The 72089-nt window shown below is 37.5% G+C and overlaps 3 protein-coding genes across 3 annotated transcripts in view; all 3 read right to left on the bottom strand.

Moving 5' to 3' along the window:
* onecut2 (one cut homeobox 2) overlaps positions 1-5683 on the bottom strand; it is a 23851-nt gene extending 18168 nt beyond the window's left edge. The window contains exon 1 of the mRNA XM_067376849.1: positions 4405-5683. Within this exon, the coding sequence (XP_067232950.1) occupies positions 4405-5524 (1120 nt within the window). The 5' untranslated portion in view covers positions 5525-5683. The remainder of the gene's footprint in view (positions 1-4404) is intronic.
* A 14805-nt stretch (positions 5684-20488) lies between these two features.
* Positions 20489-30514, bottom strand: st8sia3 (ST8 alpha-N-acetyl-neuraminide alpha-2,8-sialyltransferase 3). The gene is made up of 4 exons (XM_067376392.1): positions 30189-30514; positions 26444-26563; positions 25411-25968; positions 20489-20870 (listed from the first exon to the last, which is right to left on the bottom strand). Exons 1-4 carry the CDS (start codon positions 30350-30352, stop codon positions 20588-20590), a joined length of 1125 nt encoding a protein of 374 aa, XP_067232493.1. The 5' UTR covers positions 30353-30514; the 3' UTR covers positions 20489-20587.
* A 12338-nt stretch (positions 30515-42852) lies between these two features.
* On the bottom strand, positions 42853-47082 carry LOC137012326 (uncharacterized). Its single transcript, XM_067375447.1, has 3 exons — positions 46985-47082; positions 42901-44097; positions 42853-42859 (listed from the first exon to the last, which is right to left on the bottom strand). The coding sequence occupies exons 1-3, from the start codon at positions 47080-47082 to the stop codon at positions 42853-42855; spliced, it is 1302 nt and encodes a 433-aa protein (XP_067231548.1).
* Positions 47083-72089: the final 25007 nt, after the last annotated feature.

The raw sequence follows: 72089 nt of genomic DNA, 5'->3' as shown, positions 1-72089 counted from the left end.
ATCGCTGGGTTAAAACAACCCAATCACTCGGTTAAAACAACCCAATCGCTGGGTTAAAACATCCCAATCGCTGGGTTAAAACAACCCAATCACTCGGTCAAAACAACTAAATCACTGGAATAAAACAAGTCAATCACTGTGTTAAAACAACCCAATCGCTGGGTTAAAACAACCCAATCACTAGGTTAAAACAACCCAATCGCTGGGTTAAAACATCCCAATCGCTGGGTTAAAACAACCCAATCACTCGGTCAAAACAACTAAATCACTGGAATAAAACAAGTCAATCACTGTTTTAAAACAACCCAATCGCTGGGTTAAAACATCCCAATTGCTGGGTTAAAACAACCCAATCACTCGGTCAAAACAACTAAATCACTGGAATAAAACAAGTCAATCACTGTGTTAAAACAATCCAATCGCTGGGTTAAAACAACCCAATCACTCGGTTAAAACAACCCAATCGCTGGGTTAAAACATCCCAATCGCTGGGTTAAAACATCCCAATCGCTGGGTTAAAACAACCCAATCACTCGGTCAAAACAACTAAATCACTGGAATAAAACAAGTCAATCACTGTGTTAAAACAATCCAATCGCTGGGTTAAAACAGCCAATTCGCTGGGTTTGTCCAACCCAACTTGGGTTATTTTTAACCCAGCATTTCTTAGAGTACATAATGCACCATTTTAAGATAATTTTATAGAGCATGCTGTGCAATAAACATGTTTAACTTCACAGTTTTGTGATTTAAATGATTAAATCACTATTTATCATACACATGCGTTCTATTAATTGTCGGCCACCCTGTGCTCTCAACCACTTATTCTACCAATATGTCTGAGAGTACACTGAAAATCTGGGACTTTTTTCATGCAAACCTTGAAAATAAAAGTGAAAAGGAGTTGTTGCAATATTTCTGGGTCAAATGTCAGTAAAAGATCATGAGCTCTTTCATGATGAGATCATGATCATCAGGTTTTGCTTTTGCGAGGCATGTGCCAAATACTGAGACCTTTACAAATTCAACTTTTGACTCAAATTGTGATGCACCCAGACTTTCAGATCCCAATGTATATCTAAAGATATTTATATTTGATATCATCTCTATCTTGCAGTCTTCATCTGATCGTAGAAGCCCAAATCAAGAGAGACGTCTCTCAGAATCCAGCCTGGCAGAGGTTGCAGGTATATTTATCCATCTCCAGCGCTCTTATTTACGGGCCGGGACCCCGTGTTTCTCCAGCACCAGGCTCTTTTTCAATCTTCTCCGTCCTGACTCGTATAACAGCGCTTGTCCCCTTTGATCATTTAGTTAATAAAGTTGTTTGTCGGCAGCGGAAGGCACAGGCCGAGGTTTGTCTCGCTGGCTGATTGCTTGTGCGGTGTGACTGGAATGAGGTCCAGTCAGACGTCACGTTTGATTTGACTAAATTAATAGTGCAAAGATAGGCTCGTTTCACTGGGGACATCATGCATCTGCAACACTCTTGGAAGAAAAGATTCTATTTAGAACCTTAAAGTGTTCCGTCAGGCGCTTCATACAGAATATAGAACCTATCAGCGGTTCCCATCGTTTTATGGGTTTAGTTTTCATTTTTAATTTCTTTTTTAATTGTAATTACATTCCATGAATTTCACTCTAAAAACTGCTGGGTTAAAAACAACCCAAGTTGGGTTCAAAATGGACAGCGATTGGATTGTTTTAACCCAGAAGTTGGGTTAAATGTTTGACCAACATGCTGGGCAGTTTTATTTACCCCAAAATATTGTTTAAAAATGACTATATATTTGGCTTAAAATGAACCCAAAATAGGTTGAAAATTAAAAATCAGACACATAATTACTAGAGGCAACAATAATAATCAAAAGGTGAACATTCATTAATAAATGTTCATTTCCAACCTATTGTGGGTTCATTTTAAGCAAGCAATACATTCATTTTTAAACAAAAGTTGAGTTAAATAAAACTACCTAGCAGGTTGGGTCAAACATTTAACCCAACCACTGGGTCAGAACAACCCAATCGCTGGGTTTGACCATTTTCAACCCAACTTGGTTTGTTTTAACCCAGCATTTTTTTACGGTGTAAACAGCTTGAAAACATATTTTATCATTTGAAATAACCTGTTAAACATGAAAATATTATGCAATCATTCAAGACATTTCTCCTTTTATACACTCTAAAAAATGCTGGGTTAAAAACAACCCAAGCTGGGTTAAAAATGTACAAACCCACCGAATGGGTTAAATGTATTCCCAACCTGCTGGGTAGTTTTATTTAACCCAACTCTTGTTTAAAATTGACTGTATTGCTTGCTTAAAATGAACCCAAAATAAGTTTGAAATGAACATTTATTAATCATTTTAATGAATAATAATTAAACAATAAACATTTATTAAATTGCTTATTAATAAATGTTCTTATTTTTATTATTATTGTTTCCTCTAGTAATTATGTGTCTTAATTTTGGGTTCATTTTAAGTCAGACATATAGTCGTTTTTAAACATTATTTTGGGTAAAATCAAACTGCCCAGCACGTTGGGCAAACATTTAACCCAACCACTGGGTTAAAACAACATTTTCAACCCAACTTGGGTTATTTTTTAGTGTAGCATCTTTTCGGCATAAAATGTTCTTTAAAATCGAGTCAAAAACCCTAAGGCTTCATATAGAAAACCAATGAATGTATGCTTAAGAATCAGTCTAATAATTTTCATGATATGTAGATTCAAATATGAATATCTATTTCATTTTTATGTAAATAACATAATCAGCATAACAATTTGAGTGAAAATAGTAAATTGGCTTTAATAACAGCAGCACTCGATGTCTCCAAAAGTCGTGTAAATACCTGAAGATCATGATTTAAGAATGAATCTTGAAAATATGACCATCTGATGATCACATGACCTTTGATTAGTCAACTACAAATCAGAAATATGTTCCACAAAACTTATCTCCGGATTTAAATATTGTGGAATATTTTAATATGAATTGTTATCTTCTGTGATTTGGGACCCAACTATAGGTCTATATGAAGATAATAATTTCACGATGTTCACCTGAAGTAAATTATAGTCCGTTCAGCATTATATAACAGCTTTCTGCTGAATTATTTGCATGAATTTACAGCGAGTTTGTTGTGCTTGCATTTCCATGCTCGTAAAGCTTTAATTCAAACATGGTGAGCAATCCTCTCTGTGTCAGACATTTATGATGTCATTTATGATGTCACGACGTGCAACTCCTCATTGTTTGTTTCACATTCTTTCCCAAACGCTCCAAAACGCTGAACAAAAGGCAGGTGCCGGGCCGCACATCTCTGCCTGTTTAACCCAAGACAAGGTGACGTTTTGTGCGTTGAGCCGAGGGTCACGCAGAGATTTCTATCAATAATTCATCGAGCCGCTGCAGCCTCTGTTCTTCTTTTCAATTCCCCTGCAGATCACATAATACCTTCCCCCCAACCCAAAGCCATCTGTGAGACCAGAGTCCTGCAGGGAAACAGCATTAAAGCACCTACCAATGAAGCCCTACACGCTTCTGTTTCAATCAGACTCTTGGTGAAAGAAAGATGCATGTGTTTGTTTACGAAACAATGACCTTAATCTGGATGTTCATATAGAGAATCTCATGAATGCATGAGCATATTCAGATGGAGTGTTTTGATAAAGACGCCAGTGATTTATCAGCTTCCTCACTATTGCTCTTTCTCCAAACCCTTTTGTTGACAACTGGAATAGTTGCACACATTTTTTAACAGAATGCACAGGCACAATGCATGAGGCATCAGAGCTGTCCATTATTTCAGTGAATAATTGTGCATCACCCTACAAATTAAAAATCAATACGCACCAAGCTTTTATTTTAATGCACTGATAGGATGCTCTTCAACAGCACGACACCGTCTCTGACACCTACAACACACATCCGAACTACACTGAAGAGGAAAATTCAGCTCTTGCTTTTTCTTCAGCCGAACAAAGGAAAAGGGGGTCTGCACCGCCCATCGCTAGAGGGGGCAACAAGCCTGATGTAGCGGGGCAGGAGGGGAATAACAGTTCAGTAATTACCAGCAACACATCCCTATTCAGAAAGCTTTTCTTTAACACACACACACACACACACACACACAGTGACTAAAGCGCCTCTTCTCTTCTGTTGTGTTTACGGAATTGTGCGCGTGTTTTTGTGCAGATCAAACTAAAACATCAGATATGTCAACAATATCTATTTTTAAGTACTCTGGAAACAAAACGCATGAAATAAACAATGCACATTAAATGTCACGAGTAAATAAATTTGGCGCAAATGTCCCTTTTTAAACTAAAAATCCACATGCACTGTGCAGATCCTCCTCTATAATGAAAGATTGTTAAAAAGCAGATACCTTGTCTTACCTGCAAGCCGAAGGGCCGACATCCTCTGAAACTCGGGCTCCTGTAACCACTTCCACATGCGGCGGAACGTCTCGCGGCCGGACTTGAGTTTACTCCAGGGTTTGGGGTTCCGCAGCAGGTCGGACAGGGTGCCCTGCGAGCGGCACAGCACCCGCTGCGCGAAGATGGCTTGCGGGATGCTGTAGCGCTTGAGCTCGGCCGTGATTCGCTGCGCCACTTCCTTCGTGTTGATCTCTTCCAGCTGACCCGAGCCCGAGCCCGGCGCTCCGGAGGAGGAGGAGGAGGAGAGCGGTCTGTCCCGGTTGGAAGCCAACACGGGCCCGTGGGATTGAGGGTGGCACCCGTGCATCCCGTTGAGATGCGGCATCATCCCCGCCGCGGGGCCACCGAGGCCTCTGGAGAGGTGCTGGTCCCCTCTGGCCAGCATGGCAGTGTGCGCGTCAAAGTTGGAGCTCAGCATCTTGTCGTGGCCGTGCGCGCCGTAGTTGTGGAGCGCGGGCTGCGCGTTGTGGATGGAGCCCAGGCCGTTGCCCAGAGGGGACAAACTCTGCCCCATCCCGCTCATGTCTTTGTGGTAGGGGCTGTAGAGGTTGTTCATGGCTGGTAGAGTCCTCTCGTCCCGCATGAGAGTGAAGCTGCCGCTCACGTTCCCAGAGAGACGCTGGTGGTGGTGGTGATGGTGGTGGTGGTGCGGATGGTGGAATTTGTCGGACACGGTGGAGATGGGCGGCAGGGGCTGCAGCGGGGTGAGCGTGGTGTAGGTGCCGCTCATCCCGGGCGGGGAGGTGTCGCACGGCATGCTCATGGCGTGATGGAGCGGCAGAGACAGCTCCGGACGGTACTCTCCTCCCGCGCCGCCGCCGCCGCCACCGCCGCCGTCCAGAATCGATGCCATACTGGACACCATCGCGGAGCGCGACGGCGCCACGCTCAGATCCTGGTGTATCCGTAACGAAGCCCCCGGGTTGCGGTTGTGATGGGGGCTGTGGCTGCTCATCAAGTCCTGCTCATGGCTTAGTCCAGCGTGTAGGTTGCCAATGTCCATTGTCATCTCTGGGTTCATGGCGTACGCATCCAAATCCTTGGCCAGGCATCGATAGGCGGTATAGGCAGTCTTCATTCAGTCCATTGATTTATGTCCAGCTTTGTGCCAGGGATGGGTTTTCTCTCCTTTTTATTTTTATTTTTTTTTCTAAGGCCTCTCGGTTTTTTGTTTTTTTTTCTCCCCTTAATAAATAAAAAACACCGATCTCTATCAGACGGGCCAGTGCTGATTTCTCCCCATGTCCGAGCCCTCTACTCCTCCTGCGTCTTCTGTTTGGGCAGCTGGAGGTGTTCGGGGTGGGCTTGCTCCGCGCGCACCCGACCCTGCTGAAAGGGGAGGAGACTTCGCCTTGATTGACGCGCCAGTGGTCCAATCGCGTTCCTCGTGAGCGCAGCTCATTAGCGTTCTGGCCAATCGCTGCACGTTCCACGAGGCTGTTCGGAGCGGCTGTCTTTGCATCTGGAATCAAGCGTCAGACGGTCGCTTCACTGTCATTCCAAACGGATCATTTACTCACTTCGCAAAAATATAATCGCGTATCAACACAATTTAATTGTAAAATAGAAAGTGCAAAACACACTTCTAATGTAGCCTATTTATTTTATAGGCTATCTTTGTTCATTTTGTGCATCAGTGTGTACTTTGCGCATTGGGAAAAAAACATGTTTTTTTCCTTCGACGGATCTATCTATCTATCTATCTATCTATCTATCTATCTATCTATCTATCTATCTATCTATCTATCTATCTATCTATCTATCTATCTATCTATCTATCTATCTATCTATCTATCTATCTATCTATCTATCTATCTAATCAGATTTCAATCAAGTTGCACAAATGCTTAAATGTCAAGTAACATTTTTTTGTGTTTTCTGTGTTTAACACTGGCTCATTACATGCTTTACATTAACATTTAAAAGATTAATTATGCATATTAATTTCATAGTACACAACGGGCATGTAAATATACTAGCAAACAGTGTAAAATTGTAGTAAATTGTTTTAAGGCTTTAATTCGTTTTGAAACACACTTTTAAATTTAGGCGTCTAAAAAAAAGAAACAAAACTTATAGAAGTAACTCTCTAATTTTAAGTTCTACACATCTCAAAGTGCCCCAGATCTCCTCCTTTTTCACGTTAGAGTGAGTCTAAATCGATCAATCCAACTTGTTCTCCGCGCATTCTGCTCTGATCCGGCTTGAAGTGATTCAGAAGTAACAGATTTCTCGAATGCCGGTTGCTATTTTGTTTGGAGGATGCGCAGATGTTGCTTTTGTTTAAAGCGACTGTAATTAAGGATGAGCGACAGAAGTCTGAAAAGCGTGACCTATTTTTCTTTTGATCAGCTGTCAGAGGAGGAGCAGGAGGTGCAGGGGGCCCAGTGTCCTCCACGAGGCTTTTCAGCTGCCACAAATTGGAGGAAAAGTGGCTGTACCTGCCGCGCGACTGGAGCGAATTCAGTGCCGGACACAGAAGAGTTTGATTCCTGCTCTGATGTTCTCCGAGAGCTTTTGTGCTGCTCTGCTTTGGCACACTCCAACATAATGCGAAGAATCACTGACTGAAAAAGGCCCTTATTCATGTCAAAGAAAATCGATATCTGAAAGAAAGAGAGAGAGAGAGAGAGAGAGAGAGAGAGAGAAACACACACACACACACACACACACACACACACACACACACACACACACACACACACACACACACACACACACACACACACACACACACACACACACACACACACACACAGATTCAACGTGGACGTTGTTTTCTTTCTAAATGCATATAAACCTCTAAACTCACTTTATGCAGCTTTAAATGAGAACAAAATAACAATCGTCTAAAGTAGCACTTTTAATGATACTATCAGGAAGTTCGAGTTCCATTTAGAATCTTTTTAAATTTTACAACGTTCTTTATTCCCTTTAGGCTCCTGCTTTTTTAGAACCTAAAAAGAATTGTTGGTTTAACTTTAAAAAAGGTAAGTTACCTGGTTGCCTTAAAATGCTGAGTTCATTGAAATTAAAATTTTGAGTTCATACAAATGAAGGTGATTGATTTAATCAACAGAAACTCAAAATATCATGTTATCTGAACCACATTAATTAAGTTGATTAAGAAAAACTGTTGTGATAAATCATGCACTTGTTTTCACTAAATTTACACAAGATTTAACTTTAAACATAAAAACAGAAAATAATATGCATTGACAAAGTTAAGTTATCTGTTAAAATACTTTACAAATTATAAAAAGGTATTTTGAGGCACTTTGAGTTTGATTAATGATGAAGGAAATGGAGTAAAAGTATTATAATAAACACATTTTGAGTTCTGTTAACTGGCCTATTTAAATTGTTTATCAACATAAAACAGGTAAAAGCCCAAAATTAAAACAAGAAATCAATAAAGATATGCTGGTGCTATTTAAACCCATTTAAAATGCAAAGCGATTTTTGGTTTCTCTGAGATCCGATATGCATCTGATTGCATTTTTTTATTTATAAAGCACATTTCATACACAAAGTGCTTTACATAAAAAGGAAACAAATACATAAGAATAAAAATGGAATGCATAAGAAATAAAAGCAGAGAATGCCCCTATCAGCTGATCTGATCAATCACACACACAATAAAACTGTGATTTTGTGATGTTGATCAGTGATGAGATGAACTCATCTGAATGGATTAGTGTGTAAATGAAGCACACTTGAGTATGTGATCATCCTGCAGAAGCTGTAGAGGCCCGAGGAACTCTTCGATTGGGCTTTTTTCGCCCGTCTTTCCTCATGTCTGTCTCTCTCCGGCCATCTGCTGTGTCAGTGCAGCACTATTGATCAGAATCAATGCGCCTCGGACCCCATGATGCCGGTGATGTGCCGTTAGTGGCCGTCAGTTCGCGCCCTGCGCTGCATCTGCTCGAGTGACCCGGCGGGCTCTGGGAGTGGACAGTGTCCGGCAGCTCTCGGTAAGTCTCGGACTTTCCTCTGGCACGTTAAACGCGCTCGTGCAGTCATACGCGGACGCTTTTATCCAAACCCGCGCTTCGCTTTACAGGAGGGGCGATAAACATCCGTGCGCGTGCTGGAGATCCGTCTGAATTAGTGTCGAGATGAACATTTCAAGCAGTGTTTAATATTTTTATTGCGATTTACACTCTTTAATAAATGCTGTTCAGTGATTCTTTGGGTTTTGCGAGCATAAAATGTCTGTTGTGATTCTCGGTGATTTCTGCATATTTAAAACAGCATTTACTTGAATGCACACGTTACAGAAACACTTCTTGATTGATAAATGAGATTGTTTGAGGCATGCTGATGTCATTATGATGGCTGAAAACATCATCTCTGTCGCTCTGTGAATTTTGTGTCATAAAATATTAATTTGTTATCATTAATAATAATAACAACTGTGCATTTTTGTCATGCAAAATAAAATTATATATAAAAAAAATTATTATGACATTATTTGAGTATTATTTAGCCTTTTACTTGAAATGCAGCATCTCAGGAGATCTGTCTGAACAAAAAACACTTTTTATATTGAAAGTCCAGTGGTGGTTTACACGTCACGAGACTTTCAGAAAACATGAAGCATGTTCACACACACATGCGCGCGCGCGCGGCTTCAATCGATGCATGCTTCTTTATTATTCATATTTCATATGCGTGTAAATCTGAATCAAATCTAACATGAGAATAATGTGCATATATGATGAGAGATTGGTGTTCAGAATACGGCCTTATTTCAATGTTCACTGTTGTTTTTAACAGCAGGAATCAGACTGAATTAAACCCTCTTTTATCATAGACATAATGATTTATTCCTGATTTTTACGACTTCAAAATATGTATCGGATTGGAGGTTTGAGCATTTTTTTCTGTTGTGAATGTGACTGAAACTTGCATTATTTTAAAGACTTAATTCTGAGCTTATAGAAAAAAAAGGTTTAAAGCTCAACACGAGGTTAATATCTGATTCTGACCTAATATTATTGCTTCCTTAAAGAATATGATGTTCACACGACATGAGAATTTTTCGCAACGTGATTAAATAATGTCTAATATTCTGTTATACGCCTTTTACATGTGATTTTTTGTCGGATTTTTTATTTATATATGAGTGAAAGGTCATTTCTATATATATATATATATATTTTAATATAGAGAGTTTTAATATATACATATATATATAGTTAGTATATAGTTGTTTTAATATATATATATCTGGTGTGTGTGTGTGATGGTGCAGAGAGGGTTTGTGTCTCTCTGATGATCATATTGATTGTTTTGTGTGTTCAGGGTTAATTAATAACTGCTCTTGGTTTGCATGTTTGAGCAGTTTAACATGGAAGTGTTTTAATGATCGTTCTTCCTCTAGAAAAATACCTCCACATTTCTGAGATAACGTCTGTGTTGCATTATTCCACATGATATCTTCATCGTGTCTAAGTCTCTATTGCTGAAAGGTTGTATTTTGCTTGCTGTGTTTCAGGCTCTGTGACCTTTAACCCTCGACACTTTCACCTCATGACAGAGAGCAGCAAACACACACGGACAACAGCACTGATTCCTCTAGAAGAGTTAATAAAGAGAATAGGATAGGGATATGTGTGTAACGTACTAATACACTAATGAATGCAAAAAATGATAATCTGAGCTTTTGATGTTTTCTATGATTTCAGAATAACATTTACTTAAAAAAGAGAAAATTTACAGCTATTATACAGCATTTTTAAAATCTTGCTGTAATTAATATGACATGAAAAATGAGGTTTCATTAGTTAACAATACTTCTGAATCTTTTATTATTATTGATGTTAATTTCAACATTTAGTTGCATCTGTACATATTAATGGAGCTGATCTAACATGAACAAACAATGAGCAGTTGTGTTTTTATTAACTAATAAAGATGAATAAATACTGTAACAAATGTATTGCTTATTTATATATTACTTAATGCTTTAACGGATCCTTATTGTAAAGTATTACTGAAAAAATACATATTTGACAAACAACAACAACAACAACAACAAAAAACTATGCATTCAAATTTTAAATTGTATCTAATGGTAACATCTAAATGAACTGGTTAAAATGCATGCATACATAAATATATTTATGCCAACAAAACTAATTTTTATGGGTTAAATCGGGTAGAAATGGCTTTATACGCTCACAATTACAGGTTATCTCTTCTTAAAATGTTTAATAATTTAAGATGCTTAAAATGCTGAAAAAATTTGAAATAAAGTCACTGTTTTACTGAAATTAATTGTCCTCGTATAACTGTCATTATACACATTTGTGTCCTCGAAAAACACACACACACACACACACACACACACACACACACACACACACACACACACACACACACACACACACACACACACACACACACACACACACACACACACACACACACACACACCTGTCTGTCCTATTCTTATGCTTTTTTGACACTGCAGGAATACAGAGCACTTTTCCCTGATCTCTCAGCTGTGTGTGTGTGTGTGTGTGTGTGTGTGTGTGTGTGTGTGTGTGTGTAAGAGAGTGTGTATTGATTATCTGAAGCTGGTTTGCATTTCTGTCTTTTGCTCAGAACCACAGAAACTCTTCTGTACAGTCATATTCATGTCATCAGATAATGTGAGGAGACAAACTCAATCATATTCATTCACTAACTCATCTCAGAGCATAAATAAAATTATTTCTAATGAACAAAAAACTTTTAACTGTTCATTACATCCAGAAGATTGTTGTTATTCAGGTTTCTTCACTTTAAGAACAGATAAATGCAAAATTATTTCCATTGCTTATATCTTACAGTATATTTTTAAAACAATTATTATTATTATCATCAAAAACAATATTATAGGGTAACATATTACAATAAGGTCTCATTTATTGGCATTAATGTATTAATTAATTATAGATAGATATTTAGTGTTTATTGTTTGTTCATGTTAGTTCACAGTGCATTAACTATAATGTTAACAACTTTTTATTTTAATAATGTAGTAAATGTTGAAATTAGCATTAACTAAGACTAATAAATGCTGTATAGTTTATTGTTAGTTCATGTTAAATAATGTGAACAAATAAAGTGTTATCAGTATTATGGAGAAACATCATTAATCACAGAAGAAGAAAATGAGCCAAAATCTTCAAGAACAGAGAAAGGAAAGGGTTCGGTTTGCTGCTTTTCCCTTTTTTCGCCCCAAATTGATTTTCTATGAATCGAGAAGCACAAAAAAGCTGAAATGTGCAAATGAAATAATACTAAACACACCCTCGACTTTAACACTGTGAAGAAAAAAGACTGTGTGCTGCTCAATATATAGATTAATAACTCTAAAATTATTTCTATACAACTTTAAAATGACTTAGATATCCAAGTGAATTCAGTCATATTAAACCATATTTTTATTTTTAAAAAAATGACGAATTTTGATAATTCACCACAGTAAATTTTAAGCCATCTATAGCTAGAACTACAATTCTATTTTTTTTAATCAAAATTAGAAATATCTTTCAAAAACGTCAATAAGTTGTACATGGAAATGAAAGATATTTCTCTGCTTCTGCAAACAGCAAGCGAATGATCTAAAGAGACAAAGCCGAGGGGCTGTTACATCATTCTGTTTAAACTTTGACCCCTCTTTTTAGGCTCAAAGGTCAAAGGTCAAAGAAGACACGAGAGCCGAACGCGGTCAGCGGCCTGAACACACTCCACGTCTATTTATTTCACATAAAATAAACTAGATTTAACACAAACAATATATGCTGTATGTTGCTGTATTTTAACGGCAAAGCAATTTCACGCATGCATTACGAACATCAGAGTATAAAGAAGAAGGTGATCAATGTTTTCTCTTCCTCTGCACATGGATTATCAATAACATTTCACTTGTGCTGTTGTTTTTGATTGACGTTTTGTGTTTTAAATCATGTTCAGAAGGACCTTTAAAGGAATTTTCCTCTTAAACATGATCTTTAATGGTGAAGTATTGAACCGTCGTCAGAGATCTCACTGTATAACCCTGATTTATGACAACTGTAAACAAAACACAGCCAAAAATGATTGCTTGAGGAATATTTCTGATGGCCATTAGACTGTCAATCGAAGCGTCCACAGATAAATCTATTTTACATGCTGGACACTGTACAACAGAATATTGGTTGTGATTTTTTAAAAATTAGTCATAATAACGTGTGACACAACTTTGATTGCTGAAACTGAAGTTTATTCTCTGAAACAATCATCATCATCGTCATCATGAAAACATCGACAGGAGCTTAGTTCTGCGTTTACAATCGATTCCACATTTAAAAGAATAAGAAAATAACACTTCACACACACTCACTATTTGCTTCTCTACCATGAATTTGTTTCGCTTAAAGCTTAAAGTGTCCCTGTTATGCTTTTTCAAAATTAAGGTCTGCATATGATATATAAATACTGTCTCCTAAAAGAAAGAATCAATTCTGAACGTCGTCAGTAATTCAGTCTCTCTTCCTGCTGATCATATGCAGATTTGTAACTAATTTGCATAATTCCAGCCTATGGTTTTCATTGGCTGAACAGCATCTCTTTGCCCCGCCCTCAATCACTGTAGTTGTATCTGAGACTGGAAGAGTTTGGTTGGTGTTGTTCATGTCGAGAAGACGCTGTTTTCCACTTCGATGAGAAAACTGTAACTGTTCGTATCACTGTGAATCAAGAGCTGAGATTCAGATATGATAATGAGCGTTTCATTTCTGACCAATCAAAACAGACTGGGCCGTCTGACCAATCAGAGCAGAGCTGGCTCTCGGAGAGGCGGGGCTTAGAGAATTTCAGACACTGTGAGAAAAGAGCTGATGCTGCAGTGGATATTATGAGAAATTAAAGTGTTTTTAACATGTGAACCTTTAAAAATTCTTTAAAATAGCATAATAGGAGCACTTTAAATTTTCTGAAAGTCAAGATCTGGTGCCAGAAACACACCAGAAACTCAGTGGAGCATCTTACAATCGAAACACATTCAGAACATGGAAACAAAGACAGGTACAATCAAAAGAAGTCGGTATTATCAAAATAACAAACTGCATTTAACATTCAAAAGGAGTCCAGAATGATTCTCTGGCAGTCTCGGGTTCGTCTGAAAAGAGGAATGATATACAGCCGCACAACAGATAACGTCTGTGAAGGAAAGGGCGATGAAAAGATTCCCAGCGAAGTTTAAGTGTCTAAAACTGACTTTCTAAAACTATACATCAACATCAAATCATCAATGAAGAAATAAACATGGCAGCAGGTTGTTTTTCTGATATTGTTATTCTCTCTTTCGCACATAGGCTGGATTTATTTGAACATAAATACAGTAAAACAATAACATTTTTACAAAAATAACTGTATTCTGTTTGAATATATTTTAAAATGCAATTTATTCCTGAATTAGAAGTCTCTTCTGTTCACAATTCTGCATTTATTTGATCAAAAATACAGTAAAAATAGTGAAATATTATTAAAATGTAAAATATCTGTTTTCTATGTGAATATATAGTAAAGTGTAATTTATTCCTGTGATCAAAGCTGAATTTTCAGCATCATTCCTCCAGTCTTCAGTGTCACATGATCCTTCAGAAATCATTCTAATATGATGATTTGATGCTCAAGAAACATTTATGATTATTATCAATGTTTAAAACAGTCATATTTTTGTGGGAACTGTCATGCATTTTATTTTTCAGGATTCTTTGATGAAGAGAAAGTTCGGCATTTAAATGTCTTTACTGTCACTTTTGATCAAATTTAATGCGTCCTTGATAAATAAAAGTATTATTTTTAATAATATTTTTTAAATCTTACTTACCCCAAACCTTTGAATAGTATAGTGTACAGTAAACAACAGCAGGTTCTCACCTTTTAGATTCTGGATCAGAAAAACAACCCAAGATATCAAAACATTGTAATATTCGTGTAAACAGTAGCCTAACGTCACAATAAGGTTGGATATGAACACTTTTGCATTATGGAAGCGGCAAATGTTTTGCTTTTGCATGTTTTTAAAATAAATTTCACAAACAAAGCTAAAACTTACATTGGAAAAACGTTCTCGAGACTTTCAGATGTCAGCTGACAGACTTTTGCGTGGAAAGTTCTTTGGTCAATGTTGATTTGACACTTCTCTATGTTTATGCATACATGAAAAAGAAATGACTCAAGAACATTTCTGTCAGTGTTAAACAGACACATAAGCAAGACAGATTAATCAAACTGACAACCGGGTCCGGTTTTTAGACGCTCAGCGTTTTGCAAATGGATCTTCAGTAATATGATCAGGGATTGGAACGTATCCACTGTCTCAGCCAATCACGTCGCCTGTTAATCATCACAGCCAATCAATTTGTTTGTTAATCCGCTTGGTCATGCAAAAACAAATTTGCATGTCTTGGTTGATGGACCGATCACCGTCAGACTAAATAACCAACATATTCAGCCAATATAGAGTAGAATTTATGCTGGATGACTGCAATACAACAAAACACCATTAAATGAATCATACAAATAATGATTATAAACTGATGGAAGCTTCATTGTTGGCAAATCAATGAAGTTTCATATGAAAACAGAAGATGGTTTTGTTCAGGTTACAATCTGTGTCTCTGCTTTCGCTTCAGCTTTATGACGTCTTACAGAAACTGTAGCATAATCTGTAGTGTTTATATATTATCATCTATATAATGACTGTATTTAAAAAAAGGAATAAATGTTAAAGGATTAGTTCACTTTCAAATTAAATTTCCTGATAATTTACTCACCCCCATGTCATCCAAGATGTTCATGTCTTTCTTTCTTCAGTTGAAAATAAATTAAGGTTTTTGATGAAAACATTCCAGGATTTTTCTCCTTATAATGGACTTCAATGGGCACCAAACAGTTGAAGGTCAAAATTACAGTTTCAGTGCAGCTTCAGAGAGCTTTAAATGATACCAAACGAGGAATAAGGGTCTTATCTAAAGAAACCATCGCTCATTTTCTAAAAAAATTTAAATTATATACATTTTAACCATAAATGCTCATCTTGAACTAGCTCTCTTCTTCTCCTCTATTAGAATTCCAGCAGTGTAGACACTGTTAAGTGTATTACTGCCCTCCACAGGACTAAATTGTCATATACAATATGCTAGTGCAAGTATATAACAATTAATTCAAACTTTGACCTGTGAAGGGCAGTAATACACTTAACAGTGTCTACACTGCTGGAATTCTAATAGAGGAGAAGAAGAGAGCTAGTTCAAGATGAGCATTTATGGTTAAAATGTATATAATTTTTATTTTTTTTAGATAATGAGCGATGGTTTCTTTAGATAAGACCCTTATTCCTCGTCTGGTATCATTTAAAGCTCTTTGAAGCTGCACTGAAACTGTAATTTTGACCTTCAACCGTTTGGAGTCCATTGAAGCCTACTATATGGAGAAAAATCCTGGAAAGCTTTTATCAAAAACGACTGAAGAAAGAACGACATGAACATCTTGGATGACATGGGGGTGAGTAAATTATCAGGAAAATTTATTTGAAAGTGAACTAATCCTTTAAAGACACGACACATCAAACTGACCTGGGTTTCCACATGCACATTATGACTTCAACACACACACACACACATACACACACACAGTAATAATAAGTGTGTTAATAACACATACACATTCATAAACACAGAATCAATCACAAATAAAATGACATGATTCATAACCTCTATATTTCTGAATTATATGCAAAGTAAACATTGATATTTCTGCAGAACTCTGACAGCTCACGAGCCAATCAGAGCCTCTCGCAGAATGGGAATGCCCCACCCACTGGAGCAATCTGATTGATTGACACAGGTCGTGTCCAATTAAAATACTTCGGTTAGACTTTACTGTGTCTATATAATAATTCAGAAACATAACCTAGTAGACCAGCCTTAACCTGGCATGCAGAAAATACGCATAGTGTTTTGATTTTATGGAAGCTTGTTTCTACGACGGAATAAAAAAATATATATATCTCACAATTCTGACTTTTATTTTATTCCATTGTAGAAATCAGCTTCCACACTTTTGTTCTCTGTGACTATATACAAAACTAGATTCCTCTGAAGAAAATCTGAGTGGTGTTTGCCCCTGCAAAAGTCGCCGTTGTGGGTCGTTGCCAGGGTGTTACTAAGCGGTTGCTAGGGTGTTGTTGTTGGTTGCTAGGTGGTGACGTACTTGAGTTCGGCTCATCTTCTGCTTTGTAGATATATATACTCAAAGAAAACCTTTGTAGGGATATTAAACGAAAGGAAAGCATTTCTTTGATGTGCATTATATTTAGTAATATTTGCATTATAGTGTGGTTATATTGTAACATGATGCTTTTTGATAAATTTAATTAATAAAAGCTTTGAGCAGAGAGAACTTTCCGGTAACACTTTACAATAATGTTCCACTGGTTAACATTAGTTAATATGAACTAACTATGAACAATACTTCTGCTGCATTTATTATTAATCTTAGTTAATGTTACTTTCAAAATTTACCAATACATTATTGAAATCAAAAGTTGTAAAATTAATTAATGCACCGTGGACTAACAAAAAATATGATAATTTTTATTAACTAACATTGATGGTTAATTAGATGACTAAAGTTTGATGACAAACTTTGATTTTGGCTTGAGAAAGCCAGGTCTGAAAGTTTAAAATAACTTTTACTTGATTTAACACATTGCTAGCATGTTGTTAACATGATTAGCATGTTGCTAACATGTTTCTAGCATGATTTGCATGTTGCTATTATATTGCTACCACATTGCTAACGTGGTTCTAGCATGATTAGCAAGTTGTTAGCATTATTAGCGTGTTTTGCTATCATGTTGCTCTCTTGATTTAACATGAGGTTAGCATGTTTTGCTAACATGATTCGGAGTGTTTGCTGACATGATTTAACATGTTGTTAGAATGATTTAACACTCTGCAAGCATGTTTTAACATGCTGTTAACATGATTAACATGTTTCTAATATGAATAGCATGTTGCTATTATATTGCTAACATGATTTAACACACTGTTACCATGTTGCTAGCATGATTAGCATGTTGTTAACATGATTAACATGTTTCTAACATCAATAGCATGTTGCTATCATATTTTGTTAACTCGATTTAACACACTGTTACCATGTTGCTAGCATGATTAGCATGTTGTTAACATGATGAGCATGTTTCTAGCATGATTTAACCTGAGGTTAGTATGTTGCTAAAATGATTTAAAATGTTTGCTGACACGATTTAACATGTTTGCTAACATCATTAAATACATTGCTAACTTTAATTGGAAAATTGCTAGCATGAATTAGCACATTTCTAGCATGTTTCTAGCACAATTAAGCATGTTTGCTAGCTTAATTTTACACATTTTCAGCATGAATTAACACATTTTGCTAGCATGATTAGCATGTTAATAACATGTTTTAATATATCTATAAATTAATGTTTGTTAAAATTAAAGCTGCAGTCCGCGATTTTTCCTCTTTTTCGCCATCTCTTGTTTGAAACCTGCAATTGCAGTCATATGCGGAACAGTTCTCTGTACGTGCGTTGTGCGTCAGCACAGCTTGTCAGTGCGGAATCACAGATTCTACGACTTGAAAGTATGACCAATATAAGAATTTTCACTGGAAAATATCATCTGAACAAGTAAGTAACATGTTTGCCACTTTTGTTCTGACCAACTGAGGAAAAAAGCATTAGGCCTACGATAAATCACGCTGCCAATGATGATTAAATCTAACGATCGCATAGCCTGGATCACGCCAAACTGTGCAAATTATTATTACTGTTATACTTTGCTCTCTAAAAATTGTTAATGTTAATCAGCACTCTGTGACTGTGTATTTAGTGTATATTAGCATTACCTGTAGATTTCAATTTCTGTATCCACTCCACAGTCCGAAGTATTTTGCTTTTTGACTACGGGTGAATCTCCAGTTGTCACTGATGATTGTCAATTGGACCTTTCTGGATTACAATCCGCCATCAAAATGATAAATTTAATTATTTCAGCTGCTGTGAGAAAAGGCTATAAATGATCCGCTACCAGCAGCATTCTCACGTGATAAAAACCGATTTGCCTAGACTGACTCCTTCCTTTCTGTTTATGGATGTGACGTAATGACACACAGACGAACTGCTGCATGCTCAAATTCGAATCCACCATGTCGCTCTTATTATAAAACATTATTACAAGCTTACAGTTGTGAATCAAGCTAAGATGATGAGATAGTTTTGAACACTGGCTGGTTATGTACTTGCTCAAAATCATTTTTAACCAAAAAAAAGTTACGGACTGCAGCTTTAATTAATGTACTGTGGACTAACATAAATATGATCATTTTTATTAACTAAGATTAATGGTTAACTAAATGAGTAAAGTTTTATGACAAACTGTGATGTTGGCTTGAGAAAGCCAGGTCTGAACGTTTAAAATAACTGTGAATAGCATGTTTTAAATGATTAGCATGTTGCTATCTTAGTACTAGCATGATTTAACATACTGCTAGCATGTTGTTAGCATGATTAGCATGTTACTAGTATGTTGCTAACATGATTTAAAATGAGGTTAGCATGTTACTAGCATAATTTAGAATGTTTGCTGACATGATTTAAATTGTTTGACAAAACAATTTAATACATTGCTAACTTGAATTGGCACATTGCTAGCATGTTTATAGCATTCTTTAGCACGTGAATTAACACATTGTTAACATGTTACTAGCATGATTTAGAATGTTTACTGACAATGTTTAATAAAACAATACATTGCTAACTTGAATTGGCACATTGCTAGCATGTTACTAGCATGATTTAGAATGTTTGCTGACATGATTAAACATGTTTAACAAAACAATTAAATACACTGCTAACTTGAATTGGCACATTCCTAGCATATTTCTAGCATGATTTAGCATGTTGCTAGCCTATTGCTAACATGATTAACACATTGCTAACGTGATTAGCATGTTACTTGCATGTTTTAAAATTTTGTCCTAGGATAGTCCTTAAGCTTTTCTAGCGATAGCTTAAATACTCTTTAAGTATTTTGGTGCGTTCACACCAGACGTAAATGAAGCGTTACACGCGAGTGATTTACATGTTAAGTCAATGTAAAGACGCAATAGACATCCTACGGCGCGAATGACACGGCGCGAATTGAGCATTTCGGGCATTTGACGCACGTAACGTTGAAAAATCTGAACTTTGGCGAATATTCGTGCCGCATTAACCAATCAGGAGCTTGCTCTGAAAGTGACGTGATTACGACGTAGCGAGCGGAGGCAGAAATCTGAAACAACAATGGCGAACAAAATCATCGTCGCTGCATGTGGATACCTGGAGCTGTACGATACATCTTCATACTTTTATAGAAACTGGAATAAAAAACGATCTTTCTTGAAAGAAAGTGAGTGAGGAGGTCGGACAATCTGGGAAGTTGTAAAAAACGCTCTTTACTCAATTTGAGCTACTATATACATATTGAGACTACAAGCTAGCTAAAGTTGGCAAATTGAGCTTATTCGCCGTATTTTACAACTACTTCCCCGCTGACGAGTTGATGTGTTTATTCAGAGGAAGTGTCTGAGGGACAGAAGCCCCTCCCATGACACAAATTCGCGTCTGTTGTGAAGTAAATTTCACGTGCGAATGAAACTCAAAATGTTCAATAGTCCCACTAAGCGCAAATAGCGCGATTCATTCGCGCAAGTCGCGTCTGGTGCGAACGCCCCATTATATCTCAAAAGTCTTGTCTTCATACTCAATGGAAGTCTGTGGGACTTTTCGTAGTTTTGATCACCCGTTTAATGAACTTCGTAAGTCGGATTAGAAAAGTGTCAAGCAAACATAATAAATGCTGTAAAATATATTGCTCATTGTTAGCTAACGGATGTTAACAAGTATTGTAAAGTGTACCAACTTTCCTCATCATTACTAACACTGATCATTAGTGACTGAGCTTGATGTCGATAGTTGCCACCCCGAATCACCACAAATGTCCATTAGCCAAACCAAACGACCCTGAGTCCTGACCGCTGACCCTTTGACCCTGACCTCTGCCCTCTAGGCGCAGTGGGAGAGGCTGAGTTTCAGGACGCCGTCTGCGTGCATCTTGAAGAGCAGTTTGAACTCGGTGGGCAGCTGGTGCGACTCCTGCCACTTGGTGGTAAACTTGGTGCCCTTCTTGTCGTAGTAGTGGTACGGCAGCTCCTTCCCCGTGTTGGGATCCCAGCCGAAGGGCCAGAATCCGTACAGGTGGATCTGATCACACAGGGACGAGGCCAGCGTGAACATGAGGATCCCCGTGCTCAGACGCTTCGGAGACAGCTGCTTCGTTTTCCAGTACCTGCAGACAAACAACAGGACATCACTTGAAATGTGATTTTGTAAAATATATCGATTTTTTTTTGCATTGTTTTTTACATCCAATTGTGATTTAAACAAACTATCTTTGGATATTTTGCAATGTCACAAAGAGCATTTGGCTGAATCTCACAAAACCTGTGATTTTTTAGGTCAACAATTAGGTCAAATCAATTCTAAAGCCCTTTACAAATTATATTATTAAAATTATTAATAATAATTATGGCATGAAAATTTAGAATTTTAATTTTTTTTTTAAATTTATTTAAACAAACTATCTTATGGAAATAGGATTAACTAAATCAACAAGTGTGTATTAGCTGACATAAAGCCCTTTAAAAAATGATATTACTATATTTTTAAAATTAAATTCTTCATGCATTCATTGAATACAAAACATCTTTATGTATTTATTTGTTCATAGACAAAACCTGTGATTATCTCTTTATTAGCATAAAATGAAAACATTTCACTCCAAAATAATATTTTCAAAATTACATTTATGATATTGTAATTATGAAAATAGTATGTTACACTGCTCCGAACATATGTCAGGTAATATATATATATATATATATATATATATATATATATATATATATATATATATATATATATATATATATATATATATTCAATTAAGTTTTAAAAATGTATATATATATAGCTTTATTTATTCATAATTACTGTGATTTTTTTGGCATTATGGTCAGCTATAATGTGAAAATCAATTATAAAGTCTCTTATAAAATTACATTATTATATTATCACAATTATATTCATCAACCAATGAATTACATTTTTTTAACTAATTAATTAATTAATTAATTCGTTTTTCAAATTGTAAACCAGAATAAAAATCAAAATGCACTTCATTATACACTACCGTTCAAAGGTTTGGGGTAAGTAAGATTTTCTTTTTAAAAGAAATGAATACTTTTATTCATCAAGGATGCATTAAAATGATCAAAAGTGACAGTAAAGACTTTCTATTCATAAAATATGAAAATATGAACTGTTTCAACATTGATAATAATCAGAAATGTTTCTTGAGCATCAAATCATCATATTAGAATGATTTCTGAAGGATCATGTGACACTGAAGACTGGAGTAATGATGCTGAAAATTCAGCTTTGGAATAAATTACATAATTAATTTAGACCCATGTTTTTGTGATATTTAGGTAACTTAGATAAAGCCATCGACAGTCATCAACAATGTTTTCCACACCAAAGTCTTTCCATAAGCGCTGATCTCAGTACGTTCTGCTGCTCTGAACACTTCAACACCACAAATCCTCTGTAATCTCACCTGCAAAACCTTCCAACACAGAACTTCAGCTTTAAATGAATTGTGAATAAAGAGAAATATTGCCATACACAGTTAATGGCAGTAAACCACTGCATGCACACTGAACAGCATTTACCATGAACCCCCGGGTAAGAAAGCTAATGTGTTTCACCCAAAGTGGCACATGTGTCTGCAGGAAAATGGTGACAACACATCCATGAAGGTCAGCTGCTCCTGTGTGTGTGTGTGTGTGTTCAGAGGTTCATTCGCTCAGAGCAAGGTTAGTTCAACCACCATCTCTAATAGAGTCACAGCGCTGGTGAACCACAGAGAAACAGTGAACAGCACTGGACTACAGGCTGACGTCTGTGTGTGTGTGAATCATTTTTTATTATTTATTTACTTATTTTTAAAGATTTTTAAAGTCTAGTTTTAAAATGATTATTAATATTGATTTTAATATTATTCACTTAATATTAATACTATTCATACAGTTTATTAATATTAATAAAATTTCTCTTTCAAATCTAATGTCAAAATGTTGTGAAAATACATATTTTTTAAATTACAATACTCTCACAGAGATCCTTATTCGTAGCTGACTGTTAAACCAAATTTCTATTAATCTTCTTGTGGAGCTTTTGAGCATCTTACAGGGGTTAAATGTGTCCAATTGGACACAGCGACTCGCTTTAATGGGATAGCAGAAGATTACAGGACAATAGCTCAGTTCTGTGAATGATGGGTTAAATCGAGTTACTCTCACTCGCTCTCTCTCTTTATGTTTACTTAGAGCGAGTGTGATAATTCTGACTTTCTTCTCGCAATTCTGACTTTCTTCCTCAGAATTCTGAGTTTACATCTTGCAATTCTGAATTTTTTCTCTGTATTTTAAATACACATATCGCAATACTGACCTTCTTCCTCAGAAATCTGATATTAAATCTCACAATTCTGACTTTCTTGGAATTCTGAGTTTACATCTCACAACTCTGACTTTCTTCTATGAATTCTCAGATTAAATCTCGCAATTCTGACTTTCTTCTCTGAATTCTGAGTTTACATCTTGCAATTCTGACATTCTTTCTCAGAATCCTGAGTTTACATCTCGGAATTCTGACTTTCTTCTTGGAATTCTGAGTTTACATCTCGCAATTCTGACTTTCTTCTCTGAATTCTGAGTTTACATCTTGGAATTCTGACTTTCTTCTTGGAATTCTGAGTTTACATCTCGCAATTCTGACTTTCTTCTCGAAATTCTGAGTTTACATCTTGGAATTCTGACTTTCTTCTTGGAATTCTGAGTTTACATCTCGCAATTCTGACTTTCTTCTCGAAATTCTGAGTTTACATCTTGGAATTCTGACTTTCTTCTTGGAATTCTGAGTTTACATCTCGCAATTCTGACTTTCTTCTCGAAATTCTGAGTTTACATCTTGGAATTCTGACTTTCTTCTCGAAATTCTGAGTTTACATCTCGCAATTCTGACATTCTTTCTCAGAATCCTGAGTTTACATCTCGGAATTCTGACTTTCTTCTTGGAATTCTGAGTTTACATCTCGCAATTCTGACTTTCTTCTCTGAATTCTGAGTTTACATCTTGGAATTCTGACTTTCTTCTTGGAATTCTGAGTTTACATCTCGCAATTCTGACTTTCTTCTCGAAATTCTGAGTTTACATCTTGGAATTCTGACTTTCTTCTTGGAATTCTGAGTTTACATCTCGCAATTCTGACTTTCTTCTCGAAATTCTGAGTTTACATCTTGGAATTCTGACTTTCTTCTTGGAATTCTGAGTTTACATCTCGCAATTCTGACTTTCTTCTCGAAATTCTGAGTTTACATCTTGGAATTCTGACTTTCTTCTTGGAATTCTGAGTTTACATCTCGCAATTCTGACTTTCTTCTCGAAATTCTGAGTTTACATCTTGGAATTCTGACTTTCTTCGTGGAATTCTGAGTTTACATCTTGGAATTCTGACTTTCTTCTCAAAATTCTGAGTTTACATCTCGCAATTCTGACTTTGTTCCTCAGAATTCTGAGTTAAAATCTCGCAATCCTGACTTCTCAGAATCGTATGTTTACATTTCGCAATTCTGACTTCTTGGAATCCTGAGTTTACATCTCGGTATTCTGACTTCTCTGAATTCAGAGTTTACATCTCGCAATTCTGACTTTCTTCTCAGAATTCTGAGTAACTTCTTGGAATTCTGAGTTTACATATTTTGCAATTCTGACTTTCTCGGAATTCTAAATTTATATCTCACAATTCTGACTTCGCAGAATCCCGAATTTACATTTTGCAATTCTGACTTCTCGGAATTCTGAGATTACATCTCGGAATTCGGACTTCTCGGAATTCTGGGTTTAGATCTCGCAACTCTGACTTTCTTTCTCAGAATCCTGAGTTTACATCTCGGAATTCGGACTACTCGGAATTCTGGGTTTACATCTCGCAATTCTGACTTTCTTCTCAGAATTCTGAGTAACTTCTTGGAATTTTGAGCTTACATATTTTGCAATTCTGACTTTCTTCCTCAGAATTCTGAGTTAAAATCTCGCAATCCTGACTTCTCAGAATTGTATGTTTACATTTCGCAATTCTGACTTCTTGGAATCCTGAGTTTACATCTCGGAATTCTGACTACTCGGAATTCTGGGTTTACATCTCGCAATTCTGACTTTCTTCTCAGAATTCTGAGTAACTTCTTGGAATTTTGAGTTTACATATTTTGCAATTCTGACTTTCTTCCTCAGAATTCTGAGTTAAAATCTCGCAATCCTGACTTCTCAGAATTGTATGTTTACATTTCGCAATTTTGACTTCTTGGAATCCTGAGTTTACATCTCGGTATTCTGACTTCTCTGAATTCAGAGTTTACATCTCGCAATTCTGACTTTCTTCTCAGAATTCTGAGTAACTTCTTGGAATTTTGAGTTTACATATTTTGCAATTCTGACTTTCTTCCTCAGAATTCTTTGCTTAAATCTCACAATTCTGACATTCTCAGAATTCTAAATTTACATCTCACAATTCTGACTTCTTGGGATTCTGAGTTTACATCTCGCAATTCTGAGAAATAAACTCGCAATTGTGAGGAAAAAAGATGTTATGAGATAAACAACAACAAGCTTCCATACAAAACCCAAAATGATACCATGGTATTTTTAGTAGTGTGGTTCTCAAATGAGGCCTAAACAGGTTCAGAGAGACGTGCAAAAGCTCTTACCTGTTCACATACTGCATAATGTTTCCTGGCCAGGCTAGCTGTACTTTCAGCTGACCCTTGTGCTCTACGAAGAAATCTACGAGTGTGCGTGTGACAGTGGCGGATGTGTGGAAGAAAAAGGCGGGGATCCACAGGATCGCGCCGTCCAGCTTCTTCAGACTCAAGAAGAAATTGTTTCTGTCCTGGATGGTCAGCAGGTTGTTGTAGTATTTCTCCAGAATACTGGGATTGAAGGTGGTGAGGTTGGTCCGGCGGCCCACGTCTCTACGGAAGACCTCAGTGGGCGCGAAGTTGCAGCGGAAGACAAAGTCATACTTGTCGATTTCAGGGCCGCAGCGGCTGCCGGTCAGGATCCCGCTGTTGCCCACTACGGCGCAGGTGTTGTAGCGCTTGTTGAGGACGGGAGAAGAGTCCGGCAGCAAAGACCTGAGGTTCTCACCAATGGAGAAGACGTATTTGTGACTGGAGTAGTCGTAGTGCATTAACTGACCCACGCGAACGCTGCTCTTGGTCAGGGTGAAGTTGTGCGGGACGTCGATGTACTGGGCGATCTCTTTACTGGAAAACACATGCAACAACATCAGAATAAAGTGGACAGAATCAGAAACGCAATGCAAGTAAAAGAATCAGCAGCTGACAGGAATGTTTTAAGAGAGAGATCTTAAACAAGAATATACATAACCATAAATTTTATATAAGATAACTACTTAAGAATATTCATATTTATTAATATTTAATATTACATATGTGAGAGTTGATGTTTTATAAACAGTTTTAAAAAATACTGATTTCAAAAAATTTGACATTTGTATTAAAGAAATAAAATAATTAAGAATGTTTACATCTCGCAATTCTGACTTTCTTCTCATAATCGTGAGTTTAAATCTCGCAATTCTGACTTCCCGTAATTCTGAGTTTACATCTTGTTGTAATTGTTTGTATTTGCATTGAAATAAAATATGGCATCTACCTTGATTATTCATAAACTATTCAGATACTCTCATCTTCTGCTCTGTGTGTGTGTGACGTTCACCTTTGCTCTAAATAAGCGCTCTTGTTAAACCTCCAGTTGCTGGACTCCTGTATGTTCTCGTTGAGGGCATTATTCAGGGACGTGAACGCAGGATCCAGAAACTTCATTGCCAGTTGGGACCTGACGAGAAGATGGACAGACAGAGGAAATGAAAACACTGTTTCTGTTCCACTTCACAGGAAGGCCCGATCCCGATGTCCCGCTGATGGCAGCTGCTGAAAGTGGTTCCAATCAATCGGACCCATCCAGACTCCTGTCAGTCACCTCCTGCCCGGGGCAGTCGATGCCCGCTCTAATTAAGCAGCCTCTTTTAGACTCCACGCCTGCTCGTTTTCTCACTCTCATTTGTTAAAGCTTGTTCCGTTTCATTACCGGAGTTATTTGAGTCTGGGTTACGGCCTCAGAGGTCAGAGAGCTGTGTTGGTTTACAGGCCGACTCAAGTAACTCCCAATATAACAGTGAACAGGAACTCAATCATTTCATACACTCTTTTTCACAGTGATGCATGCCATAGAAGAACCAATTCTGGTTCCTCAAAGAACCTTTCAGTGACCTTTTTTGTGTGAAGTATGTTTTAATATTCTATAGAACCTTTTAACACTATAAAGAACCTTTTGTGGAATGGAAAGATTCCATGGATGTTAAAGGATCTTCATGGAACCTTTATTTTTAAGGGTGAACAATGAACTAGATAGTAACATTTGACAAACTTTGATGTTGGTTTGAGAAAGCCTGGCCAGAAAGTTTAAAGTAGTTTGAACAGCTTTAAGTTTGAAGGTTTTAATTTTGAATAGGTTTTAAGTTTTACTGTAGTATCTTTAAAGGCTAGACTTTTGGATAGATGCATGATTTAGCATGCTGTTAGCATGATTCTAGCATGATTTGTCACATTTGCGAGCATGATTTAACATTGTTAACATGTTTAGCATGTTGCTAGCATTATTCAGTGCAGTGTCAACATGATTTAACATTTTGCAAGCATGATTTTAGCATGATTTAACATTATTAACATGTTTTAGCATGCTGTTTGCATATTTTATATTACTAGCATGCATTAACATTTGCTAGTATGATTTAGCATGTTGCTAGCATTATTTAGTGCAATGTTAACATGTTTCAACATGATTTAGCATGAAACATTCTAGCATGATTTAACACATTGTTTGTTTGCTAACATGTTTCTAGCATTATTTAACATTTGCTAGCATTATTTAACATTTTGCTAGCATGATATAACTGTTTAAACATGCTAGCAATATTTTGTGCAGTGTTAACATGCTTTAACACAATTGATCATGTTGCTAGCATGATTATAACATGATTTAACATTGCTAGCATGATTTAGCATGTTTGCTAACATGTTACTAACATGATTTAACATTGCTAGCATGAATTACCTTGCTGTTAGCATTATTTAATGCATTGCTAGCATGCTTGTAACATGATTTAGTATATCACTGGCATGATTTAACACATTGATAATGTTTTAATATTTTGTTATCATTGACATGTTATTGCATGTGTCTAGCATGAATTAGCACATTGCTAGCATGTTTTTAGCATTAGTTAGCAAGCATGTGTTAACATGTTTTAGCACATTGCTAGCATGTTGCTTTTGTTTTTCATGTTAATTTTAGTTTAATTTATGGTCATTTTGTTATGTGCTTTTATCAGTTTATGATGTATTGTTTTTGTATTTTGCTACTTAGATTTAATTAAGTCCCTCCAGTAGGACTTCTTCTCTATATCAGTGTCAGTGTGTCAGTCTGAACTCCCTGAAACGCCTCCATCTTGAGTTTTTTTCACAATATTCCTTATTTAAATCATTCATACGCATATTAAAGGGGCAGGGCCTGAGTGAGTAATTTAGTAGTGTGTTGAAACTGGTGGTTATGGACATTTCCTAAACACCAATCACAACACACTGCTCCAGCCGACCAATCAGAGCACACTGTGCTTTTCAGAAGGAGGGGCTTCATAGAGACAGGAACTAAAAAGAGCGTTACTGACAGACTGGGAAGAGAGGAGCTGCAACAATGGAGAATATGAGGAAAATAATCAACATTCAATAATGAAAACCTGTTCTAGTAGAGCCCAAAAACAACAATGTGGCCTCTTTAAGGCATGTGTAGTTACTATTACTGGTAAGTAATTCAAATTAAGCCCTGGTACACTATTAACTGATTTGAACTTTACTTAAAACGCATTTGTAGGCAGTTCTGCTTGTTTTGGCATTTTCTCTATTCCCTGGTGGAAGTTCAAATGACAAACCAGCAAAGATGAATAACATATGGTCACATAAGAGTGCCATATCAAAATGACTCCTGCTATGTAACCTTGACTGTACCAAAAGAGTCTGATTACTGACTGGAAATGAACCTGCCAGAGGAGTAAATCAGGACCAAGGACAGCGTTCAGGGCCTCAGACGAGCTGCACCATCCTTCAGTTTCAATCAACCACAACATTAACACTGGACTTTGGTTGCACTTTACAGTGTTATGTACTACATATGTGTTTACATAACGCTGAATAACACTGATCAAAAAACATGCACTTGTGTGCACATGTATGCTTATTCAAATGTCATCATTAAACATTACTCTAAAAACTTTTTTCTTAATGCAAAGAACATTTTAATATTCTAAAGAACCTTTTTTAACTATAAAGAACCTTTTATGCATTTGAAAGGTTCCATGGATCTTAAAGGTGCCCTAGAACGCTTTTTCACAAGATGAAATATAAGTCTAAGGTGTCCCCTGCATGTGTCTGTGAAGTTTTAGCTCAAAATACCCCAAAGATTTTTTATTATTCATTTTTTGAACTGCCTATTTTGGGGCATAATTAAATATACGCCGATTCAGAGTGCTTCCCCTTTAAATGCTCGCGCTCCCCGCCCCCCGAGCTCGCGACTCTATAATACAGTGCATAAACAAAGTTCACCCTCAAAATGGATCTTTACAAAGTGTTTGTCATGCAGCATATCAGATCATGTAAGTATAGTATTTGTTTGGATGTGTACATTTGATTCTGAATGAGTTTGATAGTATGCTGTGGCTAAAGCTAACACTGTTGGAGAGATTTATAAAGAATTAAGTTGTGTTTATGAATTATACAGACTTCACTCTTACACTTTTAATCATCACTCTTAAAAAAATAAAGGCTCCAAATGGAATCCTAAAGGGTTCTGTAAGATGCTCCATTTAGCAGTTCCCATCATGGGATCATTTTATGGATTTGTTTTAAATTAATTGATACATTTTGTTTTAATTCAATTTTATGAATTCAACAGTTCATAAACAAATAATAACCAATTAAACATGAAAGTATTATGCAATACCTTATATTGAACCTTTGTAGCATAAATGGATTTTTAAAATTGAGTCAAGAACCCTAGAGTTCTATATAGAACCTTTTATATGTGTAGATGTTCTTTATGATGCCAGTAAAGAATATTTGTTAAAATAGAACGCATGACGTATATAGAACCTGAATGCAGTCAGCTGACTGTTCAGAAATCATTACTCTGCGAAATATGAGAATGTAGGTTAGTCCATCTTCATGATCCAGGACTGAACTGCGCATGCGCTCTGAGCATCATGACAGAAGGACAAGAGGCCTTTCCAAAAAAATGTGATTAAAGCACATGCGCATTAGAAACGTTGCCCTTTACAGAAATAAACAACCCCGTTATGACATTTGTAAAATAATAATAATAATAATAAAAAATGTGTGTGATAACTCACCGAAACCCCGCGTGAAACATGTACATCCGCGGACCGCCGGCGTTGGCGTATTTCGGGGAGGTGAAGATGAAGTCTTTCTTGATGGACACGTAACTGATCAATGACAAAATGAGCAAAGCGACGCTGAACATCACCAGACCCAGAACACTGACGACCCGAACCATCTCAGCGATTCACACACGCAGAACGAACATGATGAATGTGAGCTGCATCGCTTCAGATGCTACAACCGCCGGAGATGATGATGGTGATGATGAAGATCCGGGATCCGCGGCGTGTCTCATCAGCACCGGCCGCTGCCATGCCGGATCTCTGTCTTAACTGTAAACATCCCCGCTCACATCCCGTCTCATGCGTTCAACAGCAGGCGATATTTAAAGGAGACTCGATCCTATTCAGAGAAATCCAAGAAATAAACAAGTCACTGCAGCAGACTGAGGCGATGGACGCTCCGCGGGCACTAAAGGGTTACACGGATTATCCTGATCACACACACACACACACACACATGTTTGTTTTTGTGAAATGTGGGGACATTCCATAGACATAATGGTTTTTATACTGTACAAACCGTATTTACTATCCCCCTACACTACCCCTAACCCTAAACCTAACCCTCACAGGAAACTGTGCACACTTTTACTTTCTCACAAAAACTCATTCTGTGTGATTTATAAGCCTTTTGAAAAGTGGGGACATGCTGAATGTCCTCATATTTCACCTTTTTTTGTAATACCCATGTCATACCCATGTCATTATACACATTTATGTCCTGATATTTCACAAAAACAAGTACACACACACACACACACACACACACACACACACACACACACACACACACACACACACACACACACACACACACACACACACACATAATAATCTGTTATATCCTCATAACAAAACACATTCTGCCTTTTATTTTAGACCTTTGCACTTCAGTGTACTGCATAAGTGCACAATATTTTTATTACATGAAATCATACACAGTAGTGGCCAAAAGTGATGTCAAGCCTTTGAAAATTAACATTTTCTTTATTCAAATATTTAGATTTTGTAAGCATATTGTGCTTGAAGTCCATTGTTTTATGTGATAATAATGCAATGAAACAGGAAAAATTGTGTGACAATCATACAAAGAAATTATGAACACGTGCATTTTCTTTGCACGTTTCTTTGCATTTTTTTCTTTGCATAGTTAAATAAAACTGTAGCTGTAGTTTGCCTAGTAATTTTGTCGGTAAATGCTTTAACCAAGTTTCGAGTAAATCATAATATTTATGTTGTCATATAATGATTTCTACACCAACACTGCAAAAATGCCTTTCTTATTTAGTATTTTTGTCTTGTTTCCAATCTAAATATCTAAAAATACTAAAATCCAAATGCTTTTACTAGATAAGTAACATGACATAAGATATTTTTTATTTTCTGGGAATCAAAATGACGTGAGTTTTTGCTTTAAACAAGCTAAATTATCTGCCAATGGTTTAAGAAAAATAATCTAAACAGAAACAAAATTATTTTTCTTACCCCACTGGCAGATCATTTTTCTTGAAAACAAGACAAAATATCTTATGTCATGTTACTTATCTATTCAAAGCATCTGGATTTAAGAATTTTTTAATATTTAGACTGGAAACAAGACAAAAATATTAAGAAAAGCATTTTGCAGTGAATACATTATTAACAATAACAACAAAACCCCCACAATGTCTGCGCAGTAATGTTTAATGTTAATATGTGCAGAGATTACTGTAATCCCAACACTCACTCAGACTAATGGATAGTTTGGGACTGTGTATAATCTCATATAATTTCATTTCAATACAGGTTGTAAGTAACTTGGAATTTGGTTCTCATTATTTGGCTCAGTAGCAGCACATACAGGTTGAACAAAAGCGGTACTAGAATTGAGCCTTGAGGCACTCCGCATGTCACAGATGTCCACCAGGACTTATGGTCGCATAAACTTACATAATAACTTCTCCCTTCTAGTATGACAATTGAACCATGACCTGAGTCATAAAAATACAGTGACATTTGTGATTACTGGAGATATTTATGGAAATTACTAGAAATCTAAACATCAAAATCTCCTGCAATAGTTTTCTCTCAAAGCATCCGGACACAACCAGCAGCTGCTAACAGGGACTTAAACCAAGCACCGTAACAGCATTTCTATCTCTCTTGCTTTCTCAATACTTTAAATAATGCATGCATTGAAACCTTTTTGTTAACTTTTGTTGCTAAAGAAACAGAGACTAAAATCTGTAAAGTTTAACTACACAAAGCTATTAGTGAACACGGGTGATGAATCAGGCCTTTTGTAAGCACGCTGAATGTCTAATGCACTTTTATATCAAACATTCGAGGCAGCGCAGGACATAAACCACGCAAATATCAATATCTTATATCTCACTTCTCTACAGAACACAATAAAAGCTGCGAAATTGCTCCTTCTCTCATGAAAAGTTAAAAAGCTGCAAAGGGAATAATTATGAAAAACTCATCAATTGCAGTAGCTGGAGGGAGAATTAAAGATCAGTTTTAGTGGAGCACAAAATGAAATGGATTGCAGTCGAGTTTAAACTAAACGACTTTCTGGAGCAGAAAGAGAGAGTTATTATCCAGAAAGAGCAAAACACAGCCACAAAATCAAATATCATACATAAAGAACATTTGCAAAAACAAACATAAGTCAGATAACTGCGTGATAACCGTATCTTACCACACGGTACAAACGTCTTCTGTTGAGAACGACTTCATGTGAAATCTGATATATGGCAGACAAAACATGCAAAACACATGATTCATATTTTTTTAAATCCCTCACATAACAATAATAAATCATATATAAGTCACATATTTGCGCCATATATTGTAAAATATTGCACAGTGGTCATTTTAATGGTCATCAAGAACAGGTTAAATTGACATCACAACATTAACACTAGACCACCAACATTTACATTATTATTTTATATTAAATATGTCTATATAGTTTTTATTGTTTTATTTCAGTTTTAGTTATTTTAGTACATCAAGTTAAACTAAATGAAAATGAGTAATGCATTGGCAACTAACTGAAATAAAATAAGTTTAATGCGTTTTTTATGGTATTAGTTTTAGTTAACCTTGTTCTATAGAAGCTTGTTTCTGGCACTAAGGTCATTGTGACTTTTTTTCACAATTCTGACATTTCTTCTCGCAATTTCGAGATATAAACTCGCAATTTTTTCTTCTTTTCTCAGATTTGTGAGATATAAAGATCCAGCGTTAGCGTCAGTTCTGGCAGGTCATGTCAGTCAAGCTCACATCAGCTGACTCCCAGGTGACTTACATCAACCTATAGGAATACGACGCCTATCACAGCATCCATATATAAGCTCCTCAGTATTATCAGCAGCATTTCTCAGGAGCTAATTACCCTCCTCCATCCATGTATCATGAATAAGTCATGATGTCACGAAATACAGTAACCCCTTCAGCCGTGACTTATTCATGATACAGCACTAGCCTCGAGTACCTTATTGCTTTTATAAAACGGTTGCCACACAATACAAATATGAAAGCCCAAAATAAATATCATGCAACTTTCATGAAGTAAACTAAAGCTTTCCTTCCGCCTGAAAAAATAGTCCCTGACCGTGAACAGCAACAGAAATGACATTATTACGCCATTAGATGGCGGCAAAGAGTGTCTTTATGAGTGTGTCAGTCAGTAGCGAAGACTTTTATATTGAAAAGACTGAATTGTTGTGAACACGGAACAGGACGCAACTGTCAAATGCTTTGACTAGTGCTGTCAGTCACGGGAAAACCCCTTAACTGTTAAAAGGACAAGATAAAACATCGGAAAACAGATGTTTTATTATGAACATAGGACTGACCTGAAGGAAAATGCTAAATCTGAATGCAGGTAATAAACTCACTCACTCGATCTCTTTCTCACAATACTCTTCGACATATACAGTTGCTATGTTGCATGGTGATACACAGAACTGTTGGGTGAAGCGGTCATAGACAATCATATTGACCAATCAGAACCAAGGACAGGAACTATCCGTTTAATATAATATAATATAATATAATATAATATAATATAATATAATATAATATAATATAATATAATATAATATAATATAATATAATGCTTGAATCTGATTGGTTGACCAACTTTCTAAGGTGTGCAATTATTTTCAGGGAAACGCACGGCTAAAGTAGTTCTAGCAGGTCTTGATCACTTCACCAAATGATTTCAGTTATTTCAAAGGTCCTTACAGCTGAAAACAGCAAAAGAACCAAAACCCACAACGACACTGACCAAGCAAATAAATATAGTAAACAATATGATAAAAACGACAAATTATTTTCTTGTTTTTTGCCATAAAATTACGTTTTATTATGTACAGACAGCATATACTCTCTCCCGCTCAAACACACACACATCCAGTATGGACACACACTCGCACAGAAGCATGTTGTCAGTGCAACTTAAAAGCTACATGACATTTTTCACCAGCAAGGAAATATCGGTGCTGTTCTTGAAGCAGATAAACTTACAGTTTCACAATTAATAGAGATGCTGCTGCCGAACACTGTTGAGAGCCGCACAGACTCAAGGTAATTCACACGCTTAGGGATAGTTCACCCAAAAATGAAAATTTGAGGTTTATCTGCTTACCCCCAGTGCATCCAAGATGTAGAGGACTTTTTTTCTTCAGTCGAATGCAAATTATGATTTTTAACTGCAACCGCTGCCATCTGTCAGTCAAATAATAGCAGTGATTGGGAACTTGAACAATAAGAGTCGAAAAAACTTCCACAGACAAATCCAAATGAAACCCTGCGGCTCGTGACGACACATTAATGTCCTAAGACACGAAACGATCGGTTTGTGCGAGAAACCGAACAGTATTTATATAATTTTTTACCTCTAATACACCACTATGTCCAACCGCGTTCAGCTTCCGGCTAGTGAGGTCTGATCGCGCTCTGACAACGGAAGTGATGTCTCGCGCTCATTGAAGTATATGGGCGAGACATCACTTCCGTCATCACAACGCGTTTTTTGACCTCACTAACAGGAAGCTGAACGGAGTTGGACATAGTGGTGTATTAGAGGTAAAAATTATATAAATAATGTTCGGTTTCTCGCACAAACCGATCGTTTCGTGTCTTAGGACATTAATGTGTCGTCACGAGCCACAGGGTTTAATTTTGATTTGTCTAAGCAAGTTTTATTTACTGTTATAGATGAAGTTCCCATCTACTGCTATTATTTGACTTACAGACAGCAGCGGTTGCAGTTAAAAATCATAATTTGTGTTCGACTGAAGAAAAAAAGTCACCTACATCTTGGATGCACTGGGGGTAAGCAGATAAACATCAAATTTTCATTTTTGGGTGAACTATCCCTTTAATATCTCTCTCTCTCTAATAACTGCATAAATAACTGCATTAGTCTGTTATCAAGTCTCAAGCCTCCATTAACTAGTTCTAAAAAGACATGTGTGGAATGAGATGCATAAAAAATTTGAGTGTTTTAAGGACAAAAAAACTGACTTGAAATACAACATCGGAACAGTTTCTTGAGGTGTGTTAACCACAGTATAAGCGGTATAAGGTGGTGTAACGTCCACTCCACTTCGCGACTGCATTACCACCTTAGGTGTGCATTATTTTCTAATAATTCAATGGCCCGTCGTTGATTATTCCTTTAATAATATAATATAATATAATAAGTCACCACAACTGTTTATTGTCAGTAAAGAATGAGGAAAGTGTGTGTATTTGATGGTTTATGTGGTCAGTGTAGGAAAGAGAAAAGAGCGAGGAAGTTCACGAGTCTGCAGGCGAGATGTTGAGGTGGAAATGAGCAGAACTATACGGCTAAAGCGTGGATCAGATGAATGGGGACATTATATGAGGAGACTGCCTCTGTGTTTTTGATGTATGGCTCAGAGGTCAGTGGGTGTGAGACCTGTGTGTGTGTGTGATGGCCAGGCCAGTGAAGGATACGGTTGCTAAGCAACAGACTGACCAGAGAGACTCATCTGATTGGAGTTTCATGGAATTAATTTCCACGTGCAGAAGATGACCAGCGTCAATCACAGCAGCGCTCATTCATCACAGGACAGAAACAGTGTGTGTGAGAGAGTTTACAGTGGCTAAACACTCACTAAAGACTCATCCATCTCAGCTCAGCTTTGTGCTGCTGTCAGAGGAAGAGAAATGACAGTGTGGACGGAGCGAGGGATAATGGCTCCGTGATGGACTTCAGTTGAACAGTTTGACAATCTGGAGTAAAAGTACAGTATTACTTGCTCATATGATCAGATTTTTAAGGTCTTGTCCAGTTTAACCTGGTGTGTGTGTATAAACATGGTTGTGGTTGAAAATATTTTTTAATGTTTGAGTCTCTTCTGTTCACAAGGCTGCATTTATTTGATCAAAAATGCAGTACAAATAGTGAAATATTATTACAATGTAAATGTGAATATATAGTAAAGTGTAATTTATATCCTGTGATCAAAGCTGAATTTTCAGCATCATTACTCCAGTCTTCAGTGTCACATGATCCTTCAGAAATCATTCTGATATGATGATTTGATGCTCAAGAAACATTTATGATTATTATCAGTGTTGAAAACAGTTGTGCTGCTTCATACATTTGTGGAAACTGTCATACTGTTTTCAGGATTCTTTGATGAATATAAAGTTTTGACTGGTATTATAACAAATAATAATATACTTAATATTAATATAACTGAACACACACACACACACACACACACACACATATATATATATATATATATATATACACACACACACACACACACACACACATATATATATATATATATATACACACACACACACACACACACACACACACACACACACACACACACACACACACATATATATATATATACTTTTTTTTAATAAAGTTATGTAGAAGATTAGTATGTTTTAATGGAATGTTGTAACAGATGTTGATCTACCGGTAGTTTTCTGTAGCTGAGATTTAAGGTTTGACATTCATGATCCACACAGAACGACCATCGAGTGTGAGACGATCTCTGTCTCTCTCCAGTGTAAAAGCTCATCTAACCTGCTGGCCATGAACTCATGCATCACACTGACATGTGACACACACACACACACACACACACACACGCACTCACACACACACACACGCACACACACACACGCACTCACACACACACATTACTGTCAATTTTCTCAGATAAAAAAAAAAAAAAAAAAAAGATGCACAGACCGGATTTTGACAGTGGATCTTTTTACCCATAAACCCCTTCAACAGTGAACAAAGATTTACAATGGCCGATAATGAAACTTTTATCGGCAGATACCGATTATCGGCCGATATATTATGACTTTTATGTCAATTTCATCCTTTTATGGCATAATTAAGACTTTATCTCAATTTTGACTATACAGTAATTTTTTTATGTCAATTTCGACTTTTTATTTCATAATTATGACTTTTTATGCCATACCTAGACTTAAGCCATAACTTCACCATTTTGTCATAATTTTTATCAACTTTTTGTCACAAATGTTTTTTGTCAATTTTGACTTGTTACATAATTGAATTTTTGTCATTATTATTGCTTTTTTATCTAAATTTTGACTTTTTTGTCAATTTTGACTTATTTCATAATTTTTCTTTTAATGTCATACTTGACTTGTCATCATTTAATCTTTTGGCCATAATACTTTTTATCTCAATGTTTAATTTTTATGACAATTGCATTTTGTCAATTTTGACTTATTTCATAATTATTACTTTTTATGTTGTACTTCACTTGTCAATTTCATCTTTTGGTCATAATTAATACTTTTTATCTCAATTTTGAGATTATGACATTTGATGTCATAAATATAATTTATGGTGAATAAATTAGGGCTTCATTGCTGCCATAAGAGAAACATCTCATCAAAATCCAAAGGATAGTATTCTAAAGCAAATGTAAAAACAAAAAAAAAAAAAATCCAAAATGAGGGAAATTACTAAAGTAACCACATGAGTTTATGACATGGAGCACATGAGTGCAGTGTGAAAGTAGCTCACAACTCTCTAAAATTAACTTTAAATGTTCCTGGACAAATATTAGTTTTGTTAAAACTGATGTGCTGATGATCTTTTATAACCTCTGATGACACAGACACATCCAGCCGGACAAAGACTGTTATTATCTGTGTGTGTGTGTGTGTGTACAGTCACTAATAGATGATTCATTCAGCTGCTCTGTGTGTTTTATGTCTTATCACATTCTTGTGTTGCTTCTGTGTATCTGTGTGTGTAAGAGTCTCCAGACCGATAAGATCTGCTGCTGTCCTCATTTTAAGGACTTCACTGATAACATTAAAACACGCTCTGAAACAATGGCAGCAAAAAATGACACCACATTCAGACCTTTGACAAACACACAGAGAGACACGCCAACAGAAGAAAATATGAAGGCAAATGATCAACCCTTCCACACATAAATCAGCTCGGGACAAATGATCTACTTCTCATGACAATCACAAATACTTCTTTATAAGAAAATGCCTGTAGGAAAGACAAATCACAATGCATTAGACTTTTACAGAATTCTCTGGCTTCTCTCACTTGTGTCTTCTCTAGAGTTTCAGAAGAGATTTCAGTAATCTCAAATGTCAAACATTTAACATCTGATGATCTGAGTTTTTTCTGTTCTCTGTGTAGTTTCATTCATCAAGCACAAGAAGCAAATCAGTTTAATGATGCAACATGCACTTACACGATTAGCCCACAGATAAACAGTGGGCAACATTAAGATAACGTTAAGATAACACTGAGATAATGTGAGAATAATGATGGTCTGTAGCAGCATTCTGCCACTGTAGAAACATTCAACACTCTAACAAATGATGAATTTAAGATCCTGATCGCTTCATACGGTTTATGGTGATGTAATTAATATCCAGGAATGCCATATACTGTAAATGACTGTAAACGCAAAGGAAACAACATCAAGCTCTTTTGAAAGGAATAATTCACCCAAAAATGAAAACTGTCTGACTTTCTTTCTTTCTTTCTTCTGCTAAACACAAAAGAAGCTTTTTATCAAGGTGAACCATTTCTGTAACGCTTTTGACCTGTCACCGAGTAATATGGAGAAATGATAAAATATTGATTTGTTCCTGACTAATATTTGACAGGTAGACAGTAGATGTCAGAGGCAGCAATTGCAATCTTCTGCGTAGCAATTAGCAGCTGAAATATAAATTAAACAACACGGTCTGAGCAGAGAAACATGATTAACAGGTCAAGACCTCATTCAGAGACGATCTCCACCCATAAAACACTGATCTCTCTTAATATGTGTTGCTAAATGCATTTGAAACAAATTATATTTTTAATGCAGGAAGTGTCACAGTTGGTGACTGTAAAGAAGCACACAATGAAGGAGATACTCTAGATAATCTAATATTAAACACAACAAACAGGAAAAATCACAACCACGTTACCCATAGACATTAACAATATACTGTAGGACCAGGAACAAACTGAAACTGGGGGCTTTAATACATGAGGGCAAACAAAGGAGCTGATGAGTTAATAAATGAGGGACAGGTGAATTAGTTGAAGCAATGAAACACTTCAATCAGAACGATCAGTCAGAAAATGAACACAACTGAAACAAAAACAGAACATAACCCTGATGTCACTCCCCCTTCCCGGAAGACTCAACCTTGCGCCAAAAAAGTCAAACTGGGGAGGGAGGGGGCGTGTCCTGGAGGTGTGGCAGGTGATAGGCAGGTGACCAGGGTGATGAGGGCAGGCTAGGTAGCCTCCAGAACAGTACCGACTGTATAAGGGACCAGGGGGGTGCCTGTAGTTCACAGAGCCAGGGAGGATCGGCCTCCGTGGCCTTGACTCGGGAACTTGTCCCAGCCACTATGGCCGGAGACATACAGCCCCCTATGCGTTGTGAACCTGACCGGACTCTGGAGAGGGCTCATGAGCTGGAGTGGACTCATGGGCTGGATTGGACGCTGGAGCAGACACTGGAGTGGGCACATGGGCTGGAGAGTCCTCTGGAGTGGGTTCAGGAGCCGGAGCAGACTCTGGAGCGGGCTCATGGGCTGGAGTGGACTCTGGAACGGACTCTAGAGTGGGCTTATGGGCTGGAGAGTCTTCTGGAGTGGGCTCAGGAGCTGGAGCAGATTCATGGGCTGGAGCAGACTCTGGAACGGACTCTGGAGTGGGCTCATGGGCTGGAGCAGACTCTGGAACGGACTCTGGAGTGGGCTCATGGGCTGAAGTGGACTCTGGAGCGGGCTCATGGGCTGGAGCAGACTCTGGAACGGATTCTGGAGTGGGCTCATGGGCTGGAGTTTACTCTGGAGCGGGCTCAAGGGCTGGAGCAGACTCTGGAACGGACCCTGGAGCGGGCTCATGGGCTGGAGCAGACTCTGGAACAGACTCTGAAGTGGGCTCATGGGCTAGAGTTGACTCTGGAGCAGACTCTGAAGCGGACTCCTGGGCTGGAGCGGATTCTGGAGTGGACTCTGGAGTGGGCTCATGGGCTGGAGAGTCCTCTGGAGTGGGCTTAGGAGCTGGAGCAAACTCATGGGCTGGAGCAGACCCTGGAACAGACTCTGGAGTGGGCTCATGGGCTGGAGCAGACTCTGGAGCAGGCTCATGGACTAAATCGGACTCTAGAGCGGGCTCATGAGCTGAAGCGGACTCATGGGCTGGTGCAGACTCTGGAGCGGGCTCATGGGCTGAAGAGGACTCTGGAGTGGGCTTAGGAGCTGGAGCAAACTCATGGGCTGGAGCAGACCCTGGAACAGACTCTGGAGTGGGCTCATGGGCTGGAGAGTCCTCTGGAGTGGGCTTAGGAGCTGGAGCAAACTCATGGGCTGGAGCAGACCCTGGAACAGGCTCTGGAGTGGGCTCATGGGCTGGAGCAGACTCTGGAAAAGACTCTGGAGCAGGCTCATGGACTAAATCGGACTCTAGAGCGGGCTCATGAGCTGAAGCGGACTCATGGGCTGGTGCAGACTCTGGAGCGGGCTCATGGGCTGAAGAGGACTCTGGAGTGGACTCTGGCATGCGCTCAGGGGCTGGAGCAGATGCTGAAGTGGGCACATGGGCAGAAGCAGACTCTGGAGCGGACTCTGGAATGTGCTCATGGGATGGAGCAGACTCTGAAGAGGACTCATGGGCTGGAGCAGACTCTGGAACGGACTCTGGAGAGGGCTCATGGGCTAGAGCAGACTCTGGAACGGACTCTGGAGTGGGCTCATGGGCTAGAGCGGACTCTGGAGCAGACTCTGAAGCGGACTCATGGGATGGAGCAGACTCTGGAACGGACTATGGAGCAGACTCATGGGCTGGAGCCGAGGTGTGTGTGGCCCAGACACACAACGCAACAGCCGTGATGGACAGTGCAGTGCTCTCTGGGCTGAGCTCTGGGGCTGAAGCGGACACTGGAAAGCATTCTGGAGCGGACTCTTGGCTGTTATCTGGAGTGAGTTCTAGAGTGAATTCTCTGAATGGAAGGGACTGAAGAGCAGGCACCTGGACTTGAGCGCAAACTCATAAAAGGACTCTGTAACTTCTTGGAGGAATTTTGAGACAGTTCGTACGGCTAATTTGTACAAATTCATATGACCTCACTCAGCTGTTTCATATCTATACATGACAACGGCTCTCTTTGGATCAGAACGCAGATCTAAATGTTCGCTTTGATCATAATTGTCAAAGATTTATTAGTGCACTCAACTGTCGCAGCTTTAATTTTCTAGCAGAGGGGCAGGGGTGATCAGACTGATGTCACTCCCCCTTCCCGGAAGACTCAACCTTGCGCCAAAAAAGTCAAACTGGGGAGGGAGGGGGCGTGTCCTGGAGGTGTGGCAGGTGATAGGCAGGTGACCAGGGTGATGAGGGCAGGCTAGGTAGCCTCCAGAACAGTACCGACTGTATAAGGGACCAGGGGGGTGCCTGTAGTTCACAGAGCCAGGGAGGATCGGCCTCCGTGGCCTTGACTCGGGAACTTGTCCCAGCCACTATGGCCGGAGACATACAGCCCCCTATGCGTTGTGAACCTGACCGGACTCTGGAGAGGGCTCATGAGCTGGAGTGGACTCATGGGCTGGATTGGACGCTGGAGCGGACACTGGAGTGGGCACATGGGCTGGAGAGTCCTCTGGAGTGGGTTCAGGAGCCGGAGCAGACTCTGGAGCGGGCTCATGGGCTGGAGTGGACTCTGGAACGGACTCTAGAGTGGGCTTATGGGCTGGAGAGTCTTCTGGAGTGGGCTCAGGAGCTGGAGCAGATTCATGGGCTGGAGCAGACTCTGGAACGGACTCTGGAGTGGGCTCATGGGCTGGAGCAGACTCTGGAACGGACTCTGGAGTGGGCTCATGGGCTGGAGTTTACTCTGGAGCGGGCTCAAGGGCTGGAGCAGACTCTGGAACGGACCCTGGAGCGGGCTCATGGGCTGGAGCAGACTCTGGAACAGACTCTGAAGTGGGCTCATGGGCTAGAGTTGACTCTGGAGCAGACTCTGAAGCGGACTCCTGGGCTGGAGCGGATTCTGGAGTGGACTCTGGAGTGGGCTCATGGGCTGGAGAGTCCTCTGGAGTGGGCTTAGGAGCTGGAGCAAACTCATGGGCTGGAGCAGACCCTGGAACAGACTCTGGAGTGGGCTCATGGGCTGGAGCAGACTCTGGAGCAGGCTCATGGACTAAATCGGACTCTAGAGCGGGCTCATGAGCTGAAGCGGACTCATGGGCTGGTGCAGACTCTGGAGCGGGCTCATGGGCTGAAGAGGACTCTGGAGTGGGCTTAGGAGCTGGAGCAAACTCATGGGCTGGAGCAGACCCTGGAACAGACTCTGGAGTGGGCTCATGGGCTGGAGAGTCCTCTGGAGTGGGCTTAGGAGCTGGAGCAAACTCATGGGCTGGAGCAGACCCTGGAACAGACTCTGGAGTGGGCTCATGGGCTGGAGCAGACTCTGGAAAAGACTCTGGAGCAGGCTCATGGACTAAATCGGACTCTAGAGCGGGCTCATGAGCTGAAGCGGACTCATGGGCTGGTGCAGACTCTGGAGCGGGCTCATGGGCTGAAGAGGACTCTGGAGTGGGCTTAGGAGCTGGAGCAAACTCATGGGCTGGAGCAGACCCTGGAACAGACTCTGGAGTGGGCTCATGGGCTGGAGAGTCCTCTGGAGTGGGCTTAGGAGCTGGAGCAAACTCATGGGCTGGAGCAGACCCTGGAACAGACTCTGGAGTGGGCTCATGGGCTGGAGCAGACTCTGGAAAAGACTCTGGAGCAGGCTCATGGACTAAATCGGACTCTAGAGCGGGCTCATGAGCTGAAGCGGACTCATGGGCTGGTGCAGACTCTGGAGCGGGCTCATGGGCTGAAGAGGACTCTGGAGCGGACTCTGGCATGCGCTCAGGGGCTGGAGCAGATGCTGAAGTGGGCACATGGGCAGAAGCAGACTCTGGAGCGGACTCTGGAATGTGCTCATGGGATGGAGCAGACTCTGAAGAGGACTCATGGGCTGGAGCAGACTCTGGAACGGACTCTGGAGAGGGCTCATGGGCTAGAGCAGACTCTGGAACGGACTCTGGAGTGGGCTCATGGGCTAGAGCGGACTCTGGAGCAGACTCTGAAGCGGACTCATGGGATGGAGCAGACTCTGGAACGGACTCTGGAGCAGACTCATGGGCTGGAGCCGAGGTGTGTGTGGCCCAGACACACAACGCAACAGCCGTGATGGACAGTGCAGTGCTCTCTGGGCTGAGCTCTGGGGCTGAAGCGGACACTGGAAAGCATTCTGGAGCGGACTCTTGGCTGTTATCTGGAGTGAGTTCTAGAGTGAATTCTCTGAATGGAAGGGACTGAAGAGCAGGCACCTGGACTTGAGCGCAAACTCATAAAAGGACTCTGTAACTTCTTGGAGAATTTTGAGACAGTTCGTACGGCTAATTTGTACAAATTCATATGACCTCACTCAGCTGTTTCATATCTATACATGACAACGGCTCTCTTTGGATCAGAACGCAGATCTAAATGTTCGCTTTGATCATAATTGTCAAAGATTTATTAGTGCACTCAACTGTCGCAGCTTTAATTTTCTAGCAGAGGGGCAGGGGTGATCAGACTCCACTGCTGAATGACAAAATAACCTTATAAAATTCATACACTACATGGCTGATAGGGTATAGTGAATCATTTGGGACAGAACTTATTCCTCACAGAGTGATTAATCCTTAAACATTCTCCTTCCTCTCTATCCTTGGCACTTAACCTGTGTATCAGCATCAGACAGACACCGAGACTCTACAGATAATAACTCAAGTTATGTTTGTTAAGAAGCGAGACGTGTGTCAGTGACGCTGATAAACCTGCGTTTAAGGGAGTGTCTTTCCTGATTCTGTAATCTAATTCTCTGGTTTCTTATTAACTATCCTGGTTAACATGAGCTCCTCTCCGGCATGACAGAGCAAATGCACCTAACTGTCATATATTTATCGTGGTGAGGATTGGTAGCATACTAGTTACTATAGGGTGCAAAATAAGAGGTTGCAGGATCAAATCCAAGTTGCAATGACACAAGAGCAGATTTTCTGAGGTCAAAAGATCCACTCTCAACACAATCTCATGGCAATTCATAACCGTTTTGGTGGATCATTTGTACAAATTCCTACAACTAAAATTTGTAAAAAAAAAAAAAAAAAAAAAGTTCTAAAAAAAGTGATTTTAATGATATCTGTCCTCTGTGTCGTTATTGGTATAGTTATGATTAGGGATGTACCGATACCGATAGTGGTATAATATGATTTATATTCTTTTGATTTCCCTATCCAATATTTTTTAATTACAAATGCAATGAAGATACTAGTATTGGTAATCAGTATCCGTAAGTACCAAAAATGAAAGTATCGTATCGTACATGTTAATGGCAATTCATAACCGTTTTGGTGTCTAATTCGTATGAATTCATACAATTTCAATTTGTAAAAAAAAAAAAAAAAAGTGATTTCAATGATATGTGTCGTTATCCGTATAGTTATGATTAGCAATGTACCGATACTGATACTGGAATAACTAATATGATTTATATTCTTTTGATTTCCCTATCCAATATTTTTTTTTAACTACAAATGCAATGAAAATGCAAGTATCGGTAAGCAGTATCGGTAAGTACCAAAAATGAAAGTATCGGTATCGTACTTGTTCATGGCAATTCATAACCATTTTGGTGGCTAATTTGTATTTCAATTGGTAAAAAAAGCTCTAAAAAAGTGATTTCGGTCCTCTGAGTCTTTATCTGTATAGTTATTATTAGGGATGTACCAATACCGGAATAACTAATATGATTCATATTCTTTTGATTTCCTGAAAAAAATAAATAAATAAATGTAATGAAAATATAAGTATCAGTAATCAGTATCAGCAAGTACCAAAAATTAAAGTATCGGTATCGTAATTTTTCTAGAAAAAGTGGTGCATCCTACACTGATAAAAATGATTCTGTGGTAAAATACTACAGAAATACAAATGTAATTTCTGTGTACTCAACTTTTCTGATACTGGTGTTCCCATCATGCACTGGGGCATGAATAATTAAAAAGGTTGATTTTTTTTTTTTTTTTTTTTTTTTTTTTGCCGTTTTACAGCTGTATTTAAACTGTTTTATCATTGCTTTTGTTGTTAGGTTTAGTAACCTGCGATTTTATAACATTTGGAGTTCAATTTCTACTCAAAATAACACATTCACACTCAAAAATGATCATGAAATGTTACCGTCATTGTGTATTGTGTTCCAAGTAATGAATTCGGGTGAGTGCCGCATCACTTCTATTAAGCAGATATGGTGTCTACACGATATCTATTGTATTATTTACTTAGATGTTTCTAAATAAAGCATACACTTTAAAAGCATGGTTTAATTCAATGTTATATGAGTAAAAATTTATTTTGTTAAGTTTACTTAACTTTGTTGAGTAGATTTTACTTAATTCTACTGTATATGTGAAATTAAATATAATTAAGTAATGTTTACTTAATTTCTTTATGAATGTTAAGTTCAATAGTAAGTAAATTTTACTTGATAATAAAGTTGTACTGAGCAGTAGCAGTAAAATTTACTTAAAATGTGCAAATTGTTGCGAGGATTTTATCAAATAAATCCTACACGTTATTTTTTCAGTGTGGTTGTGGTGTGGAGTTTAGTAAATGGGTTTTAGTTAATAAGTTATCGTTCCTGATGTGAACAGGCCTTAGGAGTATTAAGAATATATGACTTTGATTTGATCTAAAGACTCAGAGGTTGAGTTCAGGGAGCTGAAACTGTAAATAAAAAAAAATTACCCAGCATTCCAGAGCTCAGTTATCTGATTGCTGTTTTCTTGCTGATGTCAGCCAAAGCAATAGACCCTCTCTGTTGGTCTAAGAAATTGTCCTTAGTTGAGCTGATCGCCTGTGCCGATCTGGAAAGTTCTCGTGTTGATCTCTCTGCCGATCTAGAGAAGAAATTAAAATATGATGAGCTGATCCTCATTGTTATTCGGGTCTGATCCTCTCTGTTGATTCGGCTGCGTGAATGTTAACCTACAAACACAAACACACAAACAATTGAAAGAATAAGTGAGATATGAATACAGCGCAAACACATCTCCAGACACTGGGGGAATCTCACACTTCCACTCATGTTTAATTGAGAAGCTCATCCCAGATGAGGTCATATCACAGTGTGTCAGATAAAAACCTGTTAGTTTCTCCCTCCTCTCTGAGGAACTGCAGGATAGTGTTCAGGATCTGCCCAGAGCCCCCGAACACTTCCGATAGTGTGCTGTACATCACCATGCCGGCTGTTTCTGTCTGTCCTCACATCAGGAAACGCAGGTGGATAATGATACAAGTCTCTGAGAGATTTAGAAACCTCAACAGAAGTCATTCGCCATGCATTGAGTTCATCGTCCTGTGAATGGAAATTCGCTTTGGACTCATTGCACAGCAGCCAGAACATTCATAACACAAACATACACCAAGAGGAAAATAAGCAATAAATAAATAATGCTATAAAATGCATTATTTAAACTATAATAATAATGTAAATCTAAAATAATCCACATCCTACATGCAGTCTCACAGAGTAAATATATAAATATAAACTATAATAATAACAATAATAATAATAAAGAATATAAAGTAAAAAATAAAAAAACATCTTACATGCAGTCTCACTGAATTAAAAAATAAACTACAATAATAATGTTAATAAAGTAATAAAACAGCAAGAATAAACAAATCAAATATAACTAATAATATAAACTAAAATAATAATAATAATAATAATAAATAAAAGAAAATAAAAGAAAATCCTTCATGCAATCTCACAGAATAAATAAACACATAATGTTAATAAAGAAATAAAATCGCAAATATAAAAAATAAATAAATATAAATATATAAATAAAAAAATATATATATATAACTCAATATAAACTTAAATGGTAATAATGAAAATAAAATCAGAAATAATCCACATCTTACATGCAGTCTCACAGAATAAATAAATAAAAAAATAATACAAAATATGATAATAATGTTAATAAAGAAATAAAATATCAAATAAATAAATAAAAAAAATCCTTCATGCAATCTCACAGAATAAATAAATTAATTAGGAAATAAATAACATACAGTACAACAAATTATACTGTAAAACAATATAGAGACTGTAATGAATCCACATCTAACCACAGAATAAAACTTTTGACTGTAAAGTTGACTTAAAGTCCAGACCAGTTTGGAGATTGTTCTGGTCACAAAGTTCTACCGCTCTGAAATAACGGCACACTAGGCTCCGTAACCAGTATGAACGCCGGAAAAATGAATGAAAAACATGTAGTACTTGTTACTGCTGGTGCTGTTCCTCATTTATAAGCCACTTCAGATAAAAAGTGCCTGCTTAAATAATGTACATTTAACAGATAAAACATTTCTGGACCTTGGTGGTCTATAGAAGAAAGAAAGTACGACATGCGAGTGAGTCACTGAAGACGATAACGCTCATTTCAGGTGATCTACTCATTTAAGACGAACACAGCAGTCTCAGGTCAGTTCATGAACTCTGTTCTCCTCTCCATTATCATTTCAATAGTGTCACTGAAGTGCCGGGCTTCCCTCGTGTCCATCTGAGTGGTTTTCACACCCTCCATCTCTCTGTCACCTCCTCATCATCTTCATCACCTCTGCGCTTCCCCTGAAGTGTTTTAAGGTGTGTGTCCTGCGGCCCGTGGCTTTTGGGACGCGCTGATGAGGAGATGATGGGGGTTTCTGCATGAATAAATGATCGTGTGCAGAATCCACCGGAGGAAATAGAGCGAGCGGCTAATGAGGACGTGTTTCCTCCTCTGGAGTGGTTTTATACACCAGAAAATAAAGCACGGCCTGCGATCGTAATTACTAATGTCTCGAGTGCATTTCTGGCCATGAATAAATGATGCCAGTAGATGGGATGGTGTGATATTAGTACCTTATCCCTCCTCTCACCATCAAATCAATGTTTTAGATGAGTAAAACTAAATGGGAGTGTCATAATCATCCAAACCAGCTCAGGCCATTCCAATGCAATTAATTAATAAACGTGTTTTCCTCATTTTTTCCAGCTAAAACATGATTGTTCTTTTGGCTGTCACTCAAGTCTTGAGCTGAAAATCATTTCATTCAGCTGCAGTGCCAATGAATAAAGGGGAAAAATTAGAGATTTTTGGCACACCGTCATTAGAGATTTGGCAGCTGACCACAATATAGACTAATCAGTGGTCAGAGAAAGAGATCTGTACTGAATACCTATAGAATATGATGTTTCTGGTATTCTGGTGTATAAGTATGAATGTGCATCTCTGTAAACCGAACTTAAGCAAAAATATAAGCTATTCATAATTTAAAGTAGTTAAAGGTGAGCCAATCAGCAGTAGGGGGCGTGTCCACTCATGATGGGGAAGGAGAGGGTGAGCCAATCAGCAGTAGGGGGCGTGTCCACTCATGATGGGGAGGAGAGAGTGAGCCAATCAGCAGTAGGGGGTGTGTCCACTCATGATGGGGGAGAAGAGGGTGAGCCAATCAGCAGTATGGGGTGTGTCCACTCATGATGGGGAGGAGAGAGTGAGCCAATCAGCAGTAGGGGGTGTGTCCACTCATGATGGGGAGGAGAGAGTGAGCCAATCAGCAGTAGGGGGTGTGTCCACTCATGATGGGGAGGAGAGAGTGAGCCAATCAGCAGTAGCAGCAGTAGCAGTCTGCAGCCATCTTGGTTATTTAATTCATTTGATTGAATCTGTTCTTTCAAACCATTCAAATGAACCAATTCACAAAGGTCAAGTTAGGAAAATACTGATCAATGATGTAAACTTCATCAAATATTCGGCTATAAGCAGCTATAGAGACATTCATTCATATATTCGCCTCAATTCTCTTCAATGTTGATTCAGTTCAGGTTAATAACTGTAAAGTTAATCAATTAGGAGTTTAATTCAGCTATAAGCAGCTTTATAGAAGATATTATTCATCTCAAGTCAGTTCAATCCAATAATAGTGTCGATGTTGCACAACTTGGCAGTGGATTCAGTTATAAGGCATCTCTACAGAAGACAATAGTGCCGTTATTCAGTTCAAGTTCAGTTCTCATCTGATAGTGTGAGTGCATTGATAATACTGAATATTAAGTGTCTTTTAAACCTCAAAGGTGGCAGTAGATTTATGGCTTTGAATTTCATGCAATTTTAGAGAAAAACATGTTTTAGAAAATATATATTTCAAATTGAAAAAAGTATTTTTGTGCATTTTCCATGACAATAAACATAACATTCTATAATGTTTTTTAAGTTAACTTTTTAAAACATTTTTCACTACAGCAATAATCTGCCAAATGTCTTCTTTAAAAAAAAAAAAAGGACCAGACTTAAGTCAGTGATCCAAATGGCACTATTATACACCCGGCGCAATGCTACGCCAGGTGCGATGCAAGTGTTTTTTGCTAGTTTCAGCCCAACACAGTTATCATTTTCATGTCCAGCACCATGTTGTTTAAATAGCAAATGTATTTGCGTCCATTTGTGCGTCCATTGGCGTGCTGGTCTGAAAACGAGGTGTGCTCAGGTGCATTGTTGGCGTGTTGCTATTTTGAGGCAACTGAAACGAGTGCACCATTTACTAAATGAAACCAACACGCACAACACGCGTACACTCTTCTTATTACACACACAGGGATGCACAGCAGCACACAAACATGCCAAATATTAAAAATAAAAGGATTCTTCTCTGGAGAAGTGTTCAGTCTTTCCGCTTGCAATGTCCGCCATGTAAATAACAAATCCACCATGGTGCAAGCACACCTGGCTTTTAAATGGAATGGGAGATTATTGGTTTATTGCACATTACGCCCAAAACACACCTATTACTAATTTAGAGACTAAGTACAACCCTTTTAGACTATGCGCCTGCGCACAGACAATTTTTTTTTGTCCTTAAACTAGCAAAAGTGGATTCGGACACTTGCGCCATGCGCTTCAGACCATGTGCTGTACCAGCAGAGTATGATCACCACTGAATCAATTCGATTTTTAGGATGGAGAAACTGAATTCACGGCTGAATAGAACAAACTCTCGGGTCTCGCGTGCGCCATCTTTGTTGATATAGAGGGTATGCATCGACGTCACTTTCCCGCCGAAAACGCGCTCCCTCAGCTAGACTGAGTGGCAAAAGAACCAGCTGCGTAACTGGATTAATAGGAGAAACGGCGAAAACGCGAGTAAAACTAACGAATTACCCTAAAGGTTGGACTCGAAAGTGTTTCTTACAACTTGCCAAATAAACCTAATCCATGGATATTGACATGCAGCCAGGAGTCGTGTTTCCTGACATTTATATGTGCCTGATTTGACGCCGGGGAAATACATAAAGCAAATCGGCCTGTGAATAACTACAATATCGGTAGGCTAGGTTTAAATCTGCTTAATCACTTATATCAATGTTATATCGTCATATTGTCCAGCCCTAAAACTTTTATAGTATAGTTTTTGACAGTGTTGTTTATTTTAAAACACCCAATTATGCATAATGTAAGAGGAAAATATTTAATTGATGAGTCGTCAACATAATATATAACAATACAATAAGGTATGATTTTACCTCAAAATCCAACAATTCGACACAAAATGATAACTGCAAATCCATGTTTCTCTGCTGGAGTCCAGCTGTTTCTGTGAATTGCAGTGATCCATTTGCTTCTTTTTCTGTTGCTTTCTCTAGTTCTTAAATACATACCTCAGGGTTTGTGTCAAATCTAAGTACAGTCAGCCGCAAAGCTCTTTCCCGTTTTGAGTGTGTTTTGTGTGTTTTTCGCGACATTAACGCTGAAAACCAATGCTGCCACTCAGTCTTTTGCCACTCAGCGTGCGTGACCGCAGTCCTAACGGTCGACGGTGACGTCACGTGCATACCCTCTATTGAAGGGACTTCGCCACACTAGAGTGACGCTGTTTGCGTCACTGAAATAATAATAATAATAAAATCATAATAATAATAATAATAATAATAATATGTTTAATTTATATAGCACCTTTCCCAAGCTCAAGGACGCTGTACAGAGACAAACAATCATACAAAGAATGATTGCACGGTACGGTTTGGAGTTCAGGCGCGACGGAGGGCGGACTGACCGGATTGATATCTTGTAGATTAGAAGATATATCATTCTGGACTTGCCAGGCAATCAAGATTTATGACAGTTTAAGTTCATTTTCAGGTCTATGCTCAAAAAGTGAATAAATGGATTAGGCTATAACTACATAGGCCTACCATAAATTTCCAAAAATATTAAATAAAAAACATTATCAAACTAAACTATAGTATATAGCTACTACATTGATTATTTCATTGAAATAATAATAATTGACCACTAAGCGAAGAGCACCAATAATAACATGGGAGACAGACGGCCGGTTCTAGCATCTCACCCACAGTAGAAGGTTTGTGTTCACGTCCATCTTTATCTTGTCCTGTTCTGTCCTTCCCGAGATGAACGAGCGGGGGTGCAGGGCAGAGGTAGCGGGGGAAATGGTTAACCCTCATGTCCAGAGCGAGCGCAGCACGTGCGGATCTTCATTAACCTCCACGCAGGTGAACCGTTCATCTCAGAGAGCCGGCTTATTAGCGGCAATAACGGAGCGCGGAACACGACCGCGGCCGCCTCGCTCTCTCTTTTCAATTAAAGAAGGAGCAGCGTTTCATTAACCCCTCACTGCTCCGCGCGTGCCAGGCTTGTTTGGGGTTGCGTTGGGGTGTGCGGTGAAGAGGGCCATATTTTACGGGAAACTATCGCCAAGTTTCGCCGTCTGACAGCCACCTGCCCGATCCGGCCTGAAATATCGCGGCGTGTTCAAGAGAGCAAATCATATTTCCTGAGATCGGCCACTAATAAGGTGAATTCACTTACGAGGAAAATGAGAAAGACCATCAGACCTCTGATACACCGAGTGGACATAAAGGAAACTCGTTATTCTTCACAGGACGAAACTGAGACAAAGTCAAACAGAGACTCTACTGCTGCAGATTCAGAAAAAGACAGTGAGAATAAATGTGCTTCATGCAATACAAGTGTCCTTTTTTAATTCTAAATGATATTTGGACCAACTTTATGTTGATGTTGATTAAGAAGAGAATTAACTAACGACAAACCTTAATGTTTGACCAGAAACCCTGTCCATAACTTGCCATTTCTTGACTATAGTGTGTCTTTCTTTGTGTTTCTAGATGTGTTTCACTCGTCTCCAGTAGCAACAGCTATGATTGACAGCTGCATTCTAAAGGCCTGTCTCCACGGGAACAAGCGTGACCTTTTGCACATGGTCAGTTCGAGACATCCACTTTCATTTCTGACAGTGGGTTCGTGTTTCTCGCGCCTCATTCTCACGTCATTTCTGTAAATGACACCAAAATAAGAGCACACATCAGATATGGGTGCATCATTGCCGTTGTTAATAGCGTCAGTAGTCATTTTCTAGTTTGTGTGTGTGCATATATACACGCACAGGGCTTGACATTAGCCTAACACCCGCCAAATGCGTGTGTATTTCAGCAGTGGCATGTAACACAGTCACTCCAACTGGTTCCTTTCGTGGGTTGAATTTAATATATAATATATAAATTCTTTGAAAGTAGTTTTTTAAAAAGGCATCTGAAACAATAAACTATATAGATTTTTCAATACATATCAATACTGACATATCTCATCACTCCGAGTTGACACACACCCTCACTCTGGATGAATATTGTTAGTGTTACATGACTTGAATTTCAGCGTGAGATTGCAATTATTGCACAAAATTTGACTCATTCCCGCAGATTTTATTCTCACACCCAAAGTGCGCACACATAAAGCCGCCTCTCAGTACTAAATTGAGTTGTTTTTTGCTGCCTATCGCACTTAAACAGTCAAATACACACAGAATAATGTCAAAATGCCGGTCTTGGTGAGTATTCATGTAAACACAGTCAGTTATGTTTGAAGTGAATCTAAACAGTTGAGAAAGAAAACGCATGTGTAACAATATAATCTTAAGGTCTTAAAGTGACAGCAGCCTAATATACCTGCTGACAAATTATGAGCTAATATTAAAAATATCAATATGGCAGTTCCCCCCATATATATATATATATATATATATATATATATATATATATATATATATATATATATATATATATATTTGGTATTTGTTTGTACAAATAATTACATTTCATATTGTTTTAAGCTGAACTACTGTAAGCTTTAATTTCACAGTATAATATTTTACATTAATTTCTTATCTATTTTCAGTCATAAAGCTTTAGCACATCCAATCTACTCCACACAGAAATCTGACATATGGCAAACAATACATGTAAAATACACCTTAGAAAATAATAAAGATATATTATGGGATGTATAGCAAACACCACAAAATATTAAATATGGTTTTCACTGGCATAAAATGTCACATATTTGCACATACAGTACAGTCCAAAAGTTTGGAACCACTAAGATTTTTAATGCTTTTAAAAGAAGTTTCGTCTGCTCACCAAGGCTACATTTATTTAATTAAAAATACAGTAAAAACAGTAATATTGTGAAATATTATTACATTTTAAAATAACTGTTTTCTATTTGAATATATTTGACAAAGTAATTTATATCCAGTGATCAAAGCTGAATGTTCAGCATCATTACTCCAGTCTTCAGTGTCACATGATCCTTCAGAAGTATAAACCTGTATAAAGTCTCTCTTCTCACCTGTAAACGTCCTGTTTGTTGTTTCCGTTTCCTCAGACTCTTGAAACAGGAGGCGTGTTGAGCTGGTGATTGGCTCTCAACCCCGGGTCGGCCCGCTTGATTGGTGGGTATGTTGTTATTGATCGTAGAATCAGTTTCAGGGTAATTTCTGTCTTGCCGAGGGAGGCAGGAGAGGTGAGTCACGATGAGAGAGAACTGCTGGAAAACATCACAAACTCACACATGATCATCTGAGGAAAGGTTGCTGTGTGAAACATTAACTAAACTAAAACCATGAAAAATGACTTGAAATAAAATAACTGATTTAAAATGTAAATTTTAGCACAGTCCTGGTCAGAATCATGGGCACCCTTGGTAAATATGAACAAAAAAGCATGTGAAAATAAATCTGCATTGTTAATCCTTTTGATCTTTTATAAAAGAAAATTAAAAAAAACAAATCACAAAAACTAACCTTTCATTGAAGTAAAAACAAAATTGAAATTGGGTGAAAATCTCATTATGAAATATATTTATTTTCACAGGCTTTTTTGTTCACCAAAGTTGCCAATAATTCTGACCACAACTGTATAGGCATATTAAATAATTGTAATAATAATAAAAAATAAATAAAAATGAGAACATAAAAACACACAATAAAGTTACTAAAACTTTAACTAAAATTCAATGAAAACAGAAAATGTAAATATAAAATCTAATTCAAAATATGAATAAAAACTACATCAATGATACTAAAAAAAACATGAATGATCAGAAAGTCGACATGAAAATCAAAATTGACAATTTTTTTTATGGAATATTGCAGTATTTATTATAAATGATTTATCCGTGCAGTTCATCAGATCACATACAAAATATTACCCACAAGGCCAAGCAGCATAAAGAAAGAAGAGGTCCAACCTAACATAAAAAAAGGATATAGAAATATTAACGTGTTTAATAGAATCACAGTTACTACAATATATGATTGATTCGTTCTAAATTCTACAATGTTTTTCTATACTGTTATAAATACTTGAGTAATCAGTTTAAATGAAACTAAGACTTCTAATTTATACATGCATAACTTAAATACACACAGGCTCACACTTTGCCTCTGGTCACTAAGCAGAATTATTCATAATGTTTTGTTTTTTTTATGTGGAAAAGAACTTGAATCACTTCATACTGTGACGGTGTGTGTGTGTGTGTGTGTGAGTAAAACAGCCTGGGAGATAATCAATACTGCTCAGATGTATGTGTGTGTATGTGGGTGTTATTCTTTCCCATCATGCCTCAGTCAGCTGTAGAGCATCCCATAATCCCTTCTGCTCCGTGTGGCATTTCTCTGGCTGTTGATCACAGATCACGTGCTGATCGATCAATAACTTTGGGAGTCTGAAGTCATTCGAACGGTAATTTTTGAGGTGTAATAAATCCAGGAGAGTTTATGTTCTTGAGGTCCAGCTGTATAGTTTTTACCAGGCATGTTGTTCGTTCAAAGTGTTTCAAGGACAGTTTGACTATTTCTCTCCCTCGTTGTTGTAAAGGCATGCTGGGAATGACGAAGGTGATAATCAAATACGTTCACGTAAAATCTCCACTCTCTGATATGAAGCACTGGATAGATTGAATCATTTTTAGTGAATTGATTCACTTGATTGAACTGGTTATTTTAGAATATTTTATACATTTACCAAAAGTTTTTCTTTTTAAAGAAATTGATACTTTTATTCAGCATTAAATTGATGGGAAAATCATTTATAATGTTACAAAAGATTCTATTTTTAATTGTTCAAAGATTTGTTCATCAAAGAACCCTGAAAAAATACTGTATTGTAAATTCCATTACCATTTTCAAAAGTTTTCAACATTGATAATAATCATAAATCAATTCTAAAGCATCAATATATATTATGTTAGAATGATTTCTGAAGGATCATGAAGACTGGAGTAATGATGCTGAAAATTCAGCATTGATCACTGGATATAAATTACACTTTACTGTATATTCACATAGTAAACAATTATTTAAAATTAAATAATATTTTAAAATTTTTACTGTATTTTTGTTTTTGTTTTTGCTGCCACCACCGAAATTGCACGAACCCCTTTGAGTTTCAAACACGTCACTGGTTGCAGCATTTTGGGCCAGATGAAGGTGAGGTAAACAAGACTGACCAATCCCTGAATACAGTGAGTTGCAGTAGTCCAATTTTGTTGAAATAAATGCATGAATAACAGTTTCTAGATCTCAATATGCAACAGAAGATTTTATTTTAGCAATCAGCCTAAGCTGAAAAAATACTGATTTCACAACTGAATTAATTTGTTTAATTAATCAAAAACGACGCCCAGATACCATGCATGTGTTAGTCACAAGACTAAGGGATTCTGAGAGGATATTATTGCATTCAGACAGTCCAAAAACCAATATTTCCGTCTCAGAGTCATTTAATTGGAGAAAATTAACCGCACTCTTAACTTTTAACATCACTCAAACAATCAAACAGTGACTGAAGAGATATGTTGTCATCTGGTTTCATTGGAAGGTAAAGCTGTATATCATCTGCATAAAGATGATGTAAAATTTGATGCTTACGAAAGATCTTGGCTAAAAGAGGGAAAATAAGACAGGGCCTAAGACGGAGCCCTGTGGTACACCTCATGTGCAAGCAGCAAAAGAAGTATAGTTTTCAATGGCTAAAGAAAAAGATCTCCCCTTAAGGTATGATGAGAACCAACTTAAGGCAGTTCCCTTAATACCAACATACAGTTCTAAACGTTTCGATAGATTAGAGTGATCAATAGTGTCAAAAGCCGCGCTAAGATCCAAAACAGCACATTTTCCTGAGTCGTCAGCTAATAACAAATCATTTATGTATATTTAATGTTAATATTTATAAAATTGATTGCTATATGTATATGTACAGCATAGTGCATACTGTTTCATTTTCCATTTAAAATAAATTAAGGCAATTATACAGCACAGCACACAGTTCACCAAACACAGCCGAGTACTGATTGAAACGAGGCTGCAAAACCAGGCCACAAAACATTCAAACACTCTCGTAGGAGGTGGACGAGTGGGGAAAGAGAGCGAGAGAAATCTCTCTCTCACACACACACACACACACGAGCAGCCGATACAGTAATGTGTGTGAGGTGGGAATAGGCTGTCATAGAGAGATAGGCCGGGCTCTGGATCAATAGGTTTACTATGGCCGCTGGCCAGCGGTTGTTTCCATGTTCTCTTAGGCTGGGATTCACTCATCAATACTTTCATTGGGTCTCTGGAGCTGCAGGGCTGCACCAGTAATCAGGGATATTTTTAGAGGCCTAACACTCTTTCTGGCAAGGTTATAGCGCTGGCCTCTGCTGTCTCGCTCTCTTTATCTCTCTGTGGCCGGCAGTGATGGGCAGTAACTAACTAACCGTAGTGATGCTACTAACTTAACTATGACAGTGGCTGTTTCCTTTTCCACAAACCAGCAGGTATTCAACAATTATAGCATTTTTGTCTTTTGCCAATTAATTATATAAATGGCAAAAGTTTTGGGCTCCGTACGTTTTTTCTCTCTCTAAAAAAAGTCTCTTCTGCTCACCAAGGCTGATCAAAAATACAGTAAAAATGTGAACTATTATTCCAATTTAAAACAGCTGTTTTCTATGTGAATATAGAGTAAAGTGTAATTTATAAGCTGAATTTTCAGCATCATTACTCCAGTCTTCAGTGTCTATCTGAGGCAGGTGTAGGTGTTTTGTTGTGTAATATTGCAGAGGTGTGGACGTACCTTGGTGAGGCTTTATATCTTTCAAGCGTGAGATCTGTTGGTCAAAGGCGAGCCGTCGTTCTCCGGTTAGAGGGAGTTTATCTTGGGAATTATATGTGATTTGTAACCTGAAAGTCACAGGTTACTGGATAGATAGATAGATAGATAGATAGATAGATAGATAGATAGATAGATAGATAGATAGATAGATAGATAGATAGATAGATAGATAGATAGATAGATAGATAGACGGACGGACAGAGTGATGATTAGATGGATGAATGGATGGATGGATTAGATGGGTAGATGGATGATAGAGGGATGTATGGATGGATGGATGATGGCGGGATAGATGATTGGATGGATGGATGGATGATTAGATGGATAGATGTATGATAGAGGGATGTATGGATGGATGGATGATGGCGGGATAGATGATTGGATGGATGGATGGATGGATGGATGGATGATTAGATGGATAGATGGATGATAGAGGGTTAGATGGATGATTAGATGGAGGGAGGAATAAATAGATAGATAGAGTGATGATTAGATGGAAGAATGGATGGATGGATTAGATGGATAGAGGTATGGATGATGGAAGGACAGACAGATAGATAGATAGATAGATAGATAGATAGATAGATAGATAGATAGATAGATAGATAGATAGATAGATAGATAGATAGATAGATAGATAGATAGATAGATAGATGATTAGATGGATGAATGGATGAATGGATGGATGGAGGGATATATGGATGGATTAGATGGATAGAGGTATTGATGATGGAAGGACAGATAGATAGATAGATAGATAGATAGATAGATAGATAGATAGATAGATAGATAGATAGATAGATAGATAGATAGATAGATGATTAGATGGATGAATGGATGGGAGGGATGGAGGGATATATGGATGTATGATTAGATGGATAGATAGATAGATAGATAGATAGATAGATAGATAGATAGATAGATAGATAGATAGATAGATAGATAGATAGATAGATAGATAGATAGATAGATAGATAGATGTACTTTTTGTCAAATATTTGCCATAAAAGTGTATTTATGCATCTTTATTTACAGTATATGATGCACACGTTCATATTTTGCCATCTAATTCAGTGACATTAGGATGTTTTTATGTGTAAATGAGCTTTGTACTGTATGTTCTGCCACTGAAACACCATTAAAAGCAACATTTAATCATCTGAAAACTAAAAATAAATCCTCCCTTGTCAGAAAGAGAAGTGTAGAAGGTGCAGTGTCATATTTCAGAGACAAAGACGTGTCAGTGTGTCCTTAATGACGACAATATGTCTATAACACATTCATACAAGCACCAAATGATATCAGCTCATGGCTGATGACCCTATCAGGAGAGAGAGAGACACTTCCAAGTACATATTCCTCATAATTAATAAATGAAAAATGTTACTGCAGCTAATCAATAGTGTAGTTAGAGGGAATTGATCGGGCTGGGAATCTCTTCTCCGCGGCTCAGATTTTCCCCCTATTCAAAACAAAAGACTCTCCTGAGAACCATCTGACTGACAGACCGTCAGCGCCGACCCCTCCTGAAAACACACAGAGAGAATTAATTATCATCAGCACACAACTGATCTATCATCTGAGCCATTAGAGGCGGGTCAACATCACACACACACACTAGATCTGCTCTAGTGAACTGCATGTGCTGCCTATATCCTAATTGAAACAAACCTCTTGAGTGATATTTAACACTCTTCATAGGGTGCAACTCTGTGTTTCACGAATAGTGCTTTTGATTTGAGATAGTAAATAGACAGAAAAACAGACAGACAGATATATAGATGGATGGATGGATGGATGGATAGATGGATGGATGATTGATGGAGAGATGGATGGAGAGATAGATGAATGATGGAACGATGGACAGATGGATGGATGGATAGATAGATGAATGGATGGATGGATGGATGGACGGACAGATGGAAGGATGATAGGTGGATGGAGGGATAAATGGATGAAGGGATGGATGGATAGATGGATGAGGAACAGATGGAAGGATGGATGGATGTAGGGATAGATGGATGGATGGAAGGATGAATGGATAGATGATGGGCAGATGGAAAGATGATAGACGGATGGAGGGATATATGAATGGATAGATAGATAGATGCATGGATGGATGGATGGATGGATGGATGGATGGAAGGATGGGGGATGGATAGAAGGATGGATGGATAAATGATGAACAGATGGAAGGATGATAGATAGATGGATGGATGCATGGATGGATGAAGGGATAGATGGAAGGATGGATAGATGGATGAGGGCTAGATGGATGGATGATAGATAGATGGATGCATGGATGGATGAAGGGATATATGGAAGGATGAATGGAGGGATGGATGAGGGCTAGATGGATGGATGATAGATAGATGGATGCATGGATGGATGAAGGGATATATGGAAGGATGAATGGAGGGATGGATGGATGAGGGATAGATGGATGGATGAAAGGATGGTTGGATGGATGGATAGATGGATGATAGATAGATGGATGAATGGATGGATGAATGGATGAGGGATAGATGGATGGATGGAGGAATAGATGGATGATGGAGGAATGGATGGATGGATGGATGAGGGATAGATAGATAGATGAGGGATAGATGGACGGATGAGGGATAGATAGATGCGGGATAGATGGATGATGGAGGAATGGATGGATAGATGGATGGATGAGATATAGATGGATGATGGAGGGATGGATGGATAGATGGATGGATGAGATATAGATGGATGGATGGATGGATGGATGAGGTATAGATGGATGATGGAGGAATGGATGGATAGATGGATGGATGAGGGATAGATGGATGATGGAGGAATGGATGGATAGATGTATGGATGAGGGATGGATGGATGGATGGATGAGGGATAGATGGATGATGGATGGATGGAAGGATAGATGGATGATGGATAGATGGATGGATGAGGGATAGATGGATGATGGAGGGATGGATGGATAGATGGATGGATGGATGGATGAGGTATAGATGGATGATGGATGGATGGAAGGATAGATGGATGATGGAGAAATGGATGGATAGATGGATGGATGAGGGATAGATGGATGATGGAGGGATGGATGGATAGATGTATGGATGAGGGATGGATGGATGGATGGATGAGGGATAGATGGATGATGGATGGATGGAAGGATAGATGGATGATGGATAGATGGATGGATGAGGGATAGATGGATGATGGAGGGATGGATGGATAGATGGATGGATGGATGGATGAGGTATAGATGGATGATGGATGGATGGAAGGATAGATGGATGATGGAGAAATGGATGGATAGATGGATGGATGAGGGATAGATGGATGATGGAGGGATGGATGGATAGATGGATGGATAGATAGATAGATAGATAGATAGATAGATAGATAGATAGATAGATAGATAGATAGATAGATGATGGATAAATAGATAGATAGATAGATAGATAGATAGATAGATAGATAGATAGATAGATAGATGATGGATAAATAGATAGATAGATAGATAGATAGATGATGGATAAATAGATAGATAGATAGATAGATAGATAGATAGATAGATAGATAGATAGATAGATGATGGATAGATAGATAGATAGATAGATAGATAGATAGATAGATAGATGATGGATAAATAGATAGATAGATAGATAGATAGATAGATCGACCAACTTAATTTTTTAGATTTCAGTATTAAATTTCCTAAAATTGAAATAAAAATAAAGCTACATTGAAATACATAAACGTATAAATGTGAGAAAATCACGACAAAATGACTAAAACCTAAACGAAAATTAAAAATGAAAGCCAATTCAAAATCTGAATAAATACAATGATAGCATAGCACGAAAATAACACTGACACACACACATATGGTGTTAGATAATCAGATTAATATTCAGTGTTCGTACAGATGCTCAGGCCGCGTCTCAGGGGTTTGGAACAGATCTGTTTTGGGAGGGTTGTGTATTTTACAGCATCTCAAAAGAAACACTTGTTCTGTTTCCATACAGAGACACCCTTGAGGCCGTCTGTGGTTCACAGGTTTAAAGATGTGTTAATAATATCCTTCATCTGTGTGTGTGTGTGTGTGTGTGTGTCTGTGTGTGTCATGCATATTGATCGGCTAATACTCACAGCTCATGGTCGGACTGCTCCATTTTTAAGCCAAGACGCCGACTGATGGTGACATGCAGTAAATGGACTCAACCTTACACCAGGTCAAGGAGGACCAGAGACAGCTCAGAGGAGACAGACAGAGCCGGCGTCTGAGAGAGAGAGAGACGGGCAGTGTGTGAGACAGGGTGCACTCAAGGTCATGTGTGCCCATGACTACTGGAGCACAGAAATGTGATGTGACTGATAGCAGCTGTAGCTCAAAAGTGTCTCTCACACACACACACACACACACACACACACTGATGCAATGGGAAATGACAGCACCACTTGATCCCGGTCTGTTGTTTCCAAAGACCATCTCCCCCTCAGGACCCCAACCAGAGCTGCCCAACTAACTGCCTAAGAGCAAATAGTTGCTGAATTTGGAATCACGTGAATACTTTCAAACTCTCTTATTGTTATTGCCATCAAAATATGGCAAAAATAGTAAAATAACTACTCTAGCATGTGATTCCGATTCAGTTGTGTACAGAGATAACAGCTTTACACATTTATTATTATTTTATTTATTAAATTTATTTACTATTAAGAGAATGAAATTAATTTATTTTTTTATTATTATTAGAATAATATCTGGAATGCATTTATATTTTAGATATTTTTTAACAAAAACAACAACTATAACAGTTATTATTATTATTTTTACTATTATTTTATTATTTAATTATTCATTCTTTTAATACAAAATAATAAGAGAATAAACATAGCAATATCTGGAATTTATTTATTATTTTAAATATTTCTTATTTTAGCAAAAAATATTTATTATTATTATTACTATTACAAGAATGAACCACAACACTATCTGGAATGCATTTATTACTTTATTTATTCATTCATGCATTCTTTTAATAATAATAATAATAATAATAATAATATAGTTATATTTTAAGAATAAACCTTAGCAATATGTGGAATGTATTTATTACTTTATTTATTTATTCATTCTTTTAATAAAAAATAATAAGACTATAGTTATTATTTAAAAAAAATAAACCAAAGCAATTTCTGGAATTTATTATTTTAACAACAAAAACAAAAATAATAGTTATTATTATTATTATTATAAGAATGAATCATAACAATATCTGGAATGCATTTATTACTTTATTCATTCATTCTTTTAATAATAATAATAATAATAATAATAATAATATTAATAGTAAGATTATAGTTAATATTATTATTATAAGAATAAACCTGAGCAATATCTGGAATGTATTTATTATTTTAAATATTTATTATTTTAACAACAAAAAATGTATTATTATTATTATTATTATTATTATAAGAATAAACCATAACAACATCTGGAATGTATTTATTACTTCATTCATTCATTCATTCATTCATTATTTTAATCATAATAATAATAATAATAATAACAACACATTTATAGTTATTATTATTATAAGAATAAACCTTAGCATTAACTGGAATGTATTTATTTTTGAATAATAACAACAACAATAATAATGATATTAATATATTAATAAATTAATATTATGACTATTATTAGGATTGCAATTATTATATAATAATAATACATAATATCTTTGTTTTATATAATAATGAGTAACAATAGTAATTAAAATGTTTTTTTATGGTTTCAGTTAATGATAATAACCCTGGCAACTTTTGTACAGACAAACAAAATCAAATCAAGTTATTATTTTATATAATTCTGTTGTTTTTGTCATGTTTTATGATGTTGATGCTGTGCCAATACTGAGAGCAAAACAAATCATGCCAATAAAGCACTTTACAATTGATTAAATTTAAAATAATTGTAGTTAATAAACTGATAAACGGCCCAGTCCTGCGTACCTCCACACACACACACACACACACACACACACTGGTGACGCCCTTTTGCATGAAAGGAAACCACCTTTCCTGTCAGCAGAGCCTCCATTAGCAGTAATGTAGGAGACAACAGGTCTGACTGCTCACTAATGGAGACTCCAGCCACACACACACACACACACACACACACACACACACACACACACACACACACACACACACACACACACACACACACACACACACACATACTGTCTGCCCACTTTTTCTCACACTCCCTCTGCTAATTAAACATGCAGCATTAAGAGCACAGCACAGAGAAACAGGAAGACCGTCGGGTCGGTCTCGTTCTGACCGTCTCACACACTGTGTTCACACACTTTCATTTGCTCACTGCAGACAGACAGACAGACAGACAGACAGGTTCTCTGCTGACGTTTCATGTTTCATTTAAAAGCATTTTTATATGTATTACTCAGTAAACCACATCTGAGTGTGTGTGTGATGGCATTCTCCTTCCTGCTGCCAGTGTCTGTTTATGTACACATATCTTGTTTCTTCGACTAGTTCATGTGAATTAATTGTTCATGAGAATGAGGGGAGAGATGTTTTATTAAATCATATTCCTCCTGTAGCTGCATAACCACACTGGCAAATCAATAAACACTACAGAACTAGTCCCAAAACTAGACCACAACAAGGTTACATATAGACACACAACACACTTATACTCAATACTGACTTATGATAAACTATAAAGCTAATTATAATCATCACAAACCCTACAAGAAAGCTTTAGCTCTATCAGGACATCCTGAATATATTATATGTTTAAGTTTTGTTGTGATATTAACAACACGCCGTGATAAAAGTTACTGTAATGCAACTTTTTAGACCAAGAAATGTTCAAAACTCACTGATATTCCCAGATTTCTAAGATCATTAATTCCCACACATTAAAAAAACAATATCCACATTATTAATTGATGAATAGTGAAGATTATTACATGACTTATGTCAGGGGCTTTCACTCTTTTAGATGTCACAGACCCTCATATATGATCTAAAATTATATATATATATTATATACACCCTGCCCTCCAAAAGTTTGGAAACACCCCTGGCAAAGTGTGGTTTTGGACGATATCAGCATAAATCCTGATCATTTTTTGGTGCAAATACATTACAGTAACTTGACATTATCATTGAAGACCAGCAATAATAATTTTCATTTTGATTACATAATAATGGCAATATATTCATGTCAAAGTCAGACATGCTCTGATGCTGGTTACTGGTTAAACTTGGCCCAGGTTAGTAAAAGATTTTTGGGTCAGCACACCTTAATAGCTTCAATAATTGATTGCCAATTAAGTTTAGAATACAATGAACCAATCAGAGCCCAGTTTAGGTCAGATAGCTGCTAATGCTGGACATTTTGATGAATCGAAAATTTACGTTTTTTTCTATGTATAAACTGTTTATATAATAAAATATGTTTTTATAGTTTGTGTTGTTCCTTATCAGTGCAAAATTATCACAAATTAAAAAGGATTCATGCCAATATTGTTCAAAACCCCACTTTTCTAGGGTGTTTCCAAACTTTTGGAGGGCAGTGTGTATATAGAGGTTTATTTTAATATTTGATTTAATCTATTTTTTTCCATAATATTTTATTGTTCATTTTAATCTTTTTATTGTTTATTTTATTTATTTATTTTTAAAATCTAATATTTATTTATATAAAAGTTTTTTTTATTTATTTTGATCTTTTCATTATTTATTCATTTTAATTTACTATTTTTTCATTTAACTTTTATAATTCATTTTAATATATTTTTTATTATATTTCATTCATTAATATGTTTTATTTTAATCCAATACTTGTTTTGTATATTAAATTTGTTTAATCTGTTTTTGATTTATTTAATCTTTTTATTATTTATTTTATATTTTTATTTAATTTTATAATGAATTTTAATCTTTTTATTATTTATTTTATTATATCTTTTAAATCTAATATTTATTTATATCTAATATTTAATCACTTATTTATTTATTTTAATGTTTTATTTATTAATTTTAATCTACTTAATTTTATAATTAATTTTAATCTTTTTTATATATATATTAATATAAATGTTTTATTTTAGTCTAATACTTATTTAATTTATATCATATTTGTTTAAATTGTCTTTTATTCATTTAATCTCCTTTTTATTATTTATTAATTTTAATCTGTTGTATTTATTTTTACACTTTTTTTTCTCTAAACACATGCACGGACCCCTTAGCACTTACTTGCGGCCCCAGAGAGTCCCCAGACCCCGGAATGAAAACCCCTGACTTAGAAACAGGGCACCATGCCATTATTTAAAGTAGATTTTGTAAAGCCTGATTAATTGATGCTGCTGAAGCCTTTTAATGATATTTTTCTCTTGAGAAGAGTGCATCGTTTCCATTGAATCATTTGGGAAAATTCAGCAATGAAACGCTGCAGTGTAGACAGAATAGTGTGTGTGTGTGTGTGTGTGTGTATAAAAGGGGTGAATTGCAGACATAAGGTCGAGCTCTTCAAAGACACGCACGGACGGGCTCTTGTAAGCAGGCTCTTAAATGGGCAGCCGTGTGGAGTGGCCCTCACATGTCTGTCTGAAGGACCAATACACTCTCCTCATCTGAGATTAACCATCTCAATTTACTGGCCAGTCACACCCTGCCACACACACACACACACACACACACACTGATGGCTGTTCATTCACACACTCACAACTCCATAATAATCACATGTACTCACTCATAAGCAACTAGCAATTTCCTTCCCCCTCGCTCCTCCTCTCTTCAGGAGGGCCCTTAAGGACCCTCGACCGGGTCAGAGTCGGCCCTTGTTTCCCTGTGCAAACCTGTGGATCTAACGGAGACACTGCGGAGGCTGTTAGCGCCCTGGTAAAGCTAGCGCCATCGATCTGGGGGTCTGGTCTTAAAGAGCCGACTCGATGCCCAGTCACAGTCGCTGGTTATGGGACAGAAATCAAATCCTTGGGAAGGTAGAAGAGCTTTAATGGACTCAAATAATGCAGGAGCAGAGGATTCCTCACACACACACACACACTCAGAGAAAAGTAAAACAAGATTCATTCTCTTCTGCTGTTGATATTGTAAGTTCGTCCGTCTTTTATGTGAGGCTGAAGTCAATTCAGTTCAATTCTGCATGCGTGTTTTTTTGAAGCGGTTCATCGATAAACGCCTGTCGGAGTGTTTATTCAATATCACTTGTGGTATTGAATAAATCACCTGCTAACTCATTGATAAATGAGACATCAAATATTTATCAAAACAACTCAGTTCGGCGTTTAGTATTTTAGGAATCCACTCTCTCAAGAGCGTTAAACGCTGTGTGCTGTAAATCATTTTACAAACGCTTTACCACACGGTCAGAGCGTGTTCCTTCGACAACCTCAATTTTTGATGAGCGCCTGCAAAATAAAACAGAAGACAAAGATGAAGTTTAGCTTGTTTTTTCATGGATATTCAAAAGAAAAATGTACACTCTAAAAATTGCTGAGTTGGGTTGAAAATGGTGAAGCCCAGCGAATTGGTTGTTTTAACCCAGTGGTTGGGTTAAAAGTTTGCCCAACATGCAGGGTAGTTTTATTTAACTCAACTATTGTTTAAAAATGACTATATGTCTGGATTAAAATGAACCCAAAATGTTAGAAATTAAAAATCAGACACATAATTACTAGAGGAAACAATAATAATCAAAAGGTGAACATTTATTAATATGCAATTTAATAAATGTTTATTGTTTAAGTATTCATTAAACTTATTAATAAATGTTAATTTCCAACATATTTTGTGTTCATTTTAAGCAAGCAATACAGTCATTTTTAAACAATAGATGAGTTAAATAAAACTACCCAACAGGTTAACCCAACTCTTCGGTTAAAACAACCCAATTTCTGGGTTTGGTCATTTTCAACCCAACTTTTTAACCCAGCATTTTTTAGAGTGAACCGTTGGGTTTAAAAATGTCATTAAAAAAGTGACGATTGGGTTTGTCCATATCTGACCCATACATGGGTTGAAACAACCCAGTAGTTTTGAGAGTATAAAATATGAATATGGAAAAAAACATTTTATAGAAAGTTACAAATGTGTTTCTGCCTAAACATTTGAGGGACAAAATTATGAAAATGTTCTTTAAAACCAAGAAAAACCTAGTGAACTAGAAACCAGTGCACTAGAAATATGACAAAACAGTTCTAAGTGTGAACATAAAAAGTTGTGAAAGATGAATTAATAACCTATGAGATTCTGCCAAAGACAGTCATAAAGGAAACAGACTACATTATAAATTTACCATGGTAAACAGTGCCAAAATACCATAGTAGATTCATTGTTTCTAGACCCTTTTCACATGTCCGGGTTGACATGAAGTTGTCAGTTGGGTAAAATTCTACAGCGGTGAATGAGAGAATGCATTAAATATATTTTTGTGTCCCCATTTTGTCATATAGCAAAATAAAAACTCAACAACAGTGATTTCACAACTTTCAAAAAGAGGAAAAAATGAGAGAGAGATTGAGAGAAAGTTGTCAACTTTACCGTCACTCCCACAGCTGCTGTATTTGAAACACCCTCACAGCAGTGTTAACTAGTTTTTTGTATGAAAAGGTAATACAATACTATAGTGTTATAAATGTACATACATGTAAAAAATATATATAATTTACGATGACCGTTAAAATGCGTCATCAAAGTCCGTGAAAAGAAACTAGTTTGAATGAGATCATAGGAATTCACGGGAACATTAAAACGGCTTTTTTTTTTTTTTTTGGCATAAACTGCGCTAATTAAAGGTACATTTTTGTAAGAGTAATCTTAAACTTCACACAGAATCTGATCTGAAGCGTTTATCAACAAAAATCATTCACCCAATCCGCGAGTCCCCCTCAAGAGTTCCGCGGGAGTTGCCACGGTAACAGCTCCGGGCGCGCGCGCAGGTGAATCCGATTTCACGGTGTTCTCACGCGAACGGAACCTGTCGAAAAGAAATCGCCTGTTGGTACGTTTAAAGATACATTTCAATTTCTCAGGAATAAAAGCTTTAAGTGAGCTTAAGATGACGAACAGATGTGAAGACTGAGGCGACGCGTGTTGCGTTTTAACGAGGCGAGCCCTTAAACGGTGGTTAAAAAGCGCGCGCTCTTGAACTTTTACTCCGCTCGACTGATAAAAGCTACAAAACTCTCACGGAAGAAAAGAGAAAAACCTTTTAAATGTTTGGAATTGATTTCAAGAGAAAATCCCTCCTTTTACATGTTTGAATGTCTTTTGTGAAGGGAGATGTTCCTCAGAGCTTTAATTTAACACTCAAAACACATGAGGAATATTAATCAGTCATCGAGTTACTTTCTAGTGAGATACTTTTCTTTTCCAGCCTCTTTTTTTCTTTGTTGTAAGAAAGTTTTACACAAGAGCAGTTTAGGTGGCCTAGGCCTATAAAAACCTGAAAAATGTTTGGCTGCATTACATTCAGTTGTGCGTTAAATTCTCAATAATTCAACAGTTCATCATTAATTCCTCGCTTTATTATGTCTTCTGATCTTCACACCAAACCGTCTTTGATTTTGATGAATGCTAACAATCAGAATATGAGCGGCTTTATTGATCAGTGCTGATCAGACAGAGTGGTTGCGTCATACTCTCTTGAGTAGGTGCTTATTTTGAATAAGTAATTACTGCACGACCACTAAAAAAGTATGTTCTATATAGTATGAGTGTGTGTAGTATGATTAGTTATCATGAACATTGTAATGTTTGAAATGGATGTCATAACAAATGTCAGTAGACCGGGAAGATTTTAAAGGGGACCTATTGTGCTCCTTTCACAAGATGTAATATCAGTCTCTGGTGTCTCCAGAATGTGTGTGTGAAGTTTCATCTCAAAATCCCCCACAGATCATTTATTATAGCTTGTCAAATTTGCCCCTATTTGGGTGTGAGCAAAAACACACCGTTTTTGTGTGTGTCTCTTTAAATGCAAATGAGCGCCTGCTCCCCGCCCCCTTTCCAGAAGAGGGCGGAGCTTTAACAGCTCAACAACAAGAAAGCTGGAGAATCTCACGCAGCCAAAATGAGGAAAGTGTTCAGCCTTACATTGTTCAAACCGGAGTCGACACTGATGGAGAGACTCAGGAAGAAGAACAACTTTTATGGGGCGTTCACACCAGACACAACTTGCGTAAATAAATCGCGCTATTCGCGCGTAGTTGGACGCTTGAACATTTTGAGTTTACTCTCTTCATTTGTGCGTGAAATTCACTTCACAACAGACGCAAATTCGCGTCATGAGAGGGGCTCTCCCACTCCTTTATGTGTCCCAGACTCTTCCAATTCTTTCTGCACACTTCCTCTGGATAAACACAACTCGAAAGTAGTTGTAAAATATGGAATAAGCTCAATTTGCCGGCTTTAGCTAGCTTGTAGTCTCAATATGTATATATATATATATATATATATATATATATATATATATATATATATATATATATATATATCAGTGGCATGCAGTGGTGTTCTGAAACGAGGAGGCACATTTTTTATTTATTTATGAATCAATGTAAATTCATGCATTACTCTTAGCGTTGACACATCTTCCTTGTTAAATGAACATTACTTTTCATCAAAAAAGAGACCAAATACAATTCTATTTTGTAATTTACATTAACAGTGTAATGTTCTATTTATCAAAACCAAGTCAATCTCATCAAGTTAGTGTTTTAAGCATTTCTACATTCATTCCAAAATAATAACTAAAGGCAATAATAATTTAAACAATATATTTTATTTTTGTATTGATGTTTTTATTTTTAATAGTCAACTTAGGCTATTTTGGATCATCAGTCATCATTTGACATCAGTCATATGCCATCATTTGTTCAGTCAAACCTACGCGTGGAACGCGCACGTCAACAAGAGGCGGGATTTATTGCACAAACCAATCATTTCCAATCATAACCAATTACATCCAATCATAGCGCGATGGAAACATTGCCTCCTCTCACGTGACTTTCCCCCATTCATTCTCAATTACCCCCCACAAAACCCACCGCACGGCGGGGGTCTGATAATTTTCTATGGATTCCTATGAGACGAAAGGGAGGCATGACTCCATAGACTGTAAAGTATGACTCCTGCTGTAACTTTACCTGCGGGTGTCGCTGTTGGGCAGTGTTCCTTTAGAAATACGTGACTTTCGCTCTTTTAAATGTCAGAAGTTGTAATATTTGTGTTGTAATATGGATTAATTTCTCATCCTATTTTTTCAGGAGGCACTGCCTCCCTTGCCTCCTCGGAGGAAACGCCCATGATATATATATATAGCTCATATTGAATAAAGAGTAAAGTGTTTACAACTTACCAGATTGTCTGACCTCCTCACTCAGTTTCTTCCAAGCAAGATCCTTTTTATTCCCGTTTCTACAAAAGTATGAAGATGCATCGTATAGCGACGATGATTTTGTCCTCCATTGTTGTTTCGGATTTCTGCCTCCACTTGCTACGTCGTAATCACGTAACTACTAGAGCAAGGTCCTGATTGGTTAACGCGGCACAAATTTTCACCAAAGTTCCGATTTTTCAACTTGCGCGATTCACGCGTTACATGCGTCAAACACCCGAAACGCTCAATTCGTGCCGCGTCATTCGCGCGAATTGCGCCGCA

This window comes from Chanodichthys erythropterus, chromosome 22 (genome assembly GCF_024489055.1).
Source record: "Chanodichthys erythropterus isolate Z2021 chromosome 22, ASM2448905v1, whole genome shotgun sequence".
NCBI lineage: Eukaryota > Metazoa > Chordata > Actinopteri > Cypriniformes > Xenocyprididae > Chanodichthys > Chanodichthys erythropterus.
The sequence above is the reverse complement of the archived record's forward strand: the minus strand, read 5'-3'. Positions and strand labels throughout refer to the sequence as shown.

What these genes read in the sequence shown, in the direction of transcription:
- LOC137012326 (XM_067375447.1), bottom strand. Translation starts at nt 47,082, where the DNA reads ATGGTGATGTACAGCACACTATCGGAAGTGTTCGGGGGCTCTGGGCAG. An exon ending in GAGGAGGGAGAAACTAACAG is followed by an intron (nt 44,098 to 46,984) that starts GTTTTTATCTGA and finishes CCTTCCATTCAG; the next exon opens with AGAATTCACTCTAGAACTCA.
- st8sia3 (XM_067376392.1), bottom strand. Translation starts at nt 30,352, where the DNA reads ATGGTTCGGGTCGTCAGTGTTCTGGGTCTGGTGATGTTCAGCGTCGCT. An exon ending in ATGTTTCACGCGGGGTTTCG is followed by an intron (nt 26,564 to 30,188) that starts GTGAGTTATCAC and finishes TCTTCTCGTCAG; the next exon opens with GTCCCAACTGGCAATGAAGT. An exon ending in AGCGCTTATTTAGAGCAAAG is followed by an intron (nt 25,969 to 26,443) that starts GTGAACGTCACA and finishes TGTGTTTTCCAG; the next exon opens with TAAAGAGATCGCCCAGTACA.